This window comes from Nilaparvata lugens, chromosome 11 (assembly GCF_014356525.2).
Source record: "Nilaparvata lugens isolate BPH chromosome 11, ASM1435652v1, whole genome shotgun sequence".
Classification (NCBI taxonomy): domain Eukaryota; kingdom Metazoa; phylum Arthropoda; class Insecta; order Hemiptera; family Delphacidae; genus Nilaparvata; species Nilaparvata lugens.
The window spans coordinates 4647079-4719167 of NC_052514.1; the positions used below are offsets into that span (position 1 = coordinate 4647079).

The 72089-nt window shown below is 33.2% G+C and overlaps 2 protein-coding genes across 4 annotated transcripts; both read right to left on the reverse strand.

Moving 5' to 3' along the window:
- Positions 1-16631: 16631 nt before the first annotated feature.
- Positions 16632-38173, reverse strand: LOC111051141 (protein FAM76A). 2 transcript variants are annotated; one of them, XM_039437454.1, is made up of 7 exons: positions 37976-38173; positions 37116-37180; positions 35577-35790; positions 28680-28816; positions 21544-21847; positions 19186-19272; positions 16632-17914 (listed from the first exon to the last, which is right to left on the reverse strand). In XM_039437454.1, exons 1-7 carry the CDS (start codon positions 38063-38065, stop codon positions 17744-17746), a joined length of 1068 nt encoding a protein of 355 aa, XP_039293388.1. In that variant the 5' UTR covers positions 38066-38173; the 3' UTR covers positions 16632-17743. The 2 variants fall into 2 exon arrangements, with proteins under 2 accessions (XP_039293388.1, XP_039293387.1); XM_039437453.1 differs by lacking the exon at positions 28680-28816 and adding an exon at positions 26938-27074 and having other exon boundaries at positions 37976-38170.
- An 18166-nt stretch (positions 38174-56339) lies between these two features.
- LOC111051143 (keratinocyte proline-rich protein) lies at positions 56340-71904 on the reverse strand. 2 transcript variants are annotated; one of them, XM_039437455.1, is made up of 4 exons: positions 71723-71904; positions 62506-62675; positions 61006-61435; positions 56340-57176 (listed from the first exon to the last, which is right to left on the reverse strand). In XM_039437455.1, the coding sequence occupies exons 1-4, from the start codon at positions 71732-71734 to the stop codon at positions 56877-56879; spliced, it is 912 nt and encodes a 303-aa protein (XP_039293389.1). In that variant the 5' UTR covers positions 71735-71904; the 3' UTR covers positions 56340-56876. The 2 variants fall into 2 exon arrangements, with proteins under 2 accessions (XP_039293389.1, XP_039293390.1); XM_039437456.1 differs by having other exon boundaries at positions 61006-61432; positions 71723-71873.
- Positions 71905-72089: the final 185 nt, after the last annotated feature.

Sequence of the window (72089 nt, forward strand, 5' to 3'; positions counted from 1 at the left end):
TCGACTTTTTTCGAGGCGGCGACGGCAGAAACCGCCTAGTGTGTAACCAGCGTGTAATGATCTAATTTTTTCTATCCTAAAATACTGCTTGAAAAATAGACAGTGAATTTTCCATTAGATACTGTTACTGCTATACTTCAATTAGTATGTACTCTTATTAACTGCACTATAGAAGCTAGATTCACTCAATCACTGCTCTGCTCTCTCTTTCACTGGACACTACTTGAACAAGCGCTACACTAGTTCAAACTGTTTCCTCCTTTTGAGTCTCCGCACCAACCCTCCATTGTCTAGCAGCTGGATCGCCTCGACGTTGTCATGTTGGTGCAGTCGCCCCTCGTGTCTCTCCACATGCCTCTGGATCTCGGTGGACACCAGGTCGACGTGCAGGTCTCTATGAAGATCGCTGTTCCTGACATACCAAGGAGCATCCACAATGTTCCTTAGCACCTTGTTTTGAAATCATTGTATTTATTGACCGAGCGAAGTGAGGTCTAAGATTCAAGTCGACGGTTTGGCATTTCTCTTAATGTTTAAATGTTTATATGTTGCGCATTTACAGCGAAACGCGGTTATAGATTTTCATGAAATTTGACAGGTATGTTTCTTTTTAAATTGCGCGTTGACGTATATACAAGGTTTTTGGAAATTTTGCATTTCAAGGATAATATTTAAAAGGAAAAAGGAGCCTCCTTCATACGCCAATATTAGAGTAAAAATCAGACTATAGAATTATTCATCATAAATCAGCTGACAAGTGATTACACAGATGTGTGGAGAAGCCAGTCTATTGCTGTATTTCCATAAGATCTATAGTTTCAATCAGGTGCTTGTGGATGAGAATACTACATGAGGTCTACTGTTTACAGTATTTTTCATTGTTGAAATTAATGTGAATCGACTTTGCTTCATTTAATTTCATTCTCCACTTTCTACTGTATAATTTTGACATGTTTTTTCGTTGAATTTTGTTTAGGAAGTGGGCGCGCTGACCGCACAATTCCGTCAGCAGATGCTGGCCGCTGAACAGGAGACGGGGGCGCTTGTCGACATGCTGCGTCTGTCAGCTGATGAGGTGCGCACGTTTCACGCGTTCTACGACCACCTGCAGGATGACGACAACGAAAACCAGTTCATCACAATGGCACAGCTGGATGAGTTGCTAGAAACCGAGGCTATGATCAGCTCCTATCAGCAACGATACGGTAACAAGTACAACTAACAAGTAAGATACCCATTCACAACGAGTACCCGTTCACTCATCAATTATTATTGTAAAATATCTACGTGCATCCTGTTCATTCATTAAAATTATTATTGTAAAATACCTGGGTGCATCCTGTTCATTCATTAATTATTATTGTAAAATATCTGGGTGCATCTTGTTCATTTATTGATTATTATTGTAAAATATCTGGGTGCATCCTGTTCATTCATTAAAATAATTATTGTAAAATACCTACGCGCATCCTGTTCATTTATTAAAATAATTATTGTAAAATATCTGGGTGCATCCTGTTCATTCAATAAAATTATTATTGTAAAATATGTGGGTGCATCCTGTTCATTCATTAAAATTATTATTGTAAAATATCTGGGTGCATCCTGTTCATTCATTGATTATTATTGTAAAATATCTACGTGCATCCTGTTCATTCTTTAAAATAATTATTGTAAAATATCTGCGTGCATCCTGTTCATTCATTAATTATTATTGTAAAATATCTGGGTGCATCCTGTTCATTCATTAATTATTATTGTAAAATATCTGGGTGCATCCTGTTCATTCATTAAAATTATTGTTGTAAAATATCTGGGTGCATCCTGTTCATTCATCGATTATTATTGTAAAACATTTAGGTGAAGATAGAAGAAGACAGAAGAAGAAGAAGAAGGAGAAGAAGAAGAAGAAGAACGAGGAGAAGAAGAAGAAGGAGAAGAAGAAGAAGAAGAAGAACGAGGAGAAGAAGAAGAAGGAGAAGAAGAAGAAGAACGAGGAGAAGAAGAAGAAGGAGAAGAAGAAGAAGAACGAGAAGAAGAAGAAGGAGAAGAAGAAGAAGAAGAAAATGACGTCAACGAGTCACAGTTCATTATCTGCTACAGCTTGAGGAGTTGCTAGAAATTGAGGCTGTGATTAGCAGCCATCAGAAACGATACCAAGTCAACTATAAAAAAGTAAACGCAAATATTGGAGAGGCGGGTGATGGTGGCTGTTTTTTCTGTTGCTTAGAAATGTCCTAAATATAACAAAAATAAGAAACTAGTAACACCATAGCCACCTCTAATACAAGGCCCCGGCCTACGATATTGCAACGTCGCAGTGTAGGCCTAGAATCTAATACATGATTGGTGAAAAAGATCAGCTGGTATTTTTCAAATCTATTTCACCAATCATGTATCAGACACACTGCGACGTTGCAATATCGTAGTCCGGGGCCTTGTATTAGAGGTGGCTATGGTAACACCAATCCAAGTCTTTGCTGAACCGTTGTAACTGGACAACTGACGAGTATTTGTTTGTTTTTCTCTAAAACGTAAATAAAACCTGATTTTAAAATTGCCATATGATCGACACATCTACAATATTTAGAATAACTATGCAATTTAAAGCTTGAAATTTACTCAGAGATGGTGCCACCATCACCCGTCTCTCCAATTTGCGTTTACTATAACAAATACAATTACCACAATTGTAAAATATATGGGTGTAAGTAGAAGATGACATGATTATAGTGACTGTAGAAGAATCAGTATTACACTGTAAAATATCTGGGTGCAGGAAAAAATGACATTAGGAGTAGTAGAAGAAGAAGTAGTAGAAGTAGAAGAAGAAGAAGGAGATGAAGAAGAAAAAGAAGAAGCAGAAGAAAAAGAAGAAGGTACAAGCAACGATACGGTACAAAGTTCAACTAACAAGTAATCACTCGTTACTTCTTGAAACTACTATTATATATTATTATACTCAAGTGTCTCATAAAAATGACTCCTAGCAACGGTTGGAAGTTAGAGGTAACGCATTATCATTCATTAACGACTTGTACTTAATTAACTCGATATCTATTGACGAATCGATTAGGTTGTATGAAGTTAACTTATTTAATCGAAGAATCTTGAAGTACACACCTCTATGCTTATTTGTCTTAATATCTAGATTTGAATTTGATTACAAGAACAAATTTGAAGGAACTTTATAGAGTACAAAGAAGGGTCTAGGATATAAAGGTTAGCTTATATCCTTTTGACGAATTGATAGATTTAAAAATGAAGACTGATGGTCGATCAAGACTTGAACTGAGAATATTAAATTACAGATTGTTATTAATACTTGACAAAATTTTGTTAAGGATACTTTTTATCCAATTTTGTACTACTTATTGCTCAGTCTTCTATGTAAAGGGTTTTCAAGACTTTTGTCAGGGTTTATATGATTGCATTTAATATGAATATTGATCTATATAGAATTGAGATGCATATTTGTAAGGCTATTATTAATAATATCCCAGATATATAAACCAGGAATATCTGAAGCTTATAGTTGTAATCGAACTTGATTAATTTCTTTATATTATCTATTCTATTGTATAATAACTACGTTTTATTTCAATGTTTCTTTATTAATTATTTTTCCCTTATTTAAAATAAATTCTGAAGGATTAAGCAAAGTTATATTTTTGGTTGCTTTTCCTAGTATGTTGTTCCTTTATTTACATACTTTATAGTTTTATTTGATTTCATATTTTTTCCTCGATTTATATATCATTTTCAATTTTTTGACTTGATTATTAGTTTAAGGTAATTAATTGCTTCTCTGAGCAGGCTATTTTGCTCAATTTTTTACTGGTGTTAAATTCTCTTGAATATATTGAATAAGAAATACATTTTGTCAGTGATTTATTATCTCACTTTCAATTTTTTTGACTTGATTATTAGCTTAAGGTTAAGATTAATTGCTTTTTTGAGTAGGCTATTTTGATCAATTTTTTTGACTAGTGTTAAATTCTCTTGAATATATTGAATAAGAAATACATTTTGTCAGTGATTTATCTCACTTTCAATTTTTTTGACTTGATTATTAGCTTAAGGTTAAGATTAATTGCTTTTTTGAGTAGGCTATTTTGATCAATTTTTTTGACTAGTGTTAACTTTTCTTGAATATCTCAAATAATACATTTTGTTACCCTGCTAGTATAAGTATTACTATTATCGGTGCATTTAACTTAAATTTTGAAGTGATTGGTAGAAAAATGACATTGGTAACGTTTTATTATTATTTTGTCATTAACTCTTATTGAATTAAGTTTATTTACTCTAATTTTGTGATTTACTTTGTGATTGGTAGAAAAATGACATTGGTAACGTTTTATTATTATTTTGTCATTAACTCTTATTGAATTAAGTTTATTCACTCCAATTTTGTGATTTAATTTAAGTATTGGTTGATCACGAGGACTTTCAATTTTGATATTTGAATTTAAAAATCAAATTTCTCGAATTTAGTCATCTAATTACATAGATAAGAGTTTCTTCTCATCTAGCTCATTTTGAGCTTTTATTAATCAGTTTATTGCTAGTTGTATATTGATTTATAATTTCAAATATTGAATTTTGTAGCTGATCAAGCTTCATTATGTGCAATATTATATGCGTTAACGTTAAGTTACCACCTTACCAAATGTTGATTGGGTGCAAAGACCTTAAAGAGATATAGACCCACAATGCCGATGCCTTCCCAATGATAGCTCTTACTTGAAATTGAAGGCCGCCATTGGGGTATTTTAGCACGAGATATTATATATATAATATTTGTAATACTAAAGATCACAAAGGCATTGGTGGCATTGGTATGTAATAATCTTATGGGTTGCCCCCTCAATGGCGGATTTCAATTCCAAGTACGACACTAGCGCTGCATGTGAGTCTATGCATCTTTAAGGTCTTTGATTGGGTGTATCATTAATAATTATAATTCGAATAACTACACTTAATATTAAACAAATTGTACCGATGGCTAGTCTAGCAAAGTGTTAAATCTTAGTACAAACTAAACTAAGTCGAAAAGTAGAAATTCGATAAGTACAAATTTGTGAAGTAGCCTACAGGTTAGTGCAATTTCTGTCATGTGGAGTATTAGTTAACTTGGATATACAATAGTATAATTTATGCTGTCATGATAATTGATTCCATTTATAAGTACAAATTCAGTCGTGACAATTGTTTGAAGACATTTTGATAAAATACCGGGTGTTTCAAAAAGAATGACCCAATATTAAAGAGTTATTTATTTTAAAAATTGGTGCACCAAACCAATTTTACATCAAATTACTCAAAGAAGTATCAAGTTTATGATGATGTATTATAAGTGTTCTATGTTCCCTCTTTTTGAGGCTCGGGCGACATCTAGACGGTAGCCAAATTCATCCCAGACTGTTCGCAAGATGTCTTCTCGGACTGTAGCTACTGCATCAGTTATCCTAGTTTTTAGCTCCTTGATATCAAGTGCTAAGGGAGAAACATAAGCACTATCTTCAATGTATCCCCGCACTGGAAAAAATCACATGGTGTTATGTCAGGGGACTGTGGAGACCAGGAATGCATAGTGCCGGTTGCACAACAGCCGGTTAAATTTTAACCGTGATTAATTCCACGAGAACCAATCAGAGATACTGTCTTTTCAAAAACGCCTTCTCTGATTGGTTCTCGTGAAATTAATCACGGTTAAAATTTAACCGGCTGTTGTGCAACCGGGCCATAGTCTTGCGGTCCTGTGCGCCCTATCCAACGTTGAGGCAAGAGATGAGGCAATGGTGTTGAGGAAATGGCGTGCGTACATCCTTGTGACAGTGTGGTGGTGCTCCATCTTGTTGAAAGATTAAGTTGTCAGAGTCGGTAATTAGTTGAGGAGATAGTCAATTTCGTTTCATTGAAATTCACTGTGTTTTCCTAAAAAAAAAACAAGGGTCCATACACCTTGGTTTGTGAAACTGCACAAAAAACGAATCTCGTTCATGCTCCACTGTTATATGAGGGTTTTTAGTTCCCCATAAGGTGCGTACAGATTTACGCGCCGCGAACATGAGCAATTCACTTTTAATCAGCTGATGCCAAGCATTTTATATCTGTATCTTACCGTTTCTGTAAAATTGCAGATATAGTCAGCTGATTAAAAGTGAATTGCTCATGTTCGCGGCGCGTATATCTGTACGCACCTATAAACGAACAATATGACGATTAACTTTTACGGCACTTTATATTGAAGAGCTGATAACTGATGCAGTAGCTCGGACTGTAACTAATGACTTGATAAGACTTGGCTATGTATTCCTGGCCTCCACAGTCCCCGACATAACATCAAGTGATTTTTTCCAGTGGTGGGTGGGGGGGATACGTTAAATATCGTGTTTATGTTTCTCGCTTAGCACTTGATATCGAGGAGCTAAACACTAGGATAACTGATGCAGTAACTACAGTCCGAGAAGACAACTTGGGAACAGTCTGGGATGAATTTGGCTGCCGTCTAGATGTTGTCCGAGCCTCAAAAGGAGGGCACATAGAACACTTATAATACATCATCATAAACTTGATACTTCTGTGAGTAATTTGATGTAAAATTTGTTTGTGTGAAATAAAATATAACTGTTTAAAATTGGGTCATTATTTTTGAAACACCCGGTAGTATAATTTGTAGTAAGTTTATTACCTGGTACCAATAACCGATTTAGTCTTAAGCTGGATTTACACCAAAGTTAATAACAAAATGTCCATAACTTAATCCTGATAGATTCTATTAGATTTAACGGAACTTGACTGACACATATTTTCATCATGTGTATGATAAGATATGTTCAATATAATAGAATCTATAAGGATCAAGTTATTAACTTTGGTGTAAACGCAGTAATGTTCCTAAATCTGTTGTAAGTTTAGAAACGCCTCATATATTTTATCAAACATTGATATTTGGAAAGAGATTCTTCAAAAATTCATAAATTGAAAAGAATAAGTGTGACAAGAATAATGTTTTCTCACAAATTGTTTGTGATTTCTTCCAATTCTATTGATTTATCACCAAAATCCTGCTGTATTGGATACTGTACTATTAAAAATCTCAACCTATGACATAATTCAAATACTGAATGACAAAAAGTGTAAAGGATGTATTTGAAAATACAATCAAATCATACTACATTATTGGATTAGACCTCCTTATAAGTTCTTCATGTTTTTTTAGAATTTTCTATAATGATTTATATTCTAAAACTGCTTTGTACATGAATATGGTTTTCCTTCCAATTCTATTGGTTTATCACCAAAATACTACTGTATTGAATATTTTACTATTAAAGATCTCAACCTATGATACATAATTCAAATACAGAATGACAAAAAGTATGAAGGATGAATTTGGAAATACAATGAAATCATACCACATTATTGGATTAGACCTCCTTATAAGTTCTTCATGTTTTTTTAGAATTTTCTATAATGACTTATATTCTAAAACTGCTTTGTACATGAATATGGTTTCCCTGGTGCTGAGTGGAATCTTTTTATTGATTTCCAACGAACACTGATAAAAATAATGTAGATGCTGTAAGAATAATATAAATGCAGTATTTATATGAAAAATTACAGCATTCCAGAAGATATATGATATATCTAATGAAAAAGACAAGACTTGAGTTATGTTCAATTGTAAAGACATATCAAATAATCGAATATATTATATTAACTTGGATTATCATTTATTTTCATCAACTTATACTGTAATTAATTTTCATAATTTCATGTACCGTATTTACCAATACTCTTGTACAATAAACCAATTTATTATACTGTCAATATTATCTGGATTCTATATTTTCATTGCACAATAAAAATAATGTATTTACCAGATCTCTTATTGTAGAATCACTTTCGTAGATTCAAGTGCTTTGAATGTATTAGGAATATTGAATTCCATTCTAATACAGTAAAATATACGACGAAATATATTAATATACGTCTAATAATTTTCTACTTTATTAAATTAAGCTAACAATTATCATTTTTCTGAATTTTATAGCAATTTTTTGTTTGTTGAAAATTCAACATTTGTTTATCCCCAACAATTTACAGTTGTAGGTTGTATTATGAGTTTTGTATTATTTCATCTATTTATAAATAAAAACTTGTTTTCAGACTAATTATCATTCTTTTCGTTTTATACCTATTCCATTAAATTTAACTAATTGATATTATTTCTAAATCAAATTAATACTATATAATCAAATGGTATAAAGAAGTTACTTTACCGTGAAAGTACCATTAGGTCTAATGGGAGTGTTCACATATTGTCTGAGAAACCAATGTGTGAAAACTCACATAAGAACTAAAGGTGTTTTCCATGGTTTCTGAATAGCACTAGTCTGCCATGTGTGAAAACTTCCATAAAAACCAATGTGTTTCTCAACGATTTCTGTTTCTGCTCAGCAATTGGAAAGCAGGGGTTTTAGTAGTTTACAATAATTTACGTTGGAAATGCAATTTGAAAAGATTTTTGAGAAGATGTAGTTGAAATTCAAACTTTTAGAAAAAACTTGAAATGCACAGAACATGCAGGTTATAACTGATAATTAAATGAATCATTCTCATACCCATTCATAATTTAATTTCAAAAACATTTCTTACAATCATTTGTAACATGTCTAACACATTCATACGCAATTGAAAATTTATTCAACTAGTACACAAAATTTAAAATAATATCAAGTAATGTAACAAAATTCTTTCCTATTGATTCACATCGGTCGATTCGAATTGAAATAAATTTAATAAAAATGAGTATTAACACACTATCACAATAATTTTTAAAATTATTGTTTTTATATTTCATGGAAAACATTCTTCAAAAGCTTTTCAATTAATTATATTACAGAGTTCATTGCAATTATAAATAATAAATATTTCTCTTAACAAGTGGGTCAATATAGTAGCTATATTTAAATAAACAGTATCTATTTAAATTAAGAATACGTTGCCCAATTCTGGAAGATAAATGAATAAGTAATTTTTTAATTAAAATAACTTGTCTAGTCAATGATTTTTGGAGGAATTTAAAACTAATAGAAGCTAATATTAAAATGTTTTAAAACCAGATTGAAAATTTGATCTATCAATTAAAAATACAGTTTAGCATGTTTTTTTTTATTTTAACAATAAATTGCTCTTCATTAAAACACTTAATCAATAAGTATGCTTGAAATTTGCTGTAAATGAATTAAACACATATAATTCTTGAATTTCAACTCAACCCAATACTTAAATTAGGTATTATTTTCTTCCCAAAAGTCTGAAAAAATATTTTTATACTTGGTAACATTGAAAATTTACATTTCTAATAATCGTACAAGTACAGATTAAGTTTCCAAATTCTATAATATGATCTCTATTGATAAACGTTTTCAATTAATTTTTAAGAAATTGGAGGCTCAAGTGTGAGGGAATTATAAAATAATATTAATTTTTCCAATAATAATAATTCAATTAAGCAATTTGAAAATTTCGAAATCTTCCAATTTATTTGTATAAATTTTCCTAATTGATTTTGTAGAAGAACAATATTAGAGTATTTTCAAATCTTTGATTTTTATCAGATTGAAAACGCCAAACGTTATAAATTACGCATTATTATTTTGTACTGGGAAGATTTAAAACTCACGGAGTTATGCGAAACAAAATAAATAAGACAGCAATAGATAGTCATTAAAATATATTATGAATAACATAAAATATTAATATAAACAAAATATATTCTTCCGAATCTGTGATGTGAGTTGCAAGCTTTCTATTAATATTTTTATTTGAAATAACAGATTGAATAGATAATATCAATCAATGATAATAAATGTATATACTTTTCAGGACGAGACAAGTTTGATAATACATGATAGCTAGATTAAACTAAACCTATTTTTCGTTGATATCATTTCAAATAACACAACTAGCGAGAATTGATTACTCTGATATAAATAATAAAAAAATATAAAATTATTATGGTGCATTTAAAAGACCTTTAGAATCTAAAAGACTTTATGTATACCTAAAACTAAAACCCGATGATATTTCTTAATTTGTTCGAATCTAAAAAATATTATAGGCTATAAAATAGATTTACTCAGTTCAATTGTACAAACTAATCAATAGACATCCCCATTGATATAAACCAACCTACAATAAATTTTCTTTATCTCAAATTCTCATAGATTAGAGACTTTAGATTGAATTTTGGAAGTTTCAAGATTTTTTAATTTGGAAAAGTTTTGATCTCAATTTTTTGCATTTTTCAAAATGATTTATTTACCAGCCTAAATGCACCATGCACTTGTTTCACATGCACCTAACTAATTATCTAGTACAATAAAAAATTGAAATAAATAATTTATTAACTATCTAAAGATACACTTCACTGGCAGCTGAGAACTCAACAAGAACTAGGATTTGGTCAAATAAGTTGCAAGTTACTAAGGAAGCTGCAACATTTGTCAAATATTTCAAGTATTTGATGATATGAATCTAAATTCTTCATGAAATCATCGAGTTAATGTGTTAACAATAGTAATATTCACTTCTTGATAGTGATAGATAGGTGAATGTATACATATCACTATGATTTATTTTACAACTTTTACAATAAAAGTTGTAGGCGAACTGAGAAAATAAATTTCTCCTTCAAAACTTCACCCAAAAAATGTTGGTATCATTGAAACCGGTTTTCTAAATTCTGCGGACTATCATGAACTTTTTTATTTCTTTTTGAGTAATGTTCATGTCCCACTCAAGGATATACTGTTTTCTCAATAGAAGTTCTGCTCACCTGTAGATAATTTAAAGTGTGATAAATAAAGGCAATTATCTATATTATAGAAAATTGTCTTTACTTATTCACTCCAAATTATTACAAGTGATGTGAGCAAAGTTGAGACAATAAAAGCCCCCTCTTCCACTTAACCCAACTTAGTCATCAAGTGTTATTTGAAGCGAATATTTTAATAATTAGGTATTATATTGGTTTGGCTTGAAAATGTGCAATAACAGCACGAAACGGACGTCGCCACATCAAAGAATGTGAGTGTTTTTTCACTCAAAAGTTTTATTAAATACGACAGTAATAATAATTATATACTCAATAGAGTATTATGTACTCTATATTCATTCTAACTCAATATCTACAATAGATAAGTCCAACGAGAACCATAAATCTTTTATTACAGTAATAAAGTTTCACATAGAACACAGAATATTAGTTCTTGTCAAGTTTTCCAGCAGCCAGTAAACCGTAACTCAAACCCAATACAAAACTACAACATTCATTTTGTTTTATTTGTAAAAATAAGTCACTTATTAAAATATCGACCGCCCTGCAGAATTCATTTGATCATCTTAACAAACCGCGCGGTTCACGCAAATCAAACCCACATTCTACAATTTCGCCTGAGGTTCACTTCAAACTGTCACCATTTTTTGTAAATAATACCAACGCTCCTTAAGGTAGATTCCTATTATATCAGTATCAGTGGAAGTTACCGTCACAGTGAAAATATAATTTCTATGAATTCTAATGGGACTATTCATACTGGCTCGGCCGGGCTGAGTGTGAATCGTCCAATCAGAATACATGGGGATTATATTTTCACTGTGCCAAACATTTCCATTGTGCGAATCTGGCTTTATCCAACTTGAGCTGTCAGTTTCAAATCATTTTTTTTTGTAATGTATGAATTCAGGTCTACTTTCTTGTATTTATAAAATATAATATTATAGTATAGAATACAATTTGTATTCTTATTTTATTATTTTATCAATTTTTTTGTATATATCAAAGTATTGAATGAAAAAGACTGAGAAATTGTCAAAAACCACAGATTTATTGATACTTAGAAAGACCGGTTTCGGTTATTACACCATTGTCAATCTCTGATAAACTGTTTATCGGAGATTGACAATGGTGTAATAACCGAATCCGGTCTTTCTAAGTATCTGTGATAAACTGTTTATCGGAGATTGACAATGGTGTAATAACCGAAACCGGTCTTTCTAAGTATCAATAAATCTGTGGTTTTTGACAATTTCTCAGTCTTTTTCATTCAATATGAATAATTACCACAATATCAACTTCTCAACTACACAAAAAGTAAAAATATATCAAAGTTATACCAGATATTGTATCTATTGCCCATAAATAAATAAATACATATTTCTTGGGACATTCAAGAGAGATTGCTAATCAAAAAGTAGTTGAAACATTCATTGTTCTAGTATTGCTTGTGGAAATCGATGATGAAATTAGAAAAAAAAACTGTGACCAAGTTGGTGGCGTAGGTGTTATTTAAAATGAATACTGACAGTTTGTAGTGAATCTCACAATAACTATACTCAAGGGATGTTTCCACAAGACTTCCACTCAGAAGATATTGAAAACCATTGAATCTTATGGAAATGTTCACACATAGACCGTTACTTCACATTCAAATCTTCCCGCCCTGGTGCCTGTTGCATGATAAAATACAAACTAATATTTTTGTAATTATTTCCTATTCTAATACCCACTGACTACTAATATTATTAAGCTGCATTTACACCTAAGTTATTAACAAAATGTTTATTTTTCCGCCCTTTTAGATTCTATTAGATTAAACAGAGCTTGACAAACACATATGCACTTATGATAAGTTATGTTCAATCATAGAGAAACAATAGCGTAAGTAGATATATCATGGTATAGGGCGTTTATGTTGCATTTTTACTGTTATCTCAAGCCGATAACTGTCGATTTTTACTGTTTTGACCGGGTAAGAGAGTATGAACGGCACAATATGAGAGACTACCAGCGTCATAAAGCTTCACAGGAAAGAATTACGTGGACTATCAGCTTGAGATAACAGTAAAAGTTGCAACAAAAACGCCCTATACCATGGGATATCTATTTACGCTATTGTTTCTCTATGGTTCAATCTAATAGAATCTATAAGGACGGAAAAATAAACATTTTTTCAATAACTTTGGTGTAAACGCAGCTTTAGTTAGTATTTTCCTTAGACCAGTTATAGAATAGACACGCTGGGAAGTCTAGCCTCTGAAGCCAACATCTACTGCCATATCACCATATCGTGACGTCATCATCGGATAGAAAACTTTTCTGCAGAGTTTGTTTACATTGTTTTCTATCCGATGCTGACGTCACGATATGGTGATATGGCAGTAGATGTTGGCTTCATAGACTTTCAGTATGAATATACAATGGGCCGTGTCTATTCTATAACTGGTCTAAGGTATTTTCTCATGCAATAGGGCCGTGGTTAGTTTTGTCAGCCGACGTTTCTGTCGATTTGTGAACACTCCCATAAGACACAACGGTATTCTATTACTACTCAACCGGACATCAATCTGGATTCACACACTACAGAGACAGTAAACATGGAAAATATAATTCCCATAAATTCTTATGGGATTATTTTCATTGAAATATACCTATTAGAACTCCTGAAAATTATATTTTCACTTTCCACTGTCACTGTTGAGGTGCGTACAGATATACGCGCCGCGAACATCAGCAATTCACTTTTAATCAGCTGATGCCAAGCTTTTTATATCTGTATCTTACCGTTTCTGTAAAAATACAGATATAGTCAGCTGATTAAAAGTGAATTGCTCATGTTCGCGGCGCGTATATCTGTACGCACCTTTATGTGCGAATTCAGCTCAATTCTTGCGATGGCACCCTTAAAGCTGATTTCCACATATCAGTAACATCAGTGTACGTGACCTGTACGTTGGAAATATTATCCACATGAGTTTCAAGGGACTATTTCCACTCAGACCAGCCGAGCGTGTATATGAATAGTCGCATTAAAACTTACGAGAATTATATTTTCAATTTACAGGACACCTATATTGATACTGATATGTAGTAATCCAGCTTTAAGGTTGGTTTTCGTTTGTGCATATCCGCGTTCGGCTTCGTATGCGATCAGTCAAAATAGCAATTATCAAAAATAATGAATCGTGTCTATTTGTATCATATTCACTCAGTTGATATCCATCACTAATTTTTTCATCCATCTATACATTTATCTTATTTACTGAGACACTTCAAGAGAAGAACAAAAGGCTCCTGCCCATATCTGCCACTTGAGGCCGGTTTCGGAGCTCGGGATTTAGCTAAGTCCTAGACTTTAAACAGCTGGAGTCAGAAAATTGGCTTTCCAAAACAGGGCGTAGTCGCAGCTTTTATAACAGTAGTTGTAGTTTTTATTTTCTCATTTCTATAATTGGAAACGTATTTCCTTGACGAAATTAGACATTCCTAAATAATTCAAAATAGCTGAAACTTTACACTATTTTCTCTTTATTTTATTTTGTGTTCAATTTTTTAGTTTTTCGAAATTCAATTCAAACGTGACTATGCCAATGACTGCGACTACGCCCCGTTTTGGAAAACCAATTTTCTGACTCCAGCCACAGAATAGGAACAGAATGGAAACTTGTAATCAAACGCCTATTTAACCAATGCTTTTTACATGACGCAAATACTAGACACGTCACCTGACCTTGGGAAGTTCCAATCCTGGTCTTCTGATTGGCTCGTGACAGTGAACGAGATCTACCATCAATACTATTACAATGCGGCGCTTCCAAACAAGATGTCGGATTTTTGCGCCAGGGTACTAGCCAAGTTTCCATACTGTATGTATACTGTGCTCCAGCTGTTCAAAGTCTAAGTGCCGGTTGCACAACAGCCGGTTAAATTTTAACCGTGATTAATTCCACGAGAACCAATCAGAGAAGCCGTCTTTTCAAAAACGCCTTCTCTGATTGGTTATCGCGAAATTAATCACGGTTAAAATTTAACCGGCTGTTGTGCAACCGGGCCTAAGACTTAGCTAAATCCCGAGCTCGGAAACCGGCCCTTAGTATATTTATATACTTCAGAATTTAGGTGTTTTTTTCTACATATTATTCCACATGAATGTAAGTGATAGAAACATATAGCCTACATAACGCCATTCCATTTAATATTAAAGTAATTTAATTTTATATTATAGTGTGATTTCGTTATTTAAGTTACTTTTTAATCTACATAAAATTCAATTTTTTTTGTTTATATGTATTTACATTAAAAAATTGAAGAAATGAAGGTAGCCTAACCTACTTTTTTGTACTGTGTCATCACCTAAATTTGGAAGAAAAAGTAACACAAGGATTGCCTTAGTATTTTATCTACCAATGTTTCCACATCAGTTTTGATTGTTACATAAATAAATGAATTAATTTCAATACGGAATATACTCTCGCTAACATCTCGAAAACCAAGTTCATGCCCATTAACCTAACAAGCAATGCAGATTATACCTTAGAGCCGTTAATTATTATACATGACTGTAGTAACTAACACATCAACAATTATTGCTCCTGTGAATCAATTGAGAGATTTTATTCGTATAAATACTTGTGAGTTGTTTTTGATTCCAGAGTAAAATGGGCAGAACATATTAGAAACAAATAATTTGAGAAAATATATTTTTGCATTTAGGTGTCTCAGCGAAATTCTAAATTTTAATGGGATAAAACAAGTGTACCATGCTTTTGTTCAGTCATTGCTTTCTTATGGATTGCTGGCCTGGGGCGCTGCAAATCATCATAGAGAAACAATAGCGTATGTAGATATCCCATGGTATATAGAATTTATGTCGCAACTTTTACTGTTATCTCAAGCCGATTACTGTCGATTATTGTCAATTTTTACTGTTTTGTTTGGGTGATAGTGTATGAACGGCACGATCTGAGAGACTACCAGCATCACACAGCTGCATAGGAAAGAACTACGTGAGCTATCGGCTTGCGATAACAGTAAAAGTTGCGACATAAACGCCCTATACCATGGGATATCTACTTGTGCTATCGTTTCTCTATAATATCATGTATATAGAGATGGTTCAATTAGTTTCTAATATACATAAACTTTATTAGTTTTTAATATATTGGGCGCTGCATATCAATAGAGTAGAGATTGTACAGAGGGAAATTTTCAAGGCGAGATTAAGAAAGAACAGAAGATATTCCACAGCCCTTCTGTTTAGAGAATCAAGAACTATATCTCTAAAAAATTATACATCAAAGATTTGTTTATATACATTTAAAAAATTCTAATTCCATTTTCATTCCAACTGCTCAAACCCTTAATACTAGGTAGACTTCAAATGTCGGTGTTAGCACAATCCAACAAACTAGATATTTTTCAAATACAAATTGTCTCTAATATATCACATATTTTGTTTCGTAAGGCTAAACTCACACTTACGCAACTCAGATTGAGGAAAGACTCGACTCTAGTCGAGAGCATGTGTTTTCAAATGGTGACGTCGCGGAGACTAGAATCGACTGGTCTGAGTGTCGCCATTTGGAAACACATGCTCACGACTAGAGTCGAGTCTCTTCTCGACCTGATTCGCGTAAGTGTGAGTTGAGCCTAAGTTTCAACTTTATTCCAACCAGAGTAATCTTTTCAATGTTGTTTCTCCTTCAATTAAAAAAACACCTCAAAAATAGGTTATTTGAGGTCAACGAGAAGTTTGCCGTTTCGCTTATCGTGGGAGGTCGGCCCCGTTACTTGGTTGTCTTGCACTCCCCGTCTCTCTTCGACTGGTGCTCGGAACATGCTATCTACATACTTTTTTATTTAGAGATCCTCTTCAAACTTCAAAGAATTAGATTTTCGGTTCGCCGCTTCTTTAAAATTTCAGCATCTTCCATCAATCTCATCTTTATTTACTTATTTAGATTTTCCTCTAATTAATACTTCAATCTTATCTTTATTTACTTTACTTTAGCTTTTCCTCCAATTAATACCTAAAGGTGCGTACAGATTTACGCGCCGCGAACATGAGCAATTCACTTTTAATCAGCTGATGCCAAGCTTTTTATATCTGTATCTTACCGTTTCTGTAAAAATACAGATATAGTCAGCTGATTAAAAGTGAATTGCTCATGTTCGCGGCGCGTATATCTGTACGCACCTTAACATTTAAAACCTTAATTTCGTTTTTAAATTTTCCTATCACACTCTTAATATAAACTCAACTCTAGCTTACGCAGAGGCAATATGTTGCCTATGTAAGCTTTTCCCTTTATTATTTATTATTACCTACATTAACATATAATTCTTAAACCTAGCATTGTTAGCAAGTTATATATTATAAAACCTAGCAAGGCTTATAAACCTAGTTCGATATTATTAAACCTAGCAAGTTCTATATTATTAAGGCAAATTGATTCACCAGGGTTTGTTTTATTTTCATATAGATAATAATATTAAGCATGTAACAGAAAAAGAAAAAGAATAGAAAAAGTAAATGTAAAAGAAAAAGAATATAATTAAGTGAAATTAATAATGTATAATTTTTAAATGCTGATATTTTTGTTGTATTTTTTGAGGGAATAAATTTGATTTGTGAATATGATACAAATAGGTAGGATTTATCGTTTTGTATAGTTGATACTTTGACTAATCGCATACGCAGCCAAACGCGGATACGCACAAACGAAAACCAACCTTTAAACGCACTACACACTCACCCTTACACACACACGCCGCGTTTCTAACCGCGTCACCGCACCTAACCTCGCGGTTCTAACCACGCCTCCGCTCCAAACCGCGCGGTTCTAGCCGCGCCTCCGCTCCCAGCCGCGCGGTTCCCACCGCCGCGTGTTACGTGATGGATGGCGAATCTGTGCCGCTGCCGCTGTTATTGCTCGACTCTTTGGCCGCAGCTGCGGCTGCCGCCGCCGCACCTCCTAGCGACGTCTTCTTGCCGGACGATTTCGACAGCGTCACCACCTCTTTCTGCAGTGTCTTGATTTTCGACGCCATCATTTCCATCTGCCAAATTAAATTAACATTTTTTTTATTCCAATTCACAATATCTACAATCACAAGCAATAAGATAAAAATAGACAGCTCAGCAAGATCAAAAATAATGAATAAAATGTATAAAGTAATAATAAATTATACAATGGACAATAATGATTAAATGTCGGTATGTTGTTTTATCAAAAAAAAAAAAAAAAAATGTGAATTAGGAATAAAAAAATACTACTTGCTGAAAGTATACAATACTCTGCGTCTGCAAGTATGAATGAATATAAATTTATTTTCAATTCTTGGAGAAGTGAAAAAAGAATGAAAAGACTATAGTGAGGTCCATGTTATAATGACAGTATTTGATCAACTTTGGTTTTGCTATCCTTGTCTAGTATTTGACAAAGCCGGTGGTAATATCCTTTTCTAGGTCCACAACGAAGACAATTATATTTTTGACAGTGTAGAAATATAATTAATTAATGCAGAAAATCGGCATCGCTATTCTTCTATCTTCATCCACTGCCATTATAAAGTGGACCACACTATAGCAACCTATCACTCACAGTTCTTACATTAATCTTTCACTCATATCACCATATCTAGTAAATTGGGTTACATCAAATTTGCTCATTAGTATCAATACTAAGGTGTATATTAATAATATATTTCTCAATTATTAAAATAATGATTTTTTATAATTAAGAATACATATTTAGATAATTAATTATATTTCTACATTGTTAAAAACCCGTCGGGCAATGTTACGGAGCAAGAAAAGGATAGCGCTATCTGCTTTTTCGAATGATAGACAAGGGTAGCAACACTAATATCATTCAAATACTGTCATTATAGTATGGACCTCACTATAGATTGAATTTCACCATCTTTCGTTTCTCCATCATCTTTAATCTTTCGATAGTTCCACTGTTCTTTCGTGATAAATCATTAATGTATAGTACCATAGAGAAACAATAGCATAAGTAGATATCCCATGGTATAGGGCGTTTATTTCGCAATTTTTACTGTTATCTCAAGCCGATAGTTCATGTAATTCTTTCCCGTGAAGCTGTGTGACACTGGTAGTCTCTCATATTGTGCCGTTCATACACTCTCACCCCAACAAAACAGTAAAATTCGACAACAATCGACAGTAATCGGCTTGAGATAACAGTAAAAGTTGCAACATAAACGCCCTATACCATGGGATATCTACTTACGCTATTGTTTCTCTATGATAGTACCTAGTGAATAGACGGTAAGAGTAATAATGAAAAAGTGAAATGACCAACCTTCTTTTCGAAGTCCTTTTGTTCGCTGTTCATCCGGCCACGCAGCTCTTGTTCGGCGGTGAAAAATTTCGCTTTTAGTTCCGTTATCTGTGAAACAAACATTCAAAATGAACATATCACTAGTTTAATAAATTAATGGTGGTGACAACTTCACTACTAAACAAAAATCCATTTAAACATTTTGATTTCATTTATTACCAAAAAGCATCAACAATCAAGTATTTGTACCATATGCTAATGAGGAGAATATGGTGCGGATGCTCAAAAGAAGAAAACCGTTTCAACTAGTGTAGTGCCTGGTTCAAGTAGTGTCCAGTGGAAAAACAGATTGCGTAGAATCCAGATTTTAGTGCAGTCAATAAGTCCTATTAATGTTTATTTTACAGGAAGGGCTGGGTTGGGGGGAACAATTGGATAAGATTGAAAGTAAAATAGCGAGTGGAATTTTTGTCTTAAGGACAAATTTAAGTAAATTGAGTAAATTGAGTAATTAAGTAAATTGAATAATAAGCCTCTATTGAAGTCGGTCTATCATTGCTTAGTGGAGTCACATATTACATATTCAGTGGCCCTATGGGGAGCTAGAGAGAGTAACCTTCAGCAAATTTTCATTTGTCAAAAGAAAGCATTGCGCACTATGTTGAGGTTGCATCCACAAACACATTGTAAAGACTATTTTATTGAAATGGAGATTCTCACTGTTCCCTGTCTCTATATTTTGGAAATGTGTGTATATATTAGAAGGTGTTCACTATAGACTATTAATAAGACGCATGAATATATACTAAATGGCATAAGAGTACCTTCTCGGAATATCATAGATTGACTTTGTATGAAGAAAAACCCAGTTATATTGGTAGAAAGATTTACCAAGTACTACCAATTCGGTTGCGGGAAATATTAACGATAAAAGAGTTTAAACGAAGTTTGAAATTATTTCTAAAGGAGGAGTGTTTTTTTATAGTCTGAAGTACTATTTTGACTACTGTAATAGAGTGAAAGACAAATAGTAATTATATACTAGATATAAATTTCATGAAAAATTAATGGTGTCTCGCTATTTGCTAGCACTTTGACTTGTCTGACGCCGCTGAGGCCAACCAGACGTAATATATATCTATCTATCTACAGCTTGACAGCATTGTTCTTGGAATTTTCTCTTTCAAAAATTCTCAGTTTAGAGGCATCAATCAACAGCGGTGACATTCCATGCCTCTGACCCTCAAGTGATTATTGGTCGGCTCAGCGTCTTGTAAATTTTCAGTTTGGTTACCCTAGATAGAGACTGAGAGGTGATTCATTTAATATTGGCATAATAGGCACGATTGCCAGCTATTACTCTCTGCTTTCACTCAATCTGTTAGCATTATTTACATCGGCACCAAGGTATGAAAATTGCTGTGTACTTAGGATAAAAAGAATTATAGTGAGGTCCACGTTATAATGGCAGTGTACGATTGACAATACTGTTGCTGTCCTTTTCTATCATACAACAAAACACATAGCGCTATCTCTCGCTAGCTTTGCAATGTTGTCTGTTTGTCAGAATATTTTATTTTTACTTTTGACAGTGACTGACAAAAGTAAACAAATAATTCTCAGCCGCCATTTTTTTTCTTCATTCTATCAAAATACTTGAGTACACAAGTCGTATAATTGATTTAAAATGTATTTTGAAACAATGAAATAATTTTTAGATACAGTATTACCGTATGAGAAACACAAATTAAAATACCTGAAATGACATTTTAAAAGTTGATAACTAACCATCCTAGACTTCATCTACGCTTCAGTTAGCCTACACGTATAGGTTAGACCTACTCGTACCGGTATAAAATAATATTGAAAGGTTATTTCAGAATTATTTCCATTGAAATTACTTATTTTAAATAGGTTTTATATTTTTTATATTATTTTTAAAAGAAATTGGAATAGAATACCTACCAAATAACTCAATTTCTGTTGTTTTGAAATTCAGATTATTGCATCACAGCTTTTTAAATTAGCCGCCATTTCAGGTTTGCATAAAAATAATCATCTAATCTCAGTTATGAAAGCAAATTTTTGAATCAAATTATGAAAAATATATTTTCTTGATTAATTTGACATTAAATTGATTATTTTATCAAGGAAATGATAATTATTATTAGATCAAATTTAGTGGGATGAATTGAGTAACAGCTGTGTACAGTCAGTGGCAAAATGTAGAGACTTGGCAACGTTTTCCTCCTATATTTCTTCACTGCCATTATAACGTGGACCTCACTATAGCTCATTAATCCTTATCCTACATAGCTATAGTATTGACAAAAACGTTATTTCCAGAGAAACACTAATTATTGAACAACACCAACTGACCATCTTATCTTTGGACAGTATGAGCGAATCCTTCTGCGCCAGCTGTTTCTGCAGACTGGCCATCTGCTCCTTGAGTTGGGTCATGGCGACCACGTGGTCGGACGAGTTGGGGTCGAGGGGGTCACCGGGGTGGTGGTGGGTGCGGTGGTGGTGGTGGTGTCCTCCGCTCCCCCTGGCCATCTTGTTGGGGGGCGGCTGGCCTCCGTCGGGGGTGGGGCCGCCTCCTTGCGGGGCGGAGCCGTCTTGATTGGCCGCCATTTTCGTCACGTCGGGCCGCTGCGGACGCTTGTTGTGGCTGCGTAGTCTGGCGGACAAAAATGGAACTATTCGTGTTTTGTCAACAATCAGACTAAATACAGTACATGAGAATCAAAGTGAATCTCAATATAGTACAAAATATATGCTTTCTCTATGACTTAACAACAGATATTAGTGCAAAAAGTGTGCGAAGGACATAATCATGTCAACAAGAATCATACAAACGGTAGAAAATTCAATCAAGGATCATAATTTAAATCATAATTCTAAATGAAAGGCTGAAAAGACATAACTTCACTAATCATGGGTTGCATCTAAATCGATCTGGCAAAGTAATCTTTTGTAATAGATTGGCAGAGCTGATTGGAAGCCGTTTGCAATCCTCTGGTTTAAAAACAGTCAAAAAAACAAATATCGATTTTTTAGTAAACTGGCTCAAAACAGTGAAAGGGAAATAGCTACAAATACTAGAGATAGAGTAGCACAAGATGGTAAGGTTTTTAGTATTTATCATCAAAATATTCAGTATCTTCGCAACAAAATTAACAGATTAGAAGTATTTCTTAAACAGGAGGATCCTGACATTGTTATTTTCACAGAGCATGGCTTAAAAATAAAGGAAATAAATCAAGTTAGGATTCCAGGCTATTCACTGAGATCAGAATTTTGTAGAATAGCTCATAGAAGTGGTGGTGTATGTATATTCACTAGCAATGCTAAACATACCCAAACTTATGAACTGGATTTTGTTAAGAGATTTTCTGTTGAGATGGATTTAGAGGTGACGGGACTAAGGTTAAAAATTGATGATCGATTTGAGGTAGTAGTGTTAGGTATCTATAGGTCACCAAATGGAGACTGGCAACAATTTTGTGAGCTGCTCCATACACTTTTGGAAATTACAACCGCTCGTTTCACAAATGTTATAGTAGTAGGAGATTTCAATACCGATTTTGCCAGGCAGGATAAAAGGACAGAGGATATTAGAGATATTATTAATATGAATAATTTAGACATTAAGGTCCACGAATATACAAGAGTAACTCGAACTTCACAGACAATTATTGATAATATCCTCACAAATATAGAAGGTTGTAATGTCAGGTTAGGTAGCTCAGATCTATCAGATCATAACTATCAAATTTTAGATGTTAAGTTGCAGGGCCAGAATCCAAGCAGAAAAAAAACTTTTGTGAAAGAAATTCAGCAATATGAGCTAGGAAATATAAATTGTTTGAAGCAGGAACTGCTTCAAGAAAATTGGAGTAGTGTTTATAACAGTTGTAACCTAAATTACAAATATAAGCAATTCATTGATACTCTAAGATTTCACATTAGTGTATGCTGTCCGATAAAAAAAGTCAAAGTAAAAAGTAAATTAAACAAAGTAGATGAATGGATAACTGAAGATATCCTTACTCAAAGAAATATTGTTAGAGAAGCTTATGAGGAATTTAAATTAGTGAGGGATGTTCCGAGTGAGGTCAAATACAAATGTCTAAAGAAAAACTATGCAAAAGAAGTGAGGAAAGCTAAGTGTAAGAAAACAGCTGAAATATTAACAACTAGTACCAATTTTAACTCTGCTGTTTGGGAGGTAATTAATAGAAATAGGAGAGCAGCTCAAAAGGATACAGTTACTAATGTCCCTAGGATAATCGATGAACATGGAAATTATATGGATGATAGTATAGACATTTGTAACTTTTTCAATAAATATTATCAACAGGTTGCATATAATCTCCAAAAGTCACTGAACACTAATACTTATAATACAACTACATTAAATGCTGAGCCAATTGAAAAGGTATTTAAATTTCATCCATTATCAAGAGATGAGTTGTCAAGAATAATAAAAAATTTGAATAACAAAAAAACAGTAGGATTGGATGGGGTCTAAAGCAAAATTTTAAAAGAATGTGAAAATGAATTACTGGACCCTTTATTGCATCTCCTTAATACTTCACTAGAGCAGGGTATTTTCCCTGATGATCTGAAACAAGGAAAAATTTTGCCAATTTTCAAGAGCGGTGATTCTGAAAGAGTTGAAAATTATAGACCCATTAGTATTCTAAATGTAATAAGTAAAATTTTTGAAAGAGTAGTTTTAAATAGGTTATTGATGCACCTGGAAGAAATTAATTTCACATGTGATGAACAGCATGGGTTCCAGAAAGGGAAATCTACTAAGACTGCAATAGTATCCCTTGTTGAAAGACTAATAGATATAATAGATTCAGGTGAGAAGGCAGCCGCAATATTTCTTGATTTATCCAAAGCTTTTGATTGTGTGAACCATAGAATATTATTGGAAATACTAAAAACTGTAGGTGTGAATGGTATAGAACTAAAATGGTTTGAATCATATCTCATAGGTAGAAACCAGTGTGTTGAGCTTACCAAGGTGGATGGGAATGAAATAGTAAAAATAAATCTCAAAAACTGGAGGTCCAGGCTGGAGTACCTCAAGGCTCAATTCTGGGTCCCTTACTGTTTCTGTTGTATGTGAACCAATTACCAAAAGAGTTAAAAGATCACAGAGCTCTGTTGTTTGCTGATGACACATCGCTTATCTTTAACAATTATTTATTAGATAGTCTAGAAATAAATGCTTTTACTGGAGTACAGTAAATTGTCCAATTCTTGAAGCAAAGGCAATTAACAATAAATAGTAAAAAATGTCAATTCCTACAATTCAAAAGTAAATATAATTCAGTAGAGGATAGAGAAATAAATGTGTTTGTAGAGGAAAATGAATTAGACCAAGAAGAGAAAGTAGCATTCTTGGGAATTTTATTGGACAGGAAATTAACATGGCATCCTTACATTGAGAGGATATGTAATAAGATATCATCTGGGGTATTTGTCCTGCGGCAGCTTGCTAGGCTGAATGATAAAAAACTACTGTTAACTGCTTACCATGGACTTATACTATCTCATATTAGGTATGCTATTTTAGTATGGGGTAATTCATCTCAACAAAATATGGACAGAGTGTTTAAGATTCAAAAGAAGGCACTCAGATGTATAGAGAAAGTGAATAGGTTAGACTCTTGTAGGCCTTTATTTAAAAAGCTTGGTCTATTAACTGTGCCATCTTTGTATGTATATGAAGTTGTAATGCATGTGAAAACGAGTGGTGTGATCCAGAATTCAGATGTTCATGAGTATAATACGCGAAACAGAGCAGATTATCATATAATGGGTCACAATAGTAGGTTATTTGAACAAAAACCAGATTATATTGGTAGGAAATTTTATAACAAGCTACCTCAAATCTTGAAAAGTAATGATGATTTGAAGATTTTCAAAAAACAAATGAAAAAATATTTAGTTGATAAAGCTTTTTATAGTGTACAAGAATTCCTTTCAAACCTAAACTAGGTTGAACTACTTAGTGTTAGAATTATTATGTAATAACATGACTTGTCTTATACTCCATGACTGGAGTCTTTAGGACGTAATCTAAAAAAAAAAAAAAAATTTAAGAAAGAAAATCAGTCGAGTTAGAAGTAAGTCGAGAACTCATTATGTAAGTGTTAAGGTGGGTACAGATATACGCGCCGCGAACGTGAGCAATTCACTTTTAATCAGCTGATGCCAAGCTTTTTACATCTGTATCTTACCGTTTCTGTAAAAATACAGATATAGTCAGCTGATTCAAATCAAATCAAATTTATTGCCAAATTCATATAAATAATTCACAAAACATGGAAAACAAAATTCAGTTTCATACATTAGAAATTTACTAACAAAAATACAAAAGCTTTTATTGACACTAAATAATAATAAAATATATAATATTTGGCGTTGCAAGCAAAACAAAGTTTGTGCGCTAGCAACAAACTGATTAAAAGTGAATTGCTCATGTACAGATGAATCTGTACGCACCTTGAGGCTCAACTCACACTTACGCGACTCAGGTCGAAAAGAGACTCGACTCTAGTCGATAGCATGTGTTTTCAAATGGTGACCAGTCGATTCTAGTAGTCCCCGCGACGTCACCATTTGAAAACACATGCTCTCGACTAGAGTCGAGTAAGTGTATGTTGAGCCCAAGAGTCAAGCCACATGAAGCATTTTTAATGCGTTTTTGCAATGAAGGCAGACGAGTCGGCAGGACAGGAAGCTCTCCGAATGGCTGATTCGTTAATCCAATCAGCCAATCGGAGAGCTTCCTGTTTCTGCTATTTTACTGTTTCTGTACAAATACATATATAATCAGCTGATGACACGGAATGTGCGTGGCGCTAAAGTGGGGTTTCACACCAAAGCTGGGCCGGGCCGAGCGGAATCCGCTTGTGCGCTAACTATGCAGGATATAGTCGGGAACATTCAAATCAACGCCGGGCCGAGCCGAGCGGATTTGTGCAGTCGGCTTGACGGCCGACTCGAGCGTTTTCGGCCAAGCGGATTCTGCCTTCTTTCAGTTTAGTTGGATCTTCCCACGTAGTGAGTTTAGCAGTATTTTGTATTTTCAACTTGAAAAATGTCTACAATGAATATTGACATAGAAATGTTGATTTATTCTATACAATAAAAACCTCCGCTGTGGAGTAGGTTAAATAATGAAATGAATGGGTACTTATTCTAAAATATCTCCAAAACCTTTCTTCATCTTCTCGGAGTTGCTTGTATAGAGTTGCGAACTGTCCACTAGTCTCGTGATCTTTATTGATATCGTGAGTCCAGGATCTTCTTCCTCCCCTATGATCATCATCAAGTGAGGAACTACTATTCAGTAACATCATCATCAAAGTAGATGATATTATTATTTCACATCCAACTGACAATGAGAACTTGATCTGAGAGTATACACTTACACACTTCTCACTACAAGACTAGAAAACCTACTGAGCGAATCGGCAATCGGCTTCAGTGCAAACGCAAGCAGATTCCGCTCGGCTCGGCATCGTATTGCTCCGCCCGGCTCGAAAAAAGCTTTGGTGTGAAATTCGCTTTGAAATTCTGTACCCAGCTTATCACAAAACTTCCCCATATAAGAAAAATGTTATAATTGGAAGTAGAAAACTATTCTACATTCTACAATTCAGTGATATCTCAATGTGATTGTAATTTACCATGATGTGAATCACATAAGCGATTGAAAAGAAAACTAATTGTAGTTGAACTCACTTGGGTTCCTTATTTTTGTTGGCTTTTTGAGCAACCATTTTCATGTGAGCTTTCCTCTCTGCATCACTCTGCTTCGTTTTCGCCAGCGCTCTCTTGAACGACAGAGTGCACAGCCAACACAGCAGTTTCCCATCAACCTAGAAAAACAATATACATTAATTAGAGAATAAATTGGAAATAATCCATCATTCAATTGACAATAAAAATAGAACACCAGAAAAACATGAAACTATTATTCGATGATAGAAAATACAAAACAATAATAAAGCAGAGCATCATGATTACAATCAAGATCTAAAGTTTCATATTTTTAAGCAGTGAGCAAAAAATGAACAAGTGAGATATGAAATAATGCGACCATACTCCACTATTTACCATTCTATAGTGAGGTCCACGTTATAATGGCAGTGAAGAAAGATAGGAGATAAACGTTGCCAAGTCTCTCCATTTTGCAACTGAGTGTACACAGCTGTTACTCAATTCATCTCATTAAAATTGATCTAATAATAATTATCATTTCCTTGATAAAATAATCGATTCAATGTAAAATTGATCAAGAAAATATATTTTTTCATAATTTGATTAAAAAATTTGCTTTCATAACTGAGATCAGATTTTTATTTTTGTACAAACCTGTAATGGCGGCTAATTTAAAAGCTTGATACAACAATCTGAATTTCAAAACAACAGAAATTAAGTTATTTGGTAGTTATTCTATTCCAATTTCTTTCAAAAATAGCAGCATAGAGATCCCGTGTTCATACCCTCTCACAACCAAAAGTTTTTTAACCAGATCACTCCCGTGTTATCGGATGGGCACGTTAAACTGTCGGTCCCGGCTGAAGTATGACAGTCGTAAGGCCCATTGACGGCATAAATTATATATTCAGGCGGTGGGACCTTCCCGCAAGGGACTCCACACCAACAAAAGTCATACGAATTTACTTTACTTCTTTTAAAAATAATAGGAAAATAGAAATCCTTTTTAAAATAAGTAATTTCAATGGAAATAATTCTAAAATAACCTTTCAATATTATTTATACCGGTACGAGTATGTCTAACCTTTACGTATAAGTTAACTGAAGCATGGATGAAGTCTAGGATGGTTAGTTATCAACTTTTAAAATGTCATTTCAGGTATTTTAATTTGTGTTTCTCATAGGGTAATGTCTAAAAATTATTTCATTGTTCCAAAAATACATTTTTAATTTTAATTTGTGTTTCTCATAGGGTTGCGAACTGTCCACTAGTCTCGTGATCTTTATTGATATCGTGAGTCCAGGATCTTCTTCCTCCCCTATGATCATCATCAAGTGAGGAACTACTTACTATTCAGTAACATGATCATCAAAGTAGGTGATATTATTATTTCACATCCAACTGACAATGAGAACTTGATCTGAGAGTATACACTTACACACTTCTCACTACAAGACTAGAAAACCTACTGGGCGAATCGGCAATCGGCTTCAGTGCAAACGCAAGCAGATTCCGCTCGGCTCGGCATCGTATTGCTCCGCCCGGCTCGAAACAAGCTTTGGTGTGAAATTCTGTACCCAGCTTATCACAAAACTTCCCCATATAAGAAATATGTTATCATTGGAAGAAGAAAACTTTTATCATTGGAAGTAGAAAACTATTCTACATCCTACAAATCAGTGATATCTCAATGTGATTGTAACTTACCATAATGTGAATCACATATGCGATTGAAAAGAAAACTAATTGTAGTTGAACTCACTTGGGTTCCTTATTTTTGTTGGCTTTTTGAGCAACCATTTTCATGTGAGCTTTCCTCTCTGCATCACTCTGCTTCGTTTTGGCCAGCGCTCTCTTGAACGACAGAGTGCACAGCCAACACAGCAGTTTCCCATCAACCTACAAAAACAATATTTAAATTAATTAGAGAATAAATTGGAAATAATCCATCATTCAATTGACAATAAAGATAGAACATCAATAAAAAATTATAACTATGATTCGATGATAAAAAATAATAAGCAGAGCACCATGATTACAATCAAGATCTAAAGTTTCACATTTTTATGCAGTGAGCAAAAAATGAACTAGTGAGATATGAAATAATGCGACCATACTCCACTATTTACCATTCTATAGTGAGGTCCACGTTATAATGGCAGTGAAGAAAGATAGGAGATAAACGTTGCCAAGTCTCTCCATTTTGCAACTGAGTGTACACAGCTGTTACTCAATTCATCTAATTAAAATTGATCTAATAATAATTATCATTTCCTTGATAAAATAATCGATTCAATGTAAAATTGATCAAGAAAATATATTTTTTCATAATTTGATTCAAAAATTTGCTTTCATAACTGAGATCAGATTTTTATTTTTGTACAAACCTGTAATGGCGGCCAATTTAAAAGCTTGATACAACAATCTGAATTTCAAAACAACAGAAATTAAGTTATTTGGTAGTTATTCTATTCCAATTTCTTTTAAAAATAGCAGCATAGAGATCCCGGGTTCATACCCTCTCACAACCAAAAGTTTTTTAACCAGATCACTCCCGTGTTATCGGATGGGCACGTTAAACTGTCGGTCCCGGCTGAAGTATGACAGTCGTAAGGCCCATTGACGGCATAAATTATATATTCAGGCGGTGGGACCTTCCCATAGAAATCCTTTTCAAAATAAGTAATTTCAATGGAAATAATTCTAAAATAACCTTTCAATATTATTTATACCGGTACGAGTAGGTCTAACCTTTACGTATAGGTTAACTGAAGCATGGATGAAGTCTAGGATGGTTAGTTATCAACTTTTAAAATGTCATTTCAGGTATTTTAATTTGTGTTTCTCATAGGGTAATGTCTAAAAATTATTTAATTGTTCGAAAAATACATTTTTAATCACGTAAATCATTTTTATTTACGACGTGTGTACTCGAGTATTTTGATAGAATGAAGAAAAAAAATGGCGGCTGAGAATTGTTTGTTTACTTTTGTACAGTCACTGTCAAAAGTAAAAATAAAATATTCTGTCAAACCGACAACATTGCAAAGCGAGAGAGAGATAGCACTATCTGCTTTGTTGTATGATAGAAAAGGATAGCAACAGTATTGTCAATCGTACACTGCTATTATAACATGGACTTCACTATAATAATTAGATAATATATTAAAATGAATAATATATTACGGGAAGTATCACTTGGAACTATCAGCATAAGTTTAATAGGAATATTTGATATTTTTTCTAAGGGAAGCTGACAATTTGAATCCGAGTCTCACTCATTATGAAGAAGATCCGGATTACTAAATTATTTGTAAATTTCAAGAACTACTTTGCTAGCCCTAGCCTACCTCGTAGAACACTGCTAATACTGAATTATTTAATACTATTGAACATGATAAATTATAATATCTACTATCATACTTGAGATAATTATTTGATTACAAAGTTTTGACAGTAAGGCAACTTTATTTCAAGAGACTCTTCAAATATATAGTCAAAAATAATGATAAATTCTGTAGGATTGATAAAACATTTTACAACTTGAGACCAGACAGTTCGCTGAGGTATGTTGTTCAAGATTCTAAGTTGAGCATGTTAAGAAGACAGTTGATGTATATGAGTTCTAGATTTATTAATACAATTGATATTCATCAAAGAGTAGATTTGAAGGGAATAGAGGTTTTGATTAAGGAAAAGTATTTCTTTTCCCTGGGACCAGAATGGTGGCAATAATAGCCTATATTTATATATATTTTTTATAAAGCAATCTCTATTTTATTTTTTGTAATAATTCCTGAGACCTGAATGGTAGTCATATTTTTTTTATCTCTGTTTTATTTTAGTTTTTCCTATTGGAAAATCTTTTTTGTCTCTCTCTCAAAATTCGTTATCACTCTTTTGTTTTTTGCAGTGAAGTGTTTTTTTTTCTTGTCATCAACTCGATTTTGTATTGTAAATTGTATTTTGTTTTCAGTTTTTACTTTAAATCGGACTTTTTGCGACTCCCACTAGTGATCAAAGACTTTTCTTTTTGCTGGTGGTGCCTGAAAAATTTTTTAGTTTTTAGTTCGCGGTAGTTAATTTTATTTCCTTGTAATAAGTGTTGATTTATTAACCTTGATTTGTTGCATTGTTAAATTCTGGCAATAAAGAATTGAATTGAATTGAAATTACCCACGAACTACCATTAAGTTTATTTGTTATCTTAGAATAAATTCAGTAAGTTATGGTAAGCTACATTGAAATGAAGAGATACAAACATAGTCCTGGATTTCTTTGTAAGTACTGATAAATCTGTTTTCTTTGTCTTCCTCGTTATTCTTGTCATACACTTCCTCTCTTTCTTTATTCAACATTGAATCAGGATCAGGAACAGAAAATGAAGTAGGATTGGTTTCAGGATCGAGAAGTGGAAGATTGGATGGAGTTTGTACCTACAAGAAGAGAAAAATATGAAAGAGGATCATGATTAATATCAGAAATCTAATAATATTGTGTTACAGTATAGAGAAAAGATATCATAAGAAGATATTCCTTGGTAAAGGTCGTTCATTTCCCAAATTTCAAGTCTTATTTTTTTGTTAACTCAAGCCGATTCCTTACTTACTTTAGTTGGCTCTACAGTCCTGGGTGGACCTTGGCCTCCTCAACACAATGCCTCTAATCATCTCTTCTCTGGGATCTTTGCCGCCAGTTGTTGGATACGCCCAGCACACGCAGATCACCTATCACATCATTTATCCATCTCGTTCTCGGTCTTCCTCTCTTTCTCGTCCCCATCATTCGTCCACCCAGCAGTCTAAGTTGTGTCCTATCCATATTCATTCTCACCACATGTCCAAGCCATTCCATCCTTCTTGCCTTAATAAATCGTACAATATTTCCTTCCCTTATAGCCTCATCGAATCTGCTGTTATGTCTGGTTCTCCAAACTCCTCCATCACATAGTAGTCCCCAGATCCTTCGATACATCTTTCTCTCGAATGACTTCAGTGCTCTTTCATCCCTGCTCAGCAGTGTCCATGTCTCTGCTCCATATGTCACAACCGGTCGGACTAACGTCTTGTACATTTTCACTTTAGTTGCTCTTGATACTATTCTACTCTTAAAAATCCTTTGATTTGCAAAATACGCCCATCATAATTCTGCTAGAAATTTCTTGGCTAGTCTTATTGTCGGCTGTCAGTGTAACTCCAAGATACTTAAACTCACTGACACCTTCAATGCTGCAATCATCTGATAGTATCAAGTTGTCTACGTGCCTTCTTCTTTCATTTGCAGACATTCTCATATACTTAGTCTTTCCAATATTAATTTCCAGACCCAGCTCCCTTGCTTCCTCTTTCATTGTGCTGAAAATCTCTTTCAACTTATCGCGATTCCTTGCTATCAGCACCACATCATCCGCATAGGCCAGTATTTGACTTGTTCTGTTAAGTATTGTGTTACTTAACACAATACCTATCTTCCTATCTTCCTATAGTACCTATCTTCTGAAGTATTGTTTGAAGCATCAAATTGAAGAGGGTTGCTGACAGTGAGTCACCTTGTCTTACACCGGTTGTAACATTGAATGAGTGGCTCAGTTTGTTTCCTATTTTAACTTGCGCTGTCGTACCATACATTGTCATAACTCAAGCCGATTAATATCTATTATTACTGTTTTGAGGCCAGGTGAGAGTGTAAGAACGGCACAGTATGAGAGACTACCAGCGTCTCATAGCTTCACGAAAAAGAGCTACTAGGACTATCGGCTTGAGTTAACAGTGAAATTTGGAACATACACGCCCTGTAACATGTAATATCTTCTCATGCTAACTTTTCTTATATTATTTTATAAAAGTGGAACTAATATGAGACACAAAACAGAAGACAAAGCTTGAAATAATTTTGAAATAATCATACTACATCATCATCTCTAGAGCCTTATTGAAAATGTCAAAATCTCCACAAATCAAAGATAATTTGAAAAGCTCTCTATTTTTACATTCTACACACTCTCCTGGCGTGATAGCATTTTTGAATTAGACATTGAACATTAGAGAGTGTCACCACACTTATCATGACAGAACCTGCAAGTTTTGTAAACTAATTTTGTCGCACCGGCATATATTGTTCATACTGGTTCGAACCCGACGCACAATCTGATAAGTTTTGAAACGGGTGAACTCATCTTCAATCACCAAACTTATTTGCCGTTTCCACACTTACCGATTGTCGGCCGACATTCATCGTCACATCTAACATGTTTTCCGATTGGCTGATTGTCACCGACAGATGAATTTCAGCCAAAGTCGCAACTCACTATCGATCAATGTGAAAACTTCCAATCTCATTTCTGAACTGTTCCAATTCATGTGGTTATAGATGGTTCAGTCCGAAATAACTTGAATCAAATCATCTACTTTAGAAGGCCGGCCATTTTCATTAAATTTACAACGTTAAATGACTTATCTTAAGGTCTTCACACACCTAGCTACGTGTAGCTGGGAAAACGTCTTCTCCTAAATTTGGGAGAGAAAATGTACAAGGTATTCTTAGTTTTTCTCTCCCAATCTGTGCTTCATTGTAAAAAATAATAAATAAATAAAGACGTAGCCGTCCTATATCTCTCAATGTTGAAATACAACATTGCTACGCTACGCTGGTATTAACGGGACAGACGTCCTATATCTCTCAATGTTGAAATACAACATTGCTACGCTACGCTGGTGTGAACGGGAAAGACTGCGTAGTGTGGATTTAACATTGGGAGATAGGGCGGCTACTTCTTCCAAATACCAATTCCGAGCTACCCGTAGCTAAAGTGAGGTCCACGTTATAATGGCAGTGTTTGATTAGCAATGGTATTGCTATCCTTGTCTACCATTCAACAAAGCGGATAGCGCTATCTCTTCCTTGTTTCGCTCTGTTGTCAGATCGTCCTTCAATAATGTAAGATTAATAATCAATTAACAAAATATTTCATCCTTATTATGAAAAATTATTATGAAATTATTGAAAAATATAATGTATTGTTTAATAAAATAAGATTGATCATTTTTAACTAGAATGAACAGTTAATGTTACATCAATAAACCTGTGTCAGCTATCGTCTATAGAAGGCATTGACAAGACGAGGATCGGCAATGTTGGTCTCCTATTAATAGTGAGGTCCACATTATAATGGCAGTGTACGATTGACAATACTGTTGCTGTCCTTTTCTATCATACAACAAAACAGATAGCACTATCTCTCTCTCGCTTTGCAATGTTGTCTATTTGCCAGAATATTTTATTTTCACTTTTTACAGTGACTGTACAAAACTGACCAAACTGACTCAGCCGCCATTTTTTTTCTTCATTCTATCAAAATACTTGAGTACACAAGTCGTATAATTGATTTAAAATGTATTTTTGAAACACTGAAATAATTTTTAAACATTACCGTATGAGAAACACAAATTAAAATACCTGAAATGACATTTTAAAAGTTGATAACTAACCATCCTGGACTTCATCCATGCTTCAGTTAGCCTACCCTATAGGTTAGACCTACTCGTACCGGTATAAATAATATTGAAAAGTTATTTTAGAATTAATCCATTGAAATTACTTATTTTTAAATAGGATTTCTATTATTTTTAAAAGAAATTGGAATAGAATACCTACCAAATAACTTAATTTCTGTTGTTTTGAAATTCAGATTGTTGTATCACAGCTTTTTAGATTAGCCGCCATTTCAGGTTTGTATAAAAATAAAAATCTGATCTCAGGTATGAAAGCAAATTTTTGAATCAAATTATGAAAAAATATATTTTCTTGATTAATTTGACAATAAATTAATTATTTTATCAAGGAAATGATAATTATTATTAGATTAAATTTAATGGGATGAATTGAGTAACAGCTGTGTACAGTCAGTGGCAAAATGGAGAGACTTGGCAACGTTTTTCTCCTATCTTTCTTCACTGCCATTATAACGTGGACCTCACTATATCTTTCTCCACTACCATTATAACGTGGACCTCACTATAGGTGTGTGAAGACCTTTGGACCATAGACTAATAAACACCTAGAACATAATCCTGTGTGGGTGGTCCATACTTCTTCTCAGAGTAGGTGGCACATGCTTGACATTAACCATAGACGACTAAACAAATGGACTACCCTGAGTAGGTGGCACATGCTTGACATTAGACCATAGACGACTAAACAAATGGACTACCCTAAGGCCTAGTCCAAACTATCACAGTCGCTGGCCCAGTGGCTTGCCAAGTCGCTCACCATCTTTGCCACGTTGATCTTGCCATCCACACTGCAATGTGACCATTTGTGGATGCTCGGCTGGCAACTCGCCTTCGCTCGACAAAAATCGGAGAGATGGCAATCGAAGGCCAATGAAGACGAGCACTGGCAAAGCAACCATTCACACTCTGCCACTCGTCCTCACGACTAAACACCTAGACTACCCACCTTCTTGTCATCATCCTTCCTGTCAAAGGTACACTTCTGCTTCCACTGTTCACAGATGACTAGAGGTCCATATTTCTTTTCAAAGTCGGTAGCGCTTGGACCATAGACAACTAGACTAAACTAACTAACTAGACTTAGACTTAGAACTACCTAAACTAGACTACTCTTGGAGCATAGACGACTAAACACCTAGACTACCTACCTTCTTGTCGTCATCCTTCCTGTCAAAGGCACACTTCTGCTTGCACTGTTCACAGGTGACTGGAGGTCCATACTTCTTCTCAGAGTTGGTACATCGTTGGCATTTGCTGCCGATAAAGGCGGCGATTATGTTGCAGTTCTCACACGCTGATGGCTTGCCGTACAGCTTCACATTATGTTCACATTTGTTGCAAATTGTGCTTGTGTTTACTTTGCTGTGGGCAAGAGATATTAAGCAATCACATTAAAAATAAGTAAAATCTATATTATAATAAAGTAAAGCCATTTGGAATTGTTAGGTAGTTGGAAGAATGGCACGATTTATTCATATGAGTAATATTCGTTAGCAATCTACCATAACTATTATAGGTACCTACAAATATTAATAGAACGTAATTCCCTCAATTTTGTTTGAGTTATGATTGATCTACCATAACTATTATAGGTATCTACAAATATTAATACAACGTAATTCCCTCAATATTGTTTGAGTTATAATTGATCTACCATGACTATTATAGGTACCTACAAATATTAATAGAACGTAATTCCCTCAATTTTGTTTGAGTTATACTTGATGACTCATGAGATTGTCTATAAGGAATTTAGAGTGAGATATGAGATGACTGGTATTAGATAACGATTTTCAACAATTAGTCACCAAGTAGCCTATTAATAAAGAAAAGTTCAATGACCTTATACGTCGTTCAACTATCTTAAGGACCGGTTTTCGAGCTCGGGATTTAGCTAAGTTTTAGACTTTAAACAGCTGGAGTCAGAAAATTGGCTTTCCAAAACGGGGCGTAGCACTACCTCCGTAAACAAAGAAATAGTGGAAAGAGGTAGTGGGCTTAGTCGCAGTCATAGTCAGGTTTAAATTGAATTTTGAAAATCTATAAAATTGAACACAAAATAAAATAAAGAGAAAGTAGTGTAAAGTTTCAGCTATTTTGAATTATTTTTCTCCACCTATAGAAATGAGAAGACAAAGATTGTCACAAAAACTTCGTTTCGGAAAGCTAATTTTCTGACTCCAGCTGTTCAAAGTCTAGAACTTAGCTAAATCCCGAGCTTGGAAGCCGGCCTTAAATGTTAAAACATTCGACTATCACTCACAAAAATTATTTAGGGTATAGGATTTCTAATTTCTATAACTTATATTAATTATTTATAGAATTAAATAAATTTATACCTAGAGCTTGTGAATATTTACACATTTTTTATTATTTTCATTTTCATTACTTTACTTTATCCGTCTTCCCAGCAGTCCTGTGGCTGCAGGAGTCGTGAATTCTAAATGCATTCTAAGCTTAATTCATTTTAGTACAAGAGATAGATATGTGAATTGTAGATAAATCTTCTGTAGATTAAAATTATCCTATTAATGAATAAAAAAACAAAGATAAACTCAATTAGGAATTTACATCATAGTATATTACTTCATATTGCTTTTATTGACTTATCTTAGCTATCTGCCTGCAGTAAATTTAACTTTACTCTATCAAATTGGAAGAAAAGGTAAAAATATTTTGTTACTTACTTCATTTGCTGGAATTCTGATCGACAGTAGGTGCATTTTACTATTGGATACGATCCTCTACATTCCTGTAAAAAAATATTAGTTTTAAACCATATTGAGCAATAACGACTAGCCTACAATACAATTCACAAGTAGTTCAAATTTCTAATTTTCTAATATTATTAATAGCCTAGTTATTCAACTATAATTTTTATAAACTTTTGGCACTAAAATTGGTTTACAAACGTTAGAAAGACGTATTTAAAAATCTTGAAGAGTTCAAACAAAATTACATCACATTAACATAAACAAACCTTCCTTGGAAGAAGCCATAAAAAAATCAATTTATTTATTTTGAACTACGAACCGCTTAGGCTACCTAGAATATATTAAGAGAATGGAAGATCAGGAAACTTGAATGGTTATTGGTTAAAAAGTAAGTTGCTGTAGATTTTAAAAAAGCTAACCAAACAATAAGGAAAACTTTGAGGTTAGGTAAAAGTCAAAAGTTGGCTTGGCTTCAATAATATTATTATGCAACAAATCTAAACAAGAGAAATAATCAGAAAACTAATGCCAAAACTTTTTATCAACATTTTTTAGATTGAAATGTATAAAATATTAGAGAAAGCAACAGAAAATAGCCAACATGTTGATTGTAACTGTAAATCTGAGTCATAAATGGATTGAATGATTTTTACAGTTGAAAATATTATTTCTCAAGAGAGATAACAAAAAGAACTTGAGCTTTATGATTGAATTCTTTCAATTATTGATGAAAATAATCTTTAAAGCCGTTTTATTTATTTTTGAATTGGTTATGTTCAAACCTTCAACAAGCAATCATGTGTCAAAATATTCAAAACAATATTGTACCTTACCTTACACAACTGTTGACCGGAAGATAAGTCCTCAAAAGGATAACGTTTGAAGCACTTAGAACAAGCAAATAATGCCGTTGAATTATTCATGATAAATTGAGATAATTATAAACAGTTGTTTGAATGAAAGCTATCAACAGTTCAACCGCTAAAAGATGCCGAGAGAAGTCAAATGGACATGTCAACCATTTTGAATGGAAGGATATGAATGAATGACGTCATAGGTGGCTAACAGCGCTCATGTGGAGAACCGTTAAACTTTTGAAGTGATGACAGAGCTGTGCCTGTCCTTTCAAATTTAAATTTGATTATTTAATAAGAAACAATTACAAAATCATAAGAATTATTTCTAATAAGCGACCATGAGGATGAAATAATATAATGAGGATCGATACCCCTATCACATAAAAATCTATATTCATTCCTCTGTGTTCATTCATTTCAAAAAGTTGATTTTTTTCTCTAAAAATAAAAATTGGTTTATAATTATTATTAAGGTTGGCCACTAACAGTAGATTTCCATGATACACATGTCGTCAAACATTGTTGTCTCATCAACAGGAAAAGGCTTGGAGGCAAAAATGTTTTGAAATTAAGTTTTTGTATCTTCGATTTTTTGTGTTTTTTCTTTGTTGCTGTATTTGATATTGAATTATTTGTCTATCATTGTAGTTTTCCATTTTTTCCTAGTTTATTTATTGTTATTGGTTGTTTAATTTATGTTGGAAGCCTCTTGCTGATGACAAAACATGGATGATGAACATGTGTGCAAACATAATAAACATGCATGTCCCACCATTAGTGGCCAGCCTTTTGTGGAATTTGATTTAGATTACAATGTATTTTCAATACAAATTTCTGATAATTATAAGAATATTCGAAAAATGTGCACAATCCAGTAGGTCTATATTCCATAGAATTTCCCCAATACTATGCTTCAATCATTGTAATGTCTCAATAACTATTTTCTGAATATTTTTTATGGAATATCACAATTCCGTTTCTTTAATAATTATTGTAATCCAATTCTGCTCAATAATTTTAATATCTCAATAACTATTTGCTGAAAAAAAATTTAGTGGCACCAAAATGACCAAATGTTATGTAATATTTGGTTAAACGTCAAATGTCAATCAAAAAGTATCAACCACAATAAAAAATGCATCTGGTTTCAAGATAATATATCTTCAATAACTATTGAAATTGAAAAATGTGTGGAAATATTCCATTTCATGGAATATCCCAGAAAGTAATGCTATTTATAAATGACCATTTAGGCATACTAAGCCATTTTTTAGCACCACAATATTATGAAACAGTCAAAAGTTATGTAAGATTTTTTTGATTTGAGCCTGTAATGCTGCCGGTTTATTTATTTATTATTATTTCATCCACTGAACTCCTATAAAAGGGGTATTTGGACTTGTCAATGTCGTAAGTCAATAAAATACAGAACATAAATACATAAATGATAGGTCAATACATTTTTTTTTCTCTCCAAACCCCATCTCGACGCTCGTAGTTTAGAACATGTATAGGTACTTGAAAAGTCAATACATTTTTTTCAAGTTCATATCTTCAATGGTTGATGAAATTTTCCAAGTTATGTGCTTGATTCTGTACATTTAAAAAATTATCCAAAATGAAATTATTATGACTGATCAGCATTGAAAAGTTATCACAAAATACAGGTAAAGGAAGACGCTCAGAGGATATTATATTTTTTACATTGAAAGGCAGAAGAACAAGCAAGAAGATTTGATGCAACAATATTTTCGAATTAAACATTATTTTAAAAGTTCAAAAGATAGGTATCTTATTCCAACTAGCTTCATTGATCTCAAAAAATCAAATAAATACAAATTCCATGTCAAGTTTTCATTAATTTAAAATTATTGGTAACATTTATAAACGTTATTTTTTCAAATAAATTCATATCCTTCTATCAGACAAAAATTCAATAGCTCTTTTGAAGCTTTTCTCAGCCTTATATCATTCTGAAAAAAATTAAAAACATCAACAGCCTATGTACAAATGATTAATATTGATTCAACAAAAATTCTGTTGTGGAGCTCTACTACAGTGATGTAGTAGTCTTTATAAAATGTCATGTCACGTTCTTCATGAAATTTTCCCCAAAATATTTTGCACTCCAATATTGTTTTTAGAAGTAGGTTGCTCTCCAATACACGAGCGTTCTGAATCCGATTAAATTATTAGAACAGAACCATTTTTTCTTTTTCTGGGATTAGAAATTGAAATTTTGATAACCTTTTATTGATCTTCACTCTCAAATAAACCAGAAATCTTCTCATGATTCCTTTCAGCCCACTCTTTTACCAACACTTGGAACTCACCATAAATAATCTCTATTGATTTCATTCTCTCTCTTCTCTCTTCCTCCCACTTATTAATTTCTCCATAAAACCATTTCTTATTCGGTTCCCTCCTTGTCTGTTCCAAAAGTCTCACAAATCGATCATCACTCGATTCAAACTTAAGCTTCTCTTGAAGACACTTTTCAAACTTCAACAATCTATCTAAAAACTTGACAGTTATCTGAAAGGCTCCCACACAGGATCTCATTTCCTGTACAAAACTCACAGATTTCTTCAAATTATTTTGAATATTTGAGCACATCTGTTTCCATTGTTCGTAGCGAGGTGTCTCTGGTTTTAAATCACAATCAATTTTTGACAAACTGTGGAACATTTTTTTCAAATTCAACAACTTTTTAAACTTGTCAGCTTCTTCAACATCCAATTTACTCAGTTGCTCGTCATCCAATTTTATATTCCCCATCAAATATTCTAATTTTGAATCATCAACCTCGATATTATTCTTCTTACAACGAGATTCAAATTTTTCACATTGTTGATAAATAGGTTTCTCTCCAGTTATAGTTACAAAATTTCCAGAATTCCCCACACCACCTCTTGTCAAGTTATGCATCATGGGCGAGTTTTTCCAATTTTCTCGTTCCCTCCCATTCCCTCCTATTTTTCCATTTTCTCTGCCCCATTCCAGCATTTCTTCTTGCAACATTTTTTTGAGTTGTTCTTTACGTGTTTCCAAATTCTGCTTTCTCTCTTCTATTATACTCATTTCAGGTGTTTTTGTTTTACTAGAAGCTCCTGATCCCTCCCAGTAGGCAATTCTGCTGTTAGATAAGTCACAAGATTTATAATAGCCTTGGACGTTGGACCATTTTTGGATCCTGTCCTCTTCTGCCACCCTTTTTCTCACTATTTCTGCTTCCCTGTAGTGACGACGACTTGTACAATTGAACATTGTAATTTTTTTTCCTGTTATCTTCTGAACAATGAACTATCTGTTCCAATTCAATAAGTGTGAGAAAAATATAATCAATAGCAATCAATCTCTGCTTTGATAAGATTTGTTTTTAAGAAGAAATATATTTTTCTTCTCTTCTAGATTGTATGTTTATTTAATAAAAGCCTGTCTGTTTCAATAAACATTTAAAAATAAAATATACTTATATTTTTGGCATGTGATTGATTTTTTTCACTTTTTCAAAATTTAGTTGCAGTAAATGTTCCAGTATTAAATTCAATTCAGGGTATGCTTCAGATGAATTACTTTGTCTTACACATTACTAATGTTAGTAAGAAAATTGCTTCTCAATAATAATTTATAATGTAAAATACATAAATAATTTACAAATTCCCTTACCATAGAGTTTGCATCACATCAATATAAGACATTTGTATCAAAGCACAATCCTACACAACAGAAGTGTTTAAAAATTGAAGAATCTGAATTTTTGTAAATAATTAGAATCAAACGTGAATTATGAAAACAAGCTTTAAACTATATAAATCATCCATTGGCAAAAACGTATTCACCGTCAATATTATTGAAAGATATCAGAGATAAATTATTATTTGCTACTGAAATGAATTGTATAGAATTTCAACAGAGCTCTATTTATCAAATCAGCTGTATTATGGACTGCTACAAATAGGTCCGGTAGTTTATCATGTGTTCACTTAAAACTCTACTAGTAATACTAGTTGTTCTGTGAACAGTAGACATCACGCAGTATTCTCATCTTCAAGTATCTGATTGAAACTATAGACCTTAATATGGAAGTAGAGCAATAGACTGGCTTCTCCACACATCTGTGTAATCACTTGTCAGCTGATTTATGATGAATAGTTCTATAATAGTCTGATTTTCACTCTAATATTGGCGTATGAAAGAGGCTGCTTTTTCCTTTTATATTATCCTTGAAATGCAAATTTTCCAAAAACCTTGTATATAGGCCTACGTCGACGCGCAATTAAAAAAGGAACATACCTGTCAAATTTCATGAGAATTTATTACTGTTTCGCCGTAAATGCGCAACATATAAACATTTAAACATTCGAACATTCAAACATTTAAACATCAAGAGAAATGCCAAACCGTCGACTTGAATCTTAGACCTCACTTCGCTCGGTTAATTATTCTACTTTACTTCACTTACTTTACTTTAACTGTCTTCTCAGCAGTCCAAAGGCTTACTAGCAGCTCTAGGAACCTTGATTATTTTTATCTCGACTTCATCAAAAGTTCTTATAATCAGAAGAAAGCAAAAAATAATTATACCCTCCTTGCTTTGAAAATTGAAAAACTATTAAATTTAAAGATGAACAAGTATAATTATTAGAAAACCATTCTCCTCTCCTAGAAATTTATGTTTCTTATAAATAGGATAATAGTTTTATTCATGAAGGAATATTCGTGCACATACAAATAAAAAATTAAGAGTTGCTAGCCTATAGTTTTAAAGCACATGAGAATGATGTTATTTCATAAAGACCTTGTTACACGGTCTAATAAAATCTAATAAAAATGTTCGAAATGTTTTAAATAAAAGACTTTTGTTCATTATGTTCTTCATGTTTTTTATAATTTTTAGAATTTGAAAGCTATTTCTACAATATATCTTTAGTTTCAGAATAGGAACAGAAAAAATAGCAGTCACAATATCAATTTATTTATTTTATGTTTTTCTGCTCATTCAAGTTACACATTCACAAAATCAAATCAATGATTGGCAGAGAAACAACAGAAATAATCGAAAACTGTTTCCCTCCCAAGGAAAGTAGACATATTTTTCAAGAAGAGTCTGTATTTTATTCTAATGACAGTTCAGTTCATGAGTTAAGTCTATGAGTCTCACAGTAGTTTCTGATTTGATTCATATAATCGATTAATCATTATTTATAAAGTTAATAAATATTTATTTCTCTTCAATGTTTGTTTCCATTAGGCCCATAAAGTCCAATTTATGTATTTATTCAGTGTCCAGTGTTTAAAAGACACTGGGTAATATAATATGCAAAGAAAGTGTAAAGATGAATTCTACTGTCTATTGTAGCGGTGTGGGTAGGCTCTATGATAAACATAATGTTCAACACTTTGTGATAAACATTCCAATAATTTGAAATTGTTGAAAACAGCAACTTGAGAACACTGATTTTATTGTAAATTTAACTCCAGTTATAATATTCAAGCATTACTGGACTAAAAGGTTCATGTAGAAAATTACACAATTAGGCTATTTTACTGCTTTACAAGTACAGATAAATTTATAATAAAGATGTGTCAAAGTAGAAGGTGAAACAAACGTAGAATTTATTTAGAAAATTATTATTCTTTGACTTATGAATTCAAACACAAATCAGATTATAGTTATGGCTATTGCATTGACAATTCAATGAATGCTTTAGTTAGGGGGAAGTTCCACAATACACAATGTGCGTTAACTTTTGTGAATAATGATCATTAATTCATAGAATAATTAAAGTTTTCCTAGAAAAATAAGCAAAGTTAGCCTAGATTGATAATTTTATTCAATGAATGGTATGCATCATTGTGCAACGATTTGTACTCGATATTAATTATTTATCAATTTATAATAAATACGTTACGGTACTGAATATAAAAGAATATGAATTCCTTGTTGGTTATCCATCTTGTTTTCACTATTATTACTATTGTATAATTATAATGTAACTTTAAAGTGAAAAAACACTTTAGTGAAAAAAAAACACAAAAAGTATATACCATACTTTAGTTTCTGTCTGGCTTGATAATGTGCAACACCAGCACGAAACGGTCGTCGCCACACCGAAGAATGTGAGTGTTTTTTCACTTTAAAGTTATATTATAATACAATAGTAAGAATATGTATAATGAATATATTATATAAACTATGATAAAAAATGATAAATACTTATTGTTGGTTTGCGTCTGAGGTTCGACTACTGAACATATATTTCAAATTTGACAGTTTTTGATTCAGTCGATTTCCAGTTCTGTAATCCAGTGAGAAAAATGAATAAAGGAATGCAAGTTTAATTTCGCTTTCAAATTATACATGTTGATAAAAGGTTTCTAACTCAATATTTCATAGGAATTAATTATTTAAAAAATAGAATTTTAATACCCTTTGAAATTAATAAAGGATTACAAATTATAACTACTAGTTTCTATTATTAAAGCCTGACGATGGTGTGATCACATAAACTAGTACCGTCAAACCAGCTAACTTGGGACAGTTTAACACTTTCCCTCCAATTCCAACTTACCAGCTGTCTGTGCAATTCATTCCGAGTTCTGGCATTGTGGATTTGTTGGGCACACATCATTGAAAATATTGGCGTATGAAGGAGGCTCCTTTTTCCTTTTATATTATCCTTGAAATGCAAAATTTCCAAAAACCTTGTATATACGTCGACGCACAATTTAAAAAGGAACATACCTGTCAAATTTCATGAAAATCTATTACCGTGTTTCGCCGTAAATGCGCAACATAAAAACATATAAACATATAAACATTTAAACATTTAAACATTTAAACATTAAACATTTAACATTTAAACATTTAAACATTTAAACATTTAACCATTTGAACATTTAAACATTTAAACATTTAAACATTTAAACATTTAAACATTTAAACATTTAAACATTTAAACATTTAAACATTTAAACAATTAAACATTTAAACATTTAAACATTTAAACATTTCAACATTTAAACATTTAAACATTTAAACATTTAAACATTTAAACATTTAAACATTTAAACATTTAACATTAAACATTTAAACATTTAAACATTCAAACATTTAAACATTAAGAGAAATGCCAAACCGTCGACTTGAATCTTAGACCTCACTTCGCTCGGTCAATTATGAATATGAAACATATTATTCAAAATCTAATGTCCCACTCAATTGTCTAATTACAGGCAAATCATATTGGTGTCCCAAGCTACTCAACCTCTGTGGGTAACTTGGGACACCATATTTTTTATTTTTTTTTCAGAACAGGTTGGAATAATAATGAAATTGAATGTATATATTTGAAGTATTAAAGACCTAAGTTATGAGCACAGGAGAAATAAACTATTAAAATAATAATGGAATTGAATTTCAAGTCAAAGTTGAAAACTGTCCCAAGTTGGACGGTTTGTTGGTATTTATAATTTGTATTATTATTCTATCATTTTGTTAATTTCAAAGGGTATTCTATTATTTTATTGATTATTATAATTCTATTTTATAATAATACAAGAAAGTAGCCCTGAATTCATACATTTTAAGAAGATAAGAAATTAATTACATGACCTTTACACTGTGTATTCCAAATTAAGGTTTAGAGCAGTTTTGGGCGAATGCCTGTTGTTTTTACCTAAATTGTATTTGTATATGAATAAATAAATACATAAATAATTAATTTACCACCACACTGAGGTAGTTGTTAAACAGCAAAATACACCAATTCTCTTCAAATTACTTTGGAGGAATTTGTCTCAAGGTGCCTTCAAATTATGCATTATGCCAATAATACTCTAGCATACTAATCGTCTTTCTTCTTCTACAATGAGCAACATTCATTTCAAACAGTGAACATTGAATGGTGAGCTTTAATGTTATCAATAGGAAAATACTGACAGTTTGTAGTGAATTTGATGCTAGGGATGCTGACATTTGGAAGTGAATTTGACCGGCGCCTGGACAAGGCTACTTCAGCAGCTTTTTTTCTGTCTAAAATCAGTGTTGCATACAAATACTGTGAGCTACTGTGACCTACTTTTCAGTGATGAGAATGATTGCACTGATTGGAATGCTGGGATATGTTGTGTGGTAATGTAGATTGATAGAAACGGTAGTTATCTTTCTGATCTATGATATCTTATTCCCATGAAGGTTGCTATAATTATACAGATTCAACTTTCCACAATGCACTAGAACATAGAGCGTATGAAAATGAAGCATTCGCTTCATTTATGAAAACTGTTTCTCATGAAGGCTATTATTCAAAGACAACTTTCCCACAGATACCTGTAACCCTTGCATAATTTTCTCTCCTTTTTATTTTCACGTCTTCCAGTTCTCCAAATCATTGTACAATTTTCCAAGAAAAAATAATATGATCATAATATAACGAATGATACCATGAAATTATTAGTGAGCGATCATCCATCCAGTTTTTTTACCAGGTGAGAAAATAGAAAATTCATTTCATTTTTTTGACGGGGAAGTAGTCTAGCTATAGTGAGGTCCACGTTATAATGACAGTGGATAAATATGGGATAATAGCGATGCCGATTCTCTGCATTAATTAATTATATTTCTACACTGTCAAAAACATAATTGGCAGTGTTGTGGACCTAGAAAAGGATGGTACAACCGGCTTTGTCGAATGATAGACAAGGTTAGCAAAACCAAAGTTGATCAAATACTGTCATTATAACGTGGCCCGCACTATAGTGAGATCCATCAAGCTGTGGATGTGGAACAATACTGTGGAAACTTATTACTTCTCTAAATACATTTTTCAATCAATAGGTCTTATAACACTATTACTAAACATGAAAATACGATAGATAAAATACCCAGTTGAGAGATTCTTGAAAAAATTTATTCAAGCTGTAAAATATTCTCATCCTATCTAGTCCAGGCAATGAATGCTCAAAAAAGGGTATAGAGGGAAATGTTTGGAAGACAATTTTTGACCCCACATTTCTGTTAAGGGAAGTAAGGAGGTGAACATATCAAAAGTCCCCACCCCTACCCACTGTGCTAAGGGGATGGTGGTGGATTAAAGGTATCATTTTTTGTTTTCTCGCATAAAACTCGAAAATTATGCATCCTAAGGACTTGACTGTCATTTATAACAAATTGAAGCTTACATAATTTCCTGCAATATTCATTCTACAATTTTATTTATATCTCCTATAGTTTTCGAGATATCCGCTCTTGAAAGTGTGATTTTTGAAAAAAACATATTTGCCATAATTTTTTTCTATTTTTGCTCTTATAAATTTTTAAAAATCGATGGGAAAAATCCATACTGACTATGAGCTTATAGAGCATTAAATTCTCTTCAATTTGATGTATAATTTTACACTTTTACTACTCCTTTTGCAGCAGCTTTAGTGTTGAGTGTGAACTCTCCTTTTTTGCAACAATAGACCAATTGACAAAGGAATTTGGAGGGAATGTTTTAAACAAAATTTTTGACTTTGCAGCTTTGTTGAGACTAGTTAGGAGGAGAACATATCAAAAGTCCCCATTCCTAGCTCATGCGCTAAGGGGATGAGGGTGGTTTAAAAGTTGCATTTTTCAGCGTTTTGCTTCCACGCTCATATCTTGAGAACAATGCGTTTAACCGACATAATTAGCCATTCAAAAATGAAGCTTGGTAAATTCTCTACACTTTTTGTTCAGTGGAATTTTGTGATATTCCCAACAGTTCCCGAGATATTTATATAACCACTAATTCATTGAAACAATTTGAGATACTTGTTTCCCTTGTTACACAATTAGCAACCAGTAGTAGCCTAAGTTGAAAGCTCAAACTTTGAGCAGCAGATTTTAAGATGCAAAGTAATAGAAATATTGGAAATATTGGCAACAGATTTTAAGATGCAAAGTAATAGATGAGTCCCTACCAGCTAAAACTGCCTTCAAGAAAGCAGACGGGGCCACTCCGGCCACCAATAAGGGTAATGAAGCAGAATCAGAGGACAATAGAGTGTGATAGTCCAGAGTTGGAGGATGAAACTTTTTGGAACAATAGCCCAGAGTACAGGTAGTGCGGCCCCGTCTCCTTTCTTTAACCCGATTTTAATAATGTGTAGTATAGGTGGAGCCCTACGATTGGTCATTAGCTATTGACCAATGAAGGTTGAGCTGTACTGTCATTGGCCGAGAGTAGACACGCACAAGCAGGCTATTCCAAATATGTCATATGGCTTATACCTTCTTCTTCATTAATTACCAACACTTGTGGGATCGATGGCGTCATTTCATGAATATGAGCAAAGAACTAAAAATACTATTTGATCAATCTGTCAGTGACCGACAAACTTGGTTGTTGTCATTTAAGGCCTAGTTATTCAACTTGATGACAATTTAGCTAGAAAACATTTGAAACAGGTCATCATTCAAAATTCCTGGACATCATAATAAGAAACTTTAAACAACAACAAACAACGAGAAACTTAGTAAGAAAACAAAGAAATTGATTATGATAATATAATAATGCAAAGAAGAAATTCCAATAACTATTATGATGGAAGATTCTTTCATTAAGCTGCATGAAAATTATCATGTAACTAGCTTACCCGTCGAACTTCGTACCGCCAAAAAGTCAATGTAACTCATGTCACACTTGACTTTATTTGGTGAATCATGAAATTCATCTGACAATCAATATCCTATACTATTAAACGAGCAACTTCTGTTTATATTTTTAGATTTTGGATGTTTAGATGTTTATATCTTTGTATTTCACCGGATCTCGAAAACGTCGGCTGTAACGATTCTCACGCAACTCAGAACATAGTAGGTTTATAATATAAAGATTCGATTGCACTTGGCTTCATCCCTGGGAAAAGTCGCTGAAGGACATTAAAAGGATAATTATTATACATCCTTGCAAAAACAGCTGATAATAATTATTTCGTCGTCTGTTGGTGATGGAAGTAAGTGAGCGAGTTCATGTGTGTGGGACTGTGTCAAAATATTATGACTCAGCTGTTGAACTTTTGTAATCATTCAATCGGGTACTTAGTGCCGGTTGCAAAAAAACCAGGTTATTTTCAATCCTGATTAATTCCAGTAGATCCATCTTATTGAAATGGTCTTCTTTGATTTGGTTCACGTGAAATTAATCAGGATTAAAATTCAACCGGCTTTTGTGCAACCGGGCCTTTGTGAGGGAAAGTTTTGCATTTCTCTGGGAATTAATCTCAATTGACTGTGATTGGATAGGACATTTCTGCATGATCTATGAATGTTATTATAATTTCTTCTTTCGTAATAAATTGTTTATGCTTTTGTACTCCAGAGCGAAGCTCGGTCCCCGATATTTAATTCTTATACAATACTACTGTGATTCAATACTTGAAACCCATGATAAAATACTCAATGCACTACCGAGTTTATTTTAGTGTAATAAATAAAAATATAGCTCATTCAACATACGCTTCCTTGCACATTTAATCGCAACAGCTGTTTTACAACCGACATTTTTGTGCACCATCATGTCAAATGAGACCATTCACTTCAATAAACGTTTTGTGCACCATCATTCCTTATAGGACTATTCACTTGGCTTCCGACAAAACTGCTGTAGGAAGCGGAAAGTGGCCATTTGGGAGTTTATGCAACCGATAAAATTAGCCTACAACAAAATTTATTGCAATGTGACATCACTGTATACTATCACAGAGGAAGGATGTTATTTTTACTCCGTGATACCATAGAGAAACAATAGCGTAAGTAGATATCCCATGGTATGGGGCGTTTATGTCGCAACTTTTACTGTTATCTCAAGCTGATTACTGTTGATTTTTGTCGAATTTTACCGTTTTGTCAGGGTGAGAGTGTATTAACGGCACAATATGAGAGACTACCAGTGTCACAAAGCTTCACGGGAAAGAATTACATGAACTATCGGCTTGAGATAACAGTAAAAGTTGCGACATAAACGCCCTATTCCATGGGATATCTACTTACGCTATTGTTTCTCTATGGTGATACTATGTTGTGAGATCCACTTTTAACTGTCAGACAATTAATAACCTCAATGTTTCCCGTTCAAACAATGATGACAATTGACAATTTGAAGTGAATTAGTCCTCTGTATAATATACTAGCTTGCCCAGCGAACTTCGTACCGCCAAAAAGTCAATGTATCTCATGTCACACTTGACTTTATTTTGGTGAATCATGGAATTTATCTAACAATCAATATTTTCATTTACATCTCAATACGGACTTCCTATGTGCTTAGTTATGCAGCCTTGATAAAAAAACATAACTTAGTTATGTTTTTACTTAGACACGCAGGGATGTTTTTATGTAAATAATATATTTTAGCGCTAATGCCAGGAGTTTCTTGGATATATATTGTCAATTTGAGAATGTCATCTCATGCTCCTATCCATCATTATTCCAAGGTAACGTGTGTCACTCACCAAAGACAAAGATGGACAGTCACAGTTTTCAAAGAGTTGCATATTTTCTTTCTCATAAACTGTAGTTTATGTACATCTTAGTTATGCATACTTAGTTATGTGCTCAGTTATTTTATTATTTCGAAAAACATATTCTTCTCAATCAATTGGTAGTAGGCCTGATATCTATTAGTAAAGTATTGAATTAAAAACAAATTAAAAAAAAAGATGGGTCAAATCAGTGTTTCAAACATTAATTCAAAGTGTTCATAGTTGTTGATTGTCAATAGATGGTCCAGGAAATATACGATGTAAGAAGAATCACACAGAATTCCATATTCTTTCCATCTTCCATTTTAGGATGAATATAAGCTAAGCTAAATTCAAAGAGAATTGTAGATTATTCTTTCATTCTTTAGTTATTAATGATGCAATATGAACAACTCTCTTTCATGAGGTGAATAATTTTCCAGCATTTTCCAGTTTCTCAATGATAGGGGACTGATAATAAATTATTGGTATAGGTCTTCTGAGGAGCCATTATATACAGCTGGTACCAATCAACTACACTTAAACTCCAATCAGTTTATAAAAAGAACACAGTCATAGTCAAGATATTTCATCTGTAGAACAGCTGTTTTGACGTATTTCAAAAAAATCATCGAATTTCACAATTTACATAAAGGAAAAAGTACTCTGAAAACAATTTTATATACACATATACGGTAGTCTGATCGTAGTTGCAAATATGTTGCCGTCAATCCTCATTATGTTATTCCCCTAAATTATTCTCGTTTGATAATGACGCTTAGGTTTATTTAGCGAACTATATTAGAAATTTTAAGGTAGGGTTATAAAAAGGGCACTTTGTTCCGTGGATGTTTTTTTTACAAGAGAAATATTTGATCAAAATAAGGGGAAAGGTTTTTAAGCGAAAATAGATGTAAAATTTCAAATAGTTCAATGAGCAAGGAAAGTTGTGTGAGTGTACCACACCAGATTTTTATATATTTTCTACTTAGGAACGTCATGCAATTTGAACGCTTGTGTTTGCTAATATATTTTTCAAGCTACAACCGTTTGATTGAGATTCACATTTTGCAGATTACTCTCCACTCACTTCAAACCTATTGATTAAATGAGACTCAATGATGTTATTTATAAGGAATGTCAACAGATTAAAGTGAATCTCACGCATATCATGTAAGTGATCCGTGAAGATACATTTTTTGGAATCAAATTAGTGTGTGAATTAAGTTATCATTTTTACATAACCTCTAGACTGTGTACTCCAAATTAAGGTTTAGAGCAGTTTTGGGCGAATGCCTGTTGTTTTCACCTGCATTGTATTTGTATATGAATAAATAAATAAGAGTGAATCTCAAACTGTCATCACTCCTTATATTATTGATAGCACCACAGCTTCCCATTCAACAAATCTGGAGTCAGGAGAGAATGCCACTGAGTACTTCAGCTTCAAATTTATATAATATATTATTAAATAACTAGTAGTTCTGTGAACAGTAAACCTCACGCAGTATTCTCATCCACAAGTACCTGATGTCAACTGTATTAAATGTTAACAAAATCAGTTCACGTTTGAATTTGTATTCCATAATTTATTAATATTTATGTTAATTTAAACAATGAATAGAATATATTTCTGTTCCAGAATTTATATAATATTCACCCAGTTCCGTGATAATCTTTCCATTTAATAAACATTATTTTTTTTCAATAAAAAATATTATAATTTCTTCAGCATTATTTAATTCATTTGATTATTTTTAATCACCTATTAAATTAGTTTTTTCGAATGTGAGAATATTGATACTGATGGACACGCATAATAATACCATGACTGCAAAACAAAATATTTAAACCAAAGACCTTAAAGCTGCGATTAGATCAAATTTATTAACAAAATGTTAATAACTCAATCCTTATAGATTATATTGGATTGAACATAACTTATCATACACATGATGAACATGTGTGTTTGTCAACTTGCGTTCAATCTAATAGAATCTATAAGGATTAAGTTATTAACCTTTTGTTAATAACTTTGGTGTAAACCCTGCTTAAAGATGCATTCCTCTTCAAGGTCTTTGATTGAAACTATATAGACCTTATACAAATACAGTAATAGACTGGCTTCTCCACACATCTGTGTAATCACTTGTCAGCTGATTTATGATGAATAATTCTATAGTCTGATTTTTTATCTAATATTGGCGTATGAAGGAGGCTCCTTTTTCCTTTTATATTATCCTTAAAATGCAAAATTTCCAAAAAACTTGTATATACGTCGACGCGCAATTCAAAAAGGAACATACCTGTCAAATTTCATGAAAATCTATTACCGCGTTTCGCCGTAAATGCGCAACATATAAACATTTAAACATTCGAACATTCAAACATTTAAACATCAAGAGAAATGCCAAACCGTCGACTTGAATCTTAGACCTCACTTCGTTCGGTCAATTAATTAATACCTCAACATTTATTAATACAACATATTTAATTAAATACCACACATATATTCAATTAAATACCACCCTATAGTTAATTGATACTACAATAATTAATATTTATACCTCACTCAACAAGTGGAAAAGTTGGATTAATCGTTGGTGGAAAGTTGGTTTGTGATCGCTCATCACACTAATTGCATGATAACATTATTTATTATATCATTTTATTTTCTTGAAAGAATGTGAAATGATGTTGAGAACTGCAAGAAAAAAGAGAAAAATGAGAAAACCATAAAGAAGAAGGTGAATAGAATATAGAAAGACTTCTTCATTAATTTGATGACGTGGCGAAGTTTGGACAGTAATGTCCTCTCTACCACACAGCCACTTAAGGTAAAGGAGAGAGAAGAAGATATTGATAGATTCATTATTCAACTACGGTTTTGTATCTTCATATTTTTTGATAAGATGAGTAGTCTTTTTGATTTGATACTGATGGAAAAGTGAATACGGTATTTATTCACGTTGTGTGATCAGTGTTTAATGCTCAATCATTACGTTCTGGGAATATCACATCACATCTCTGTCAAGAAAGTATGAAAATCTCTCACATAACTGTACTGTTTTTGATGACCAATTATTAGATATTTTGGAACAATAGTGAATAGGCGTATACTCTCCATTGAACTATTATTTAATGATATTCGTATTGTTCATCTCTCATTATTATCCTTCATATAATTCATTTATGTATCAATTTTTCAGAATCCTGAAAAAAATGTACTGTAAAGCCTCGATAGCCCGAACTAACAGAGACTGTTAGTTAACAAAAATCTGGAAGAATCAGGAAGATTCTATACTATCTAGATATGACGTGATATTCCCAAAACAATAAATTATTGAACTATTGAACATACAACGAGAAAGCATATTCACTTTACAACATTCGAAAGGGTACGACAATGCTATTGAAATGATATAAAAATGATCATGGTAAACTCACATGGAGAACTTGACACGCCATTCAGAGGACTCTATTCAAACTTCACGTGGGAGACTGTGATTGTAAAGTAACGTTACCGTTACGTGACGTTACAGTTTCCGTTTCATGACGTAGAGGTGCTTGACGTAAACTTAACGTAACGGTTAATGCGCTAGTCTAGGCGAAATGAACCAGAGGATGACCTTGACCCACTAACAATGAACTTGACGGCAACCTTCCTTTCACTTTCTTTCTACTCACTCTCTCACTCTCTCTCACGCCCACTCTTTCCAACCTTCCCACTCCTGTGCTTACTTTCTCTCTCTCATACTCTATCAATGTATCTGTCACTTCCCTCTCCATCTATCTTTCTCTATCGTCCATTCACCTTGCTAATCTCATCACTTTGATACTTCCTTTTTGTTTTCAACCCTTTGAAATGTATTTTGATTGTACATCAAACAAAGAAAGATAATTACACTGAAATGATTCTTTTGATATTTTCATTTGATCTGAAAGAGATCAAATCAGTTGAGAAGAAGAAATAAAATCCAAAATAGAAGGAAACATAGAGAGAGAGCTATGTTCGTCAAACAAAGAAAGCTATATTACACTGCAATGATTCTTTTGATATTTTCATTTGATCTGAAAGAGATCAAATCAGTTGAGAAGAAGAAATAAAAATTAAAATAGAAGGAAACATAGAGAGAGCTATGTTCGTCAAACAAAGAAAGCTATATTACACTGCAATGATTCTTTTGATATTTTCATTTGATCTGAAAAAGATCAAATCAGTTGAGAAGAAGAAATAAAATCCAAAATAAAAGGAAACATGGAGTTGTATGTAGCAGATGAATCACAAGATCTGCATCTGCAACATTTGCTACACACAACTCTGTTTTTCCTTCTATTTTAGATTTTATTTCTTCTTCTCCAAGACCTCCGTAGACCTCGAAAGATCAGTCCATATCCTCAATGAAATGGGTCAGAAATATAATTTAAAAATATCAACTAAGAAAACCAAAATTATGGCATTCAGAGGCAAATATCCGGTCAGATCGAAAATTGTTATTAACAATACAGTGTTGGAACAAGTTTCTCAATATACATATCTAGGAAGTGACATTAGTTACAAAGATGAATTGGATATTGAGAAGAGAATAGGAAAGTTCCAAATGATATGTGGAAATATCAGCAGGACTTTGGGTAAAAAAGCTAGAACAGATACAATTATGAAATTTTATAAGATAATGGCCGCTCCAGTCCTTCTCTATGGTAGTGAATCATGAGTTACTACGAAGCCACTTGAAAGTAGAGTGTAGGCAGCCGAGATGAGATTTCTCCGAAGAACCAAGGGATGTGACAGAAGAGATCATTTCAGGAATGAAGATATTAGGAAAGAATTGAAAATCTGCAGCATGAATGAAAGAGTTACGGAGAATCAGCATCAATGGAGGGAGCATGTTCAAAGAATGTCAGCTGTAAGAATACAATTTAAAGTCTATAATTATCAGCCAGTAGTCAAAAGAGATGTTGGCAGACCACGCAAGCGGTGGCAATAATAGGTTTTTTTTTGTTTATTTGAATAATTGGCTACATGTGAGTCGGAACAGGTTGAAGCCTAATCCTTGTTTGTAAGTTGTAAGAAGAGGAAGAAGAAGATTTCTTCTTCTAATCTGATTTCCCTTTTCTCTTTAAGCGGGGTTTATTCAACGAGCTTTTATTCGCTGACATTTAAATTCAATTCGACTTGTTGGTTCTCATACTACATGTTTCCTTTCATTTTCAGAAATCTCTTTTCTTTTTAGTGTGCAAAGGTGATATTGTGATGGATGAAGGATTAGGCTCAACTCACAGTTACGCGATTCAAGTCGAGAAGAGACTCAACTCTAGTTGAGAGCATGTGTTTCCAAATGGTGACACTCAGACCAGTCGATTCTAGTCTCCGCGACGTCACCATATGAAAACACATGTTCTCGACTAGAGTCGAGTCTCTTCTCGACCTGAGTCGCGTAAGTGTGAGTTGAACCTTACATTGTTGATGAAGATTGAGAGTTTCCACTTCATTACATTTTCTATTAATTTTGAAGCTAAGAGCTCTTTTTGTAAACTTCAGTTATTGATTTTTTATAAAATTGTTATTCAATACAAACACTCCGATTCTCTTGAGAACTCTGTTTCAATTCATGATTGTTTCAACACAACAATATCTAACTTGAACAACTGTCCATTAGTTATGTGCCATTTGTTACCATTGGTAGACAAATGAACAAGTTACTTCAAACGAACAAATTTAATTATTACAGTCCATTCATGAACGGCTATCTATATCACTATTCTTCAACATGATACAGACAATCAGTTTATATTAGTAGTAAGGTTGATAGTGGAGAATGAATAGATAAATAAATGAATAGATGCAACAATTGGTTGGACCAGGTATCCGGGATTTATTTACAAAATTAAACAGTATAATACAATAAAAACTGTCGAGGTACAAATGAGAAATAAGACTTACAAACTAATGACAGTGGTCAAACATAATTGACCTATGATAAGGCAAGAATTATGACAAATATGATGGCTATGATAGTTCACTCATGGTAACTGGAAGGCGTGAAAATATTAGGAGTAGGTGACTCAAGGACATTTTTGTGAAAAAAAGAGAAATGAAGATCATCAGAGTAGCAGTAACTGATAACTGTTATCGTATTACAACTCAGTTATCTGTAATTGCTGGAAGGATAAGAAAAGGGAAGTGGTGTTGTTTTTTGGTAAGTTAGGAGAAATTGAGGAACAGTTACAAACAGTAACGGTTACTGATGGTAACGGCTACTTTTCAGTAACAGGTACCGAGAGTGGAGAGTATTTTTGGGTAGTTTTCCTAAATATATGATGGTAAGTTGAAGATCATTGAGGCTGTAACTGTCACAGTTACAAGTAACGGTTACTGGCAAGTAACTTAATGGTGGTAGCTGCCATAACCGCTGTCGTATCCACCGGAGTAACCTCCGTAGCTGAGACCAGAGTCGTAGCTTGAGTAGCTGCCGTGACCTCCTCCATAAGATCCATAGCCACTTCCATAACCTCCGTAGCTTCCGTAACCACCTCCATAACCGTGACTCTTGACGACAACGGGAACTGGCTTGTGAACGTAGACTGGCTGAGGAACTGGAACGGCTACTGGCTTCTCAATGTGCACGGGGTAGGGCTTGGGAACGGCAACGGGGTATGGCTGGGCAACTGGTACCTTCACTGGAACCTGTACAAAGGAAAGTAACAGTTAGTAACAGATAGAGTTTGTAACATAAACAGTATAGTTAGTAACAGAAAGCAGTTGAATATTCAATAATAAAGTAATGGTTTACAACAGAATGGATAGTTGACAATCGAGTCTAAATTGAAAAAAATATATCACTAATATATAACCAGGTAGAAGATTGAGATAATAAATTTCTGATGAGAGAAGGAAGAAAAATATGAGAATGATGAGTAGAAATTATTGGGAAAGCAGAAACTATGGGCCAAACCACACGAGACGTTGTCAGACGAGTCGGCAGGGCAAGAAGCTCTTCTATAAAAAAGGCTCCTCTTCAATTTCCAGTTTCCTCAGTCTTCGACTGATTGGCGTTCGGAAATCAGCTGATAATCAGCCAATTGGAGAGCTTTCTGCCCTGCCGACTTGCCTGAAAACGCCTCATTTGGCTTGACCTTTAGCCTAGTGATATGAAATGAATGAGAGTGTATGTGGGAAAAACATGAATGAATAAATAATAAACTGGAGATTCAAATGGAAATACGTAGATTACGATCTGTGATGTTCAAGGGAATTTTTCAAATAATAGATGATCGTTAGAATATTACAGAACTTTGAGAATTGAATAGGTTACAGGTAAGTGGAGCTTTGTAGGAAAGAGAAGGTAGAAGGTAAATATGAGAAGATAGATCAGATGTTGAGAGAGATAATACGATAAATAATTATTATAGAATAATGGGAATCATAAGATATTGGATTGGAAACAAAGTGAAAATACCTCAAAGTAAAAAACCTCCAAAATACGAGATATCAGATCAACGATTCAAAAGAGATGCAGACGGTAAATTTAATGTGAATAAATTTAATGTATTAATGGGATGAGGCAGGATATCATGATAGGTAATTGAAAAATATGATGAGTTGTGAAAAAGACCCTAGAACTCGAAAGAGATAGTGAGAGGATCGAACTCTCATTGAAGAATTCCAATTTCAAATTTTGAAAAAAATGTTAGAATATATTGATTTGAATATTTAGATATTGATAGATAATATAAATATATATATTATCTTAGATTAGCCTATATATTTAGATGATATATATTAGATAATATTGTATTAGATAATATGATATAATTTAAATATTGATAGAAGAAAATTGATTTATGATATTGAAAAGAATTCATTTCTGTTGACATTACTCTTTTTGAATTCAAGACTTGAAATTGCCTACTTTATTAACTTGAAAGACGTGTTGGCCTAATCTCTTGGGAAAGCAAGGCTAAGTTCTGTCAATACCGTCAACATTCACAAGTTTCCTGGATTAAAAAATACAGCAGAATGCAAAGGTCAAACAGATATCACTTAATATAATAACTAGAATCGTAAAAACTCTACAATCAAACAGCTATCAACAAGGAAAACTTAAGTATACTAGAAATTGTAGCAACTCGGTAATTGTCACAGTCAATTACTGCACTGATTGATTGACTCATAAACTACCTTCAAACCGAGTAAATTCTCAATAGTTTTTACTAGTTTGGCATTCACAACCAGTGTCGGCTAATTAGTGCTCGCTTTTGTGCTCCAGTTAAGCAATCGTGGGCTCCTTCTATGGGAACACTAGTTACAGCACGCAACGGAGTCTGCATATGCAATTATCTGCCTGTTCAAAAGAGAATATGCTCCGTGTAGTATATCTATCTATATTCCGGGGTTAAATATAGGTTGCAAACGTACTGAGATTCACTATTTACTGTCAGAATTGGTTAGAATGGGAGACAGTGATGTTATTCTTCAGAAATACTGACAGTTTTAAGTGAATCTTAAATCTAAGGATCTTACTACACAGTGAATATATCTGTAATTTTATAGAGCTGCATTTCGTATATTATGTATTTTGGGGTGAAAACACATTGCAAAGGCAGTGGATATAACTGTTTATATGTTCAGAACTGCTCTTTGTATATTTTGTATATCTGTGTTTTAGGATAATATATGTTACAAAGATAGTGAATATATTCTTAGTTCTCTTCTACTTCTTCTTCTTCTTCTTCTTCTTCTTCTTCTTCTTCTTCTTCTTCTTCTGTCTTCTCCTTTTTCTTCTTCTTGTCCTGTCTTCTTCTTCTGATTCTTCTTCTTCTTCTTCTTCTTCTTCTTCTTCTTCTTCTTCTTCTTCTTCTTCTTCTTCTTCTTCTTACTCTTCTTCTTCTTCTTCTTCTTCTAGCTCCTTTTTCTTCTTCTTCTATCTGTACACATTCAGAGCAGTTCTTTGTATACAGTATAGGCTATCTGTGTTTTGGAGTAAATACACGACGTTTCAAAGGCAGTTAGTATACCTGTATACATGTGGAGGTGTTCCACAAAATGACCGGCTAATTACTTGGAGGAATTTCACGTGATTTGAGAGGCAGTTTCAAGGCGAAACACGCGAGTCTGTGAGAATAACCTTGAGTCTTGAGCCAACTACAATTTGTGTTGGAAGTTGCGAGACAACAACTGATCTCAGCGAGAGACTGAAATGGGGACAGCGGAATTTCAACAACTTGCAACTACTGGACTTACAGTGGAAGACATTAGTCTTCTATCCAAGCCGGCTATTCTGGACCTAGTGGAAGACATTAGCCGTTGGAATTTCTGAATGAAGATGCCGTTGATATAAATTTAGTTGTGCTAGATTTACAGTAGTCGTTACATTGAGAGCTCGTTGATATAAATTAAGTTGAATATAGGTGAATTAGGTTGAAATGTAGGTAAATTAAGTTGAAATATAGGTAAATTAAGTTGAATATACAGAAGGAGTTACGTTGAGAGTTTTGAAAACTGTCATGTGAATCGAGTTACCCAAGTTTTATGAATGAGAAAACTTTATCATTTTGAAACAGTGTTTGTTTACATTTGAATTTTATCTATTCGAAAGGAACGCTAGGAGATCAATACAACAAAATACTACCACACACAAAACAGCTTTATTCATTGGTGGAGAATTAAGAGAAATGATATTTATTAATGAAAAATATATATGTTTCTTTGTCAAAGAGGGATAGAAATGACTCTAGAAATCGTACTACAGAAGAAAATGTAAGAAGTGAGAAAAATGAATTGGATTTCAAATACTATAGATCGAAAATAACAAAGAAATATAACTATTACATTGAAGTCATAAGTACCTACCTTTAATGTGATGATATTGATTTCTATTTGTGACTATCTAACAACAAATTATACCGTATCATCATTCATCAGAGCGCGACCTTTATACTTGATCCAGTACTATTGGAGACACAATGTATATAAATTATTGAAAAGAGATGGAGTAAGCTTGGATATTTGTAAGATATTACCTATTTGAAGTAGGAAGAGTATTGAACGAATTGGGGGATTAAGAAAGAAATATGGATCCAAGAAGTCAGATTCTGTTGAGTTGAGACATGATGATGAATTACTGTAACAAGTTACTGATGGAGTAACAAGTAACAAGTAATAACATGAAGTCTTCAAGTAATAAAAAGCCTTACAAGTAGTAACGCAGAAGCACACATTACAAGTGATGTAACTTATGTAAAGAAATATTATGGGATTAACAAAGAAACATGGATTCAAGAAGTCAGATTCCATCGAGTTGAGACTTGATGATGAATTAATGTAACAAATTACTGGGAAACTAACTTAGTAACAAGTACGGTAACTAATGTAACTGGGATATTTTATGAAAAATAAATAACCAAATAACTGAAAGAATAAGACGTTGATAATACAATCAAATTATTAACCAAATAAAGAATGAGTAACGATATAGCAATCAAGTTGTAACGAAAAATCAAATTTGTGAGCATACCTTGACTGGGTAAGGTACAGGCTTCTCAACTGGGTAGGGAACTGGCTTCTCAACTGGCACGGGGTAAGGCTTTGGCACATGAACAGGGTAAGGCCTGTCCACTGGCACAGCGACTGGGACCTTGACAGGGTATGGCACATGCTTCTCAACTGGCACAGGTACAGGGTAAGGATGTGGCACGGGGACCTCCTTGTGGATGGTCACTGCCTTAACGTAGCCTTCGTGCGAGTAGCCGCCTGATCCGTAGCCCAATCCGTAGCCTGATCCGTAGCTTCCATAGCCTGATCCATAGCTTCCGTAGCCTCCGTGGCTAAGACCGCTCAGACCGGAGTAACCAGAGCTGTAGCCGATACCATGGGAGAGACCGCTACTGTAGCCGATACCGTGAGAGAGACCGCTGCTGTATCCAAGACCGTGAGAGAGACCGCTGCTGTAACAGGAACAAGTTGATCAATATTTGGAAAATCAACAAAAATGTAGTTGACGGCAAGAAATTGGAAATTCAGAAAATCTGAAGTTTGGCTTGCATTCGGCTACTATAGCCGAGACCGTGAGAGAGACAAGTATAATAAGGGACAAGTTGAAAATTATTGAAAAATCAACAAAAATGTAGTTGACGGCAAGAAATTGAAAATTCAGAAAATGTGAGCTTTTTAAGACCGCTGCTGTAACAGGAACAAGTTGAATAATATTTTCAAAATTAACTAAAATGTAGCTGAGGGCAAGAAATCGATTAAACCTATCCATTCTAGGTTTACACTATAAAGTCAGTCACTATGGTACAAGTATAGTAGGCCTACTTATTTATCCATGCATTTATCTATTCGCCAATAAAAAATAGTATTCTATGAGTATCCACGGAGAATTCTCAGTGCATTTCATCCATGATAAATAAAAAATTGACAACCAATTCTATGCAGTTTCAAGATGGCTGTGATCCTGTGGTATCGAAAATTTATAGCCGATATTTGTTGAAGATATTGTATTGATTTGAAAATAGCTCACATGAGTTGAAACTTGTTATGAATTGATATTTGATAGGCATCATATTCTATTCAGATGGCTGTGAAATCGAAAATTTATAGTCGATATTAATTTGTTGAAGGTATTGTACCAAAAGATATTGCATTGCATTGATTTGAAAAAGGTTTCACCAGTTGAAACTTGCTATGCATCAGTTTCAAATTGGCAACATATTCTATCCAGATCAAAGATAGCTGTGATATCAAATCGGTAACTGATATTTGTTGAAGATATTGTATTGATCCGAAACTGTCATTAAATGAAGCTTGTCACTTCTTATAAAAGGTACTGTATGTTGATTTGGAAATGGCTCCCATGAGTTAGATCTTGTTATGCATTCATAAAATATAATTGAAGATCATTTTAATTTAATTTGGCGTCCCTTATCTACCCCTATATCCGTAACAGAGCTCATAAACTTGTAATGCTCTGATAAAACATAAATTAATATTATTTAATTTCAATTTTTTTTGTTACCTGTATCCGCCTCCATATCCGTAACCAAGTCCATATAGCCCCCTCTTCTCAGTCTTGGTGTCCTTTGCTGGCTCAGCGGCCACAGAATCTGACTTTGGTTCAGCCGCGACTACGTCATCGACTTTCTTCTCATCGGCCAGCACAACGGCTGCCAGGAACAGAGTGCAAACCTGGCAAAAGACAGAGAAATCAGATGAGTTTTCATGAAGGAAAGACAAAGAAATCAGATGAGATTTCATGAATAAAAGTCAGAGAAATGTGGTGTCATGAGGAAGGGACAAAGAGATCAGATGAGATTTCATTAACAAAGAACAGAGAAATAAGATGTGGTGTCATCAGCAAGGGACAAAGAAATCAGGTGAGATTTCCTTAACGAAGAACAGAGGAATCAGATGTGGTTTCATGGAGGAAAGACAAAGGAATCAGATGAGATTTCATGAATAAAAGACAGAGCAATAAGATGTGGTGTCATGAACAAGGGACAAAGAAATCAGGTGAGATTTCCTTAACGAAGAACAGAGAAATCAGATGTGGTTTCATGAAGGAAAGACAAAGAATCAGATGAGATTTCATGAATAAGAGACAGAGCAATAAAATGTGGTGTCATGAACAAGGGACAAAGAGATCAGATGAGATTTCATTAACAAAGAACAGAGAAATCAAATGTGGTTTCATGAACATAGGACAAAGAAATAAGATGATATTTCATGAATAAAATACAGATAAAAAAGATGTGGTGTCATGAACATAAGGCAAAGAGATCAGATGAGATTTCATTAACAAAGAACAGAGAAATCAGATGTGGTTTCATGAACAAAAGACAGAGCAATAAAATGTGGTGTCATGAACAAGGGACAAAGAGATCAGATGAGATTTCATTAACAAAGAACAGAGAAATCAGATGTGGTTTCATGAACAAAAGACAGAGAAATCAGATGTGGTTTCATGAACAAAAGACAGAGAAATCAGATAAGATTCCATGAACGAAATCTGTATCAATATGATACAAAGATTTCAAAATGAAATATCAAGGAATATGGTCAACGCTCCTTGGTACAACAGAAACAATGAATTGCATAGAGATCCATGCATTCATTCCATTTGTGTTCAGTGAGATAAGTTGATTTGCCATGCGGCATGAGGCGAGACTCCATCATCATGTCAACCCCAACTGCTGCAGAATGAAGATCTTACCAGAAGGCTGAAGAAAAGGAAGCATCTTGAACTAGTTTAAAATGAATTTGTGATAGTGTACTATATAATTTTCACTGATTGCATGTTCTCAGAACTACCTGAGACATCGATTGATGAACTGAAGCTTTTTTCATAGAACTGGAATTTGAACTGACAGATTTTTCATAGAGTGAGATTTATAGTGCGAAATGAAAATTGATGGTTATTCTCTGAGAGCTAGTTGGATAGTCGGATAATCAAAATAAAAAATGCCCAAACGACAAAGAAATCAGATGAGATCCATGGACAAATGACAAAGAAATAAGGGAAGATTCCATGAGCAAAATACAAAGGAATCAGATGATGCTCCATGGACAAAAGACAAATGAATAAGATAAGATTTCAGATAATAATAATAATAATTATAATAATAATAATTTTATTCATGGAGGCAACAGGTAAAAACCCATTTTGCCTCCTTCACACATTACAATCATACACTATACAATCCAAAAATGTATTTTAAGATTTAAGTATGAAGAAATGTTAAAAAACAAGAAATGCAATGTAAGTGAAATAATAAGAAATATAAATTAAATGAATCAAAAATACTAACAAAATGTCAACAGTATGTCAAATGAATGAGAATGGAATTAAATATAAGACTTTAACAATTTTAGAAAACTTGAAATCAATAATTACTGTTTTCAATTAATCAATTATCAATAAACTACAATAAATGAATCAATAGGCCTGAAAAATAATTATTCAATTAATCAATAATTATCAATAAATCACAACAAATAAATCGATATTTATAATGAGAAAATTGCAAAGGTAATTAATTAAACCCTGAACTTTAAAACTTAATAAAAGTCTGTTGATTCAAGTTTAGCCTACAATGAAAAGAAAAATAGAATGTCTGTGAATCACTACCACATAAAATTAATGAAAGAAAGAAACGCAAATCACGAAATGACAAATCACATAATATTATCGACTAGATGGCACGCCATCCTACGGAATTTGTACGGGGAGAACCAAAAGATATCCAAGTGCTGAGAACAACTATTGAAAATTCTCTGTGCTTTATTCAGAGGAGAGTTATAATGACTCACCGTTCTGGAGGCTTAATTCAGAATTTGGCAATTCTAGATCCACATATTTGGGTTTATTATCAATCAAAATTGAGACACCGTCACCTTCCATGGAAAGTGTATTGAAAACTGACGATTAAATTTTAAACTTAGAAAACACAGCCAAAACAACCACATTTCAATCGGTACATGCCTGGAAAGCATATTAGAACTACAACCATTCTAATGCTATTCAAAGTAGGAAATAAAGCCAGGTCACTGGGTAAAACATGTGCCGGTTATTTCAGAGAGATCCACTGCCAGCATCACTTTGATGGGAACCACTGACGTTATTTATGAGGAAGACTGACAGTTTGAGGTGAAACTCATTGTAGCAAAGGATGTTGAACTGAGAAACGAAAAGGTTATCGGCTTATTTGGCAGCTGACTGAGTCACGTCTTCCTATTTGCTGGTTAGTCATATATATATTGACTATAAAGTATATACTACAATGTATTATTGTCTGAACTCACCTATATATTTGTTGGCTTCTTCCTATTTGCTGGTTAGTCATATATATATTGACTATAAAGTATATACTACAAAGTATTATTGTCTGAACTCACCTACATAATGTATATGTTGTCTAAAGTTAGCTTTGTATATTGACTGATCAAGCAGTCAGATATTGAATAAAGTTTACTATATATAGGTCTGTTTAGTCGACTATCTTTCTCCAAAGTTGGCTTTTTATATCGTCTGAATATATAGTAGTCCAAATTGGCAAAAGATGACTGTGCGGTAACAAGCAGCTTACACAGAACCAGTTAAAGGGAACTCGCTTATGTAACTATTACAATAACGGTGATACGGAATCAGAATATGTTACAATTCGGAGGAAGCTATAAAGTACGAAAGTGGCTCGTCCTATTATGGCAGAATAGGAGGAAAGTAAAAACTAACCAATAACATAAAAACGTTTGCAATCTCTCCAGACGGTTCTAAAGGATAATAGTATTGTTACCTCTCTAATTTATCAACTTATTACGGGGTTGAACTTTTGTTATCAAAAAACTTTTGTGATGGACTCTTCTATGATTGATGTTCAATCAACTGAATCAGTTTGAGATAGTAGTGACTACGAAGCCAAATGAAACAAAATTATCAACTTGCATTCATCAAGAATCTATTGAAAGAGTACAGATAATTTATAAAATATAAGATTTATAAAATATAATCTATATAATAAGAGAGAGTAGGTTTGTGTTTGTTCGTGTGTTCGTGTGTTCGTGTGTTCGTTTGTTCGTTTGTTCGCTTCAAAACATGTCAACTTGTGGATTGCATACCGGAAAAACGGGAATGATTTAGATCTCCAAATTTTGAACATAGATTCTAAAAATATCAATCTCGTATAACATATATACACGTATAGTATAGGAAATTTACGAATGACGCATAATCATGTCTGAACTACTGGACTGATTAACATGAAACTTTGCATTTACATTCTCAATTTACCGAGGATGGTTATATTCTTCATGATTTCAGTAGGTCAAGTTTTCAAGTAGACCATCGTGGAGCACGGGTTACCTGATAGTCGATAATAAATTGTGAAATCAATACCAGAATAATACTCTTAATGAATCAAGGGAATCAAAGATTCTTTATGAGTCAAGGACTTTTTTGACTCTTGAAGGTATCATAGACTCAGGGTTAAAGTATTTGTGAGCCTCATGGAAATATCATGGATATTATTACCTATTGAATGAAAATCCAAAGTTTATTTGAGACAACCCAATAATTATTTATCGATCAGCATTTGAATGAATGCAATTTTCATCTGAATTATGTCATGGATTATTTTTAAGACTTGGGTGAAATCAGGTATCTTCAAGACTCCTTGTGCCTATTGCATGTCAAAATACAAACTAATTTCAGTAGTCAGCTGATTATTACAATACGGAATAATTATTGTAGCTTGTATTTTATCATGCAAGGTATCATAGATTCTTCAAAATCTTGAAGTATTGAGATCTATCAAGGACGGAACGTTTTTAAGAGCAGAGCCCAGGTATCATATATATATATTTCAAAATCTAGAAGTATTGAAAACTATCTTTGATTACAAATAATTAAAGAAACTATTCAGCACTCGAATTTTTTAGGAAATCTCAAAAATCAAATGAGTAAATTATTGAAAATTCTTCAACATTCAATTTAAATAGTATTTAAAACTCCTTCTCTACTCAGAAAAGATGTAAACATGATTGCAAACCCATCAACCCAGTCAGCTCGAAACTAGTTCTGAAAACTTCACTCTCAAACTGTGCACCTAATTAACGATGCACATTTTGCATAAACCTCGTTTTCTGAAACTGTAGTGTAATCCACGGGGTCATTTCTCAGAACCGGTTCAACGTCAGTTTTTCCCAACCGTCGTTTAGCAATAATCCGCTGATCTACTTATTTTTTCTTTTCGAAAAAAGCGGCAACAACTACAGTAGATGACCTAGACTGGCGATGTGACACTGCGCATGCGCGGTAATCCGCATTTATTATAATAAATGAGCTGCTGCAGTGTTATTGAGCAAGTTGTTACAGAAAACGTTAACTTCTTTTGTTTATGGTCACTTTCGCTTTTATGGTTCTGTCTCTATGAAGGTTGAATGGATGATGACTGTATACTAAGATCCACTTTTACTGACAGCATTCCTTATAAATTAACACCATTACTTCCCATTTAAACCTATACTGACAGTTTGAAGTAAGTGAATTGGTCATTCCAAGATCGGACGCTTGACTGTTATTCTTCGCAATCTGTCAGAATTGATAGAATGGAAGCGGTGTTGTTGATTTATGAGGAATTCTGACAGTGTAAAGTGAATCTCAGCATTGCTCAATCAAAATTGGATAACAATTTTGCGAATAAATTATACAATGGCTTTTATTTGGGCTGACACTTGGGGAGATGTGTGCTGAATGGACTTCTATCCTGTGTGTGCTCATGCGCAGTTTGCAATATAGTATTCAGCTCAAAAGTAAATTGCAGTAATAGCTTAATGAATGGGATCTTATCTTCCATGATGTCATGAAGAGTTTGGAATAGTTGGTTTGAAATAGTTGATAGTTTGAAATTGTCAATAGAAAATTGAGTTAATTTACAAAAACAAAATGATATACAAATAGACGAATTTATCCATCATTTTGACAATACATCAATCAATTCAACTCGAATTTGTTTTTGAATGTGTTGTGTATCTGTTATTTTGAAATATATTTTTGTGAATTATGATTGCACTTTGTATGATGTACAACAAATAGACATAACGATTATTGTTGAGTATAGTTTGGAATAGCTTTCAGTTGAAACACTGAGAGATATTTCTTGTAAACAAACTAATTCAGTTGTGTATTCAATAAAAGAATTTCTTCATGTCAATCTTATTCCAATCAAATAAAATTGCATTCTTCACAATGAATAATTCAATATTTATGAATAAAGTGATCATACAATGGAAACAATGAATCTACAATGAATAGAGATGAATAACCAGGTGGAGTTTGTGTAAGAGTTGGGCTCAATAGAATAGAATAGACCGCCTTTATTTTTCCTAGAGAGCGAGTTTGGGCGCAATCGGCCCTCTCTTACAGTCAACTCTCAGTAATGAGTGGATAAATACAGAAACACTACTTTGTGAGAATCACAGCTCGAAGACAATATTCAAGGGAGAACGTGAAGCATTGGAGCACAATATTATAGATGAGAGAGTTGCTGTTAGTTCTATGATTTTTGTCAAGACTAATATTAATCATCGAATTTGTTTAATTTTGTACTTTGTACAATCTAGAACAAATGTAGGTAATCAGACAAAAAAGTTGTATGAGATAGCAAAGGACAATGATAGGAAGATAAGTAACCAAAGTTAGGAATATTTGTATTAAGTTGTTCCAAAAATCATTAGAAATAACAGAGAATTCGATGTAAATCATCTCCTTTTATTGCTTCAGTTACTTTTTTCGGAAATGAATGAAATATCTTGACATATTTCAAAATATTAACAGATTTTCAATACATTCAACTCAAAAGAAACAGATCTTAATGATATCCTATCCCTATATTTACTTGATTCCTCACACCCATTTGATGATAGCTCATGGGTTTAATTATAGAGTCTCGATCTATAAATGTGGACTAAGTTGCACTTATTCAAATTTGAGCCAGAATTAAAATCTTGTCCGTTCAACCGGTTCAATTTTTTAATCCTACAAGTTCCACGGAGATGTTTAAGTAGATGTTGTTGATCGTTTGAGGCACGAGATGTTGAAAATGGAACGGAAATGTCAAAATTGAATGTGAAATTAGTAGACATAGTTTATGGAATTATGATTTAACGGGGGCAAGTGCATATGAGGTAAGACTGGGACTTGTTAGGCCGGAATCAAGAAGCGTTTATGTACTTTTTAATGATAGAATCATTATGCATTTGAATAGACTATGTAGGCCTACTAGACTAAATACAGGTATAGGGATAACTAGAGTAGAAAAGTGTGGGAAAGATCAAAGAAATAACTATCTGAGAAGCTCCTCCAATCAGTTCTATAGAGTTTTTTCGTTCAATAATCAAACTTCATAATAATCACGATTATGTTATATTATTTAATCTGATGAAATGCAATACTTCATTTGCCATTATAGTCTATTATGACTCCTAATCGGGAACTAAGTCCAGTAACTCTCTGTACTTTTTGTAAATAGTATCTTGTTCACATGTAAACTTGTCCTATGTTTTTGTGAATATTTTGTATGAATTTTGGTGATTAAATTGAGACAAGAGACAGTAGAAATTAATCACATGATGATCACGGTATTGATATCAAATTTGGACGAGAAATAAGGAAATGACACAAATTACATTATTATAACACGACATTTTCGAAAATGTTACATCAATTCTGGATCATTCAGCACTACTTTCAAAAACTGTATTCGAGAGAATATAATCATAGAGAAACAATAGCGTAAGTAGATATCCCACGGTTTATGTCGCAACTTTAAATGTTATCTCAAGTCGATTACTGTCGATTATTGTCGATTTTTACTGTTTTGTTGGGGTGAGAGTGTATGAACGGCACAATATGAGAGACTACTAGCGTCACACAGCTTTTTGGGAAAGAAATACGTGCACTATCGGCTTGAGATAACAGTAAAAGTTGCGACATAAACGCCCTATACCATGGGATATCTACTTAAGCTATTGTTTCTCTATGATATAATTCAATTTTGTGAGATGTTTTTAAATTATTCTGAGAGAATGCATGCAATGACAATCTCTACCCTACAAAAAGTGGATGACAATGATTTCTAGTCAGCCCAACTCTATAATTTAAGAGTGATGGATTCAATTGATGTATACAAACGGATTCGGTAGGATTAACCAAAAAAATATCTCAATAGATTATCTCTCAATATTGGGATTAATTATTACGAGAGAATAATCCAATGTTCCAATAGATTAACTCTGGAGATTGTATTGTATAAACTCATAAATAGTGTATCCACATTGGTCGACATGAAATTAAATGATTTGAAATACATGATATATTTGAATGAATTAGATAACAGTTGAATATTATGTGAAATTATAACATACAAATCATGGAATCATTGATGTATTTGACGAATCAACTGAACAAATACAATCAATGTGTTGACATCAATTGAAACAATGTACAAAAACTAATGCATTATATTACAGAGGTCTTGATATTTCAAATACCATTAGAACAATTTCATTTTAAAACTAATGTATCTGAGAGGTCTTTATACAAAATGCACCAATTCAGCTGAATCATTGCGATGTATCAAGATGGATTACAGTATTTTGATAAACAAATGAAAATGTATTTTCTGGGAGATTATTGGAGAAGATACAATTAAACATAATGTATGCAATGTATTTTCTGGGAGATTATTGGAGAAGATACAATTAAACATAAAGTATCCAATGTATTTTCTGGGAGATTATTGGAGAAGATACAATTAAACATAATGTATCCATGTATTTTCTGGGAGATTATTGGAGAAGATACAATTAAACATAATGTATCCAATGTATTTTCTGGGAGATTATTGGAGAAGATACAATTAAACATAAAGTATCCAATGTATTTTCTGGGAGATTATTGGAGAAGATACAATTAAACATAATGTATCCAATGTATTTTCTGGGAGATTATTGGAGAAGATACAATTAAACATAATGTATCCAATGTATTTTCTGGGAGATTGCTGGAGAAGATACAATCAAACAATTGCAATTTATCATGAGTGAAAATATTACATTATTATGATCGAAAAATTATGATAAGAATCTATTTTATTGAAAAGTGATGAAGAAGATTCAATTAAGTGCAATGTATCCAAGAATTCAATGTATCATTATGGAACATATTAAGACAATATGAACGAAAAATAATAAAAATGTATTTTCTGGAAAATTTCTGAAGAAGTTTCCAATAAGCATAATGTATCCAAGCTTACAATGCATCATGATGGGAAATATCACAGTATTATAGTCGAGAAATAATTGAAAATTTATGGAGAAGATTCAATTAAACACAATGTATCCAAGCTTGAAATGTATCATGATGGAAGAAAATTATAACAGTGACCTACTATAATCGAAAAATGAGAAAATGTATTTTCTGGACAATTTATGGATAAGATTAAAATGAATACAATGCATCCAATATAGATACTTAAATCTGGTGTAACACAAATCAAAATGTTTCATTCCATCTAAATCATTGCAATGTATGATGATGGAAAATATGTACTATGATCAAATAATAATAAATATGATATTTCCAGGGAATTGATGTAGAAGTTTCAACAAAACACAATGTATCCGAGAAGTAAACAAAACTGTATCGAGATAGATAAACAAAAGTGAGTTGTGGTACTTACAAGAACCTTCATGTTTGAAATCCAAGAGTGAACTGATAATTCTGATGACTGGGGCTGCAGCTTATATAGTGGAGGTTTCTACCAGGGTGAGAGACTATGGTCCTTGGTCTTGGAATCTTGGAAGATAGTCTTACTCGTGAAATTGGGGGAAGCCAGCTGCAAGAAGCTAGGTAAGTGGTGGATGAGAAGAGGAAGATGAAGAAGAAGAGAAGAAGAAGAAGAAGAAGAGAAGAAGAAGAAGAAGAAGAAGAGAAGAAAGAAGAGGTAGAAAATGAAGAGTAAGAGAATGAAGTAGTGGTAGTATAACGTGGAGTAGGAACCTGCAAGAAAGTTAGTGAGGGGTAGATGAGAGGGAGGAGAAGTAGAA

Bases quoted from the DNA above. Each gene is read 5' to 3' on its own strand.
- LOC111051141 (XM_039437454.1), bottom strand. From the start codon at position 38,065: ATGAATAATTCAACGGCATTATTTGCTTGTTCTAAGTGCTTCAAACGT. The intron at 37,181-37,975 runs GTAAGGTACAAT...ATTTTTTTACAG, and splicing joins CCGGTCAACAGTTGTGTAAG to GAATGTAGAGGATCGTATCC. The intron at 28,817-35,576 runs GTAGGTAGTCTA...TTGTTTTTGTAG, and splicing joins GGAAGGATGACGACAAGAAG to GTTGATGGGAAACTGCTGTG.
- LOC111051143 (XM_039437455.1), bottom strand. The intron at 61,436-62,505 runs GTAACAAAAAAA...TTCCTGTTACAG, and splicing joins GGATATGGAGGCGGATACAG to CAGCGGTCTCTCTCACGGTC. The intron at 57,177-61,005 runs GTATGCTCACAA...TCCTTTGTACAG, and splicing joins CTGTACCTTACCCAGTCAAG to GTTCCAGTGAAGGTACCAGT.